This window comes from Coregonus lavaretus, assembly GCF_964263955.1.
Source record: "Coregonus lavaretus genome assembly, contig: HAP1_SCAFFOLD_627, whole genome shotgun sequence".
Lineage (NCBI taxonomy): Eukaryota > Metazoa > Chordata > Actinopteri > Salmoniformes > Salmonidae > Coregonus > Coregonus lavaretus.
The window spans coordinates 7,218-79,306 of record NW_028163644.1 but is presented as its reverse complement, the minus strand read 5'-3'; the positions used below and the strand labels follow the sequence as shown (position 1 = coordinate 79,306).

General features: G+C 44.7%; 2 protein-coding genes across 2 annotated transcripts in view; both read left to right on the top strand.

Annotated features, from left to right (window-relative positions):
• LOC311117929 (tripartite motif-containing protein 16-like) overlaps positions 1–6,181 on the top strand; it is an 18,403-nt gene extending 12,222 nt beyond the window's left edge. The window contains exons 3-6 of the mRNA XM_084192823.1: positions 4,360–4,593; positions 4,839–4,998; positions 5,124–5,183; positions 5,415–6,181. Coding sequence (XP_084048949.1) covers positions 4,360–4,593; positions 4,839–4,998; positions 5,124–5,183; positions 5,415–5,929 — 969 coding nt within the window. The 3' untranslated portion in view covers positions 5,930–6,181. The remainder of the gene's footprint in view (positions 1–4,359; positions 4,594–4,838; positions 4,999–5,123; positions 5,184–5,414) is intronic.
• Positions 6,182–34,783: 28,602 nt separating this feature from the next.
• Positions 34,784–66,233, top strand: LOC311117921 (E3 ubiquitin/ISG15 ligase TRIM25-like). Its single transcript, XM_084192816.1, has 11 exons — positions 34,784–35,444; positions 35,869–35,964; positions 42,641–42,874; positions 42,993–43,152; positions 43,278–43,330; positions 53,541–54,137; positions 54,562–54,657; positions 63,832–63,999; positions 64,373–64,517; positions 64,635–64,694; positions 64,925–66,233. Exons 1-11 carry the CDS (start codon positions 34,851–34,853, stop codon positions 65,437–65,439), a joined length of 2,718 nt encoding a protein of 905 aa, XP_084048942.1. The 5' UTR covers positions 34,784–34,850; the 3' UTR covers positions 65,440–66,233.
• Positions 66,234–72,089: the final 5,856 nt, after the last annotated feature.

Here is a 72,089-nt window from a genome sequence, read left to right as displayed (position 1 = left end):
AGTACCAAAACCATTTTGACTCGATCCTCCGTCGCGTCACGTGACGTGATGTATACGTCAGCACCCCCTCTCTTTCTCTCTCTCTCTCCATCGTTCCTCTCATATGACAAAAGAACAGAGACACAGAAAAAGATTTTAGTAGTTAATGCAATACTGAGTTACTTCAAGCATATTCAATATTCCTTCGTTCACATTCGCTCTAAGACTTAACTCAGGACTAAATAGCTCAATAACCTTTTTATTTATTTTAATCGTCATTTAATTTAATTTATTATAATCCGTCAACATATATTTAATTTATAAATTCACTACATCTCAACAAATAGTTTCCTTTTCAAACAACCGCCGCTTTAACAACTAAAAGATTCGTGTCCAAATCTCTCTTGTCTGTGGCTATTTCTCTGTCTCCCCCTGCAGCACAGCCCAACAGAAATATGACACTTTACCCACAATCCCCTTTGTTGTAGTTTTAGTAACCAACGTGTTGTAGTCTAGTGCCGTAAACCAACGTCTCATAATCTCGTGCCATAAACTCCCCCGTTTTGTAGTGTAGTGTCGTAAAATTAAACGCATGCGCAATACATTAATCGATACGATTCCCAGACAATAGAACGCTAGCATTCCGCTACAGCTTCACTATTTTACCCCTTATAATCAAACAATTACACTTAACAGAGCTCACAATTGCATAGAACTCTGAATTCTACACACACAAACATAATTTAAGAGGCTTATTCCATCGCAATGGCCCCCTAAGGACACCCGTTAGCATGTAGCACGCAACACAATTAGCATTTAGCATTTAGCCTTTATGTACAATATGGCATGAAACACAACCAGCATTTAGCATCAGCATTAGCATTAGCCTTTAGCTAACCTGTGGCTTGCAACACGCACCAGGTACCCTGCATTGTGCCTAAATTATTTTCCCTTTACCACTAACTTTATGCTGCCGTGAGTTCATGGATATCCTATGAGAGGTTACATCAAACAAAATGCTTCGTCAACCACCCGCTGAGCGGTAACATGCAATTGAACATATTCCAAAAACCCGGGTTCCCAGAACACACCTTCAACACCTAATGCGTTAGAGGATTTTATGGCCCATCCTATATGATGGCCCCGTTTCGAGGTCTTATCAGATTCACAATGCCCTAATTGTGTATACGTATTCCTGCCTTTATTCACTACCAATCAATTGTTCTAGACTTCCTATTATTTGCCGTTTACCTATTAAACCAAATTTTAGAATAATTATTACAGACCCCTAGTCGACCGCAATAGCACCACACCAGCACAATCCCAAGTAATTTACATGGTACACCTTCACCAGCGCACATTCACAAGCCAGCCAAACAACTAACGCCCAATAATTTGTGAGGAATCTCACCTTTTAGCCGGCTTGAGCGGTAGTCATCTCGATCCTCATGAATGAAACAAAGGGAAGTTGCAGACCAATCTCAGCGGAGCCTCCATTGTGTCGTGTCACGTCGTGTGCTGGTGCTCATTGCTGTCAAACAAAGGAGTCCGCTCATACTGAACCTTGATCATAAGTTTTATTCATATCACAAGCTTTCAGCATGAGTTACAGACTTGCAGGGTCTGGAGAAACAGCGTCCCAAACATAATCTGTCTGTTTCTAACACCCCCTTCCTCCAGCCTGTACTTATAAACAATGTAAAAATATGGGTTGCTCCCTCTGCTGTCCAATCACCTGTCTCCCCTGGGGCGTCACCCTACAACTGGCTACTTTTAAACTAAGATAAACATCCACTCTTTGTCCCTCTAGAATAGTCATAATCTTCATACACGACACTGGTTGATGAATTTGACAATTAATGTACTAGGAAAATAGGTTTTTGTCGACCAGAGGTGACTGAATTAATGTTCAGGCGTATTGATAATCATTATAGTAATGAAGTATAATTTCAAAACATGACCATAAAAACAGGTAATAATAAACATGACTCATCATTATATTACTTCACAGTAATGTGTTTTCAGTCCTTCCTCTTGCGTTAGCAGTGTGGAAAGGGACAGTAAAAAGCTCAGGCAGGAGTTTTCCTGTGAGGGGGAGTGGTGGTGTATCCAGGGAGAGAACTAAACTAATCTTCTGAAATGTCATTCATGGTCTTATGCTGCCATCTATTGGAATTATTAAGCAACTGCAGTAGTACTGAATAAAGTGTTTTTCCTTACTAATCCTTACTAAAATAGTGATTACTCAGAATTGCAAATAAATGGCAGGGGTACCAGGAGGGAGGAGAATAAATTGTTTACATTTTAGTCATTTAGCAGATGCTCTTATCCAGAGCGAATTACAGTTAGTGAGTGCATACATTTTCATACTGTCCCCCCATGGGAAACGAACCCACAACCCTGGTGTTGCAAGCGCCATGCTCTACCAACTGAGCTACACGGTAGTAGTGCATGGCCAAGTGGTGGTGCGCAGGCCGTGGAGAAAGCGGTGGTGGGGAGGGTTGCAGCTGGGCTACATGAGCTGAGGCAGGTTTCTGTAGTAACAGAGACTCCGGTGGGCGAAGGCTTGGTGGGCTCATCCCAGGAAATATTGCCTGTCATTGGGGAAGAGGCTCTGATCAGGGGGGAAGTGCAAGGGGGCAGAGACTGGGGAGGAGGAGGACGGTACCGTGCCAATGGAGGAGGAGGAAGAGGGGGGAGGTTAGTCTGCGGGAGCGGAGGACAAGGCGTCTCGTTTTCAGACGGGTTTAGTGTCCTCTCACCCAGGAAGCGGTATAGGCTGAGAAAATGGGTCATGGGTTCATAAGGGCATGTCTTCAGAATCTGCTTAAATTTATGTTTTTTTCTGGCATGGGCTTTATGGGCTTCTCTACTGGTTTCTGATTGTGGTGACTTCCCTCCCACCTCTTATGGAGATTTCACGGTTAGACTTCCTTAACATGAACGGCGGCAAAGACTGGGGGAATATGTAAACCAAAAACATTTAAATGCCATGGCAGAAATCTTAGTGCAGGGGTAGCAAAAGAGGTATGTAAGGGTAGGTTGTTAGTGTTTAGAGCCCAAATAATGACCTTGTCTTTGCTTTCATAAATGTGTCTGCACCTGGTCCTCTGTAGCTCAACTGGTAGAGCACAGCGTTTGTAACGCCAGGGTAGTGGGTTCGATCCCCGGGACCACCCATGCAAAAATAATATATATATTATCGACTGTAAGTCGCTTTGGATAAAAGCGTCTGCAAAATGGCACATTATGTTATATTATATTAAAGGGCTCAGTTCTCTGTTTCACCAGAGGGGTTGGAAAAACAGAGTGGGGAAACCAAGAAAATCCCTTGTTTTACGTTTGTCTGATGGGTGGGTAACTTCTGTTGTGGGGAGATGAGGGAGCCTGATGGGTGGGTAACTTCTGTTGTGGGGAGATGATGGAGCCTGATGGGTGGGTAACTTCTGTTGTGGGGAGATGAGGGAGCCTGATGGGTGGGTAACTTCTGTTGTGGGGGAGATGAGGGATCCTGATGGGTGGGCAACTTCTGTTGTGGGGGAGATGAGGGATCCTGATGGGTGGGTAACTTCTGTTGTGGGGAGATGAGGGAGCCTGATGGGTGGGTAACTTCTGTTGTGGGGAGATGAGGGAGGCTGATGGGTGGGTAACTTCTGTTGTGAGGAGATGAGGCTGTGGAGTTGTACTCTGATTTATAGAGGGCAGAACTCTGTAGCTCAGCTGGTAGAGCATGGCGCTGATGACGTCTGTGTTGGTTAGGGATGAGCAGAACCTACAGGCCCTGGAGAATAGTTTGAGGGTGTACGAGGGGGCGTCTTCTGCTTAGGTAAACTGGGGCAAGAGTGAGGCTCTGTTATGTGGGTCATGGAGGGACAGGGCACCTCCGCAGCTTCCAGGGGGGTTGCAGTGGGGCTGTGAGTGGCTCAAGATGCTTGGGGTGTATCTGGGCTCGGAGGGTTGGGATAGGAAGAACTGGGAAGGAGTGTCACAAGCGGTGGTGTTGAGGCTGATGAAGTGGAGGTGGCTAATCTCCCAAGTGTCATACAGAGGGGTGGTGCTGATCATCAACAACTTGGTGGCATCCTCTCTATGGCTTAAATTGGCCATTCTCAATGCCCCCGGTGGTCTGCTTGTGGACCTGCAGCGCAAGTTAGTGATTTTTAAATTAGTGCACGCAAATTAGTGCACCTCCGCAGCTTCCAGGCGTTCTGCTTGTGGACCTGCACGCAATGTGCTTTTAGGGGTGGGGGTGTTAGTGTAATGAGGATGGCTCATTAAAGTAAGACAAGTCAGTCTCTCTCTCTCTCTCTCTCTCTCTCTCTCTCTCTCTCTCTCTCTCTCTCTCTCTCTCTCTCTCTCTCTCTCTCTCTCTCTTAACAGAGCTCTGCACAGGCAGCAGTGGAGGACAGTGATAAGATCTTTACTGAGCTGATCCGCTCCATTGAGAGAAGGCGCTCTGAGGTGAAGGAGCTGATCAGAGCCCAAGAGAAGGCTCAAGTGAGTCAAGCTGAAGGACTCCTGGAGCAACTGGAGCAGGAGATAGCTGAGCTGAGGAAGAGAAGCACTGAGCTGGAGCAGCTCTCACACACAGAGGATCACATCCATTTCCTCCAGGTAACTAAACTGCCTTAATACATGTGATATGAAATTAAAACTCAATGTGAAACTCTCAATCATTTGGTTCTGTCTCTCTCTCTCTCTCTCTCTCTCTCTCTCTCTCTCTCTCTCTCTCTCTCTCTCTCTCTCTCTCTCTCTCTCTCTCTCTCTCTCTCTCTCTCTCTCTCACTCTCTCACCCTCTCTCTCTCTCTCTCTCTCTCTCTCTCTCTCTCTCTCTCACCCTCTCTCTCTCTCTCTCCAGAGCTATCAGTCTCTCTCCGGTACCAGTGTATCTTCAGACTTACCCAGCATCGTTGTCCGTCCTCTTCAGTACTTTGGAGATATGAGTAAGATTGTGTCTGAACTGAGAGAGAAACTAGAAGACGTCCTAAAAGGAGAATGGACCAAGATCTCCACTACAGGTGTGTTGAAAATAATAAGAACATCAACTTTAGACCATTGAAAGTTCCCTACTAGTCATATACATGTGGAATATGGTATGATGATAACATTCCCTCTCTCTGTGAATGTGTTTGTGTGTCTGTAGTGAATATAGTGGATGGTATACTGCCTCCAGAGCCCAAGACCAGAGAACAGTTCTTACAATGTGAGTCTCTTTATTCTGAAGTAACTAACAGTCTCTTTTTACTGACACTCCTAACAATCCCTCTAGAAATATATAGCAATAGTAGATCTAATCAAAGACTGGGTATCTATCTGACTCCTCATATTTCTCTGATTTGATCTCTGCTGTGCTCTAATCAAAGACAGGGTAGATACAGTATCTGACTTAACTTATTGTTCTAACTCCCCTCATTGGTCTCTGCTCTTCTCCCAGATTCCTGTCAGCTCACACTGGACCCAAACACAGCAGGCACACACCTCTCTCTGTCTGAAGGGAACAGAAAGGTGACACGTACAGACCAAGTCCAACCATATCCTGTTCATCCAGACAGATTCACCAAATACAGTATGGTTCTGTGTAGAGAGGGTCTGTCTGGACACTGTTACTGGGAGGTGGAGTGGAGTGGGGGGGGTGTTGATACATCAGTCTCATATAAAGACATCAGCAGAACAGGGACAGATGGTGGATTTGGACACAACAACAAGTCCTGGAGTTTACAGTGTTATAGTGGTAGTTATTGGTTCAGACACAATAATGTTAAGACTAAAGTATCAGGCCTTCGGTCCTCCAGAGTAGGAGTGTACCTGGATCACAAGGCAGGTACTCTGTCCTTCTACAGTGTCTCTGACACAATGACCCTCCTCCACAGAGTCCAGACCACATTCACTCAGCCCCTCTATCCTGGGTTTTGGCTCTATGATAGTACTGCTGAGCTGGTTAAACTGTAGTAGGGTCCACATAGATACTAGTCATGCTGGTGTAGTCTATAGCTGAGCTGGTTAAACTGTAGTAGGGTCCACATAGATACTAGTCATGCTGGTGTAGTCTATAGCTGAGCTGGTTAAACTGTAGTAGGGTCCACATAGATACTAGTCATGCTGGTGTAGTCTATAGCTGAGCTGGTTAAACTGTAGTAGGGTCCACATAGATACTAGTCATGCTGGTGTATATAGCTGAGCTAGTTAAACTGTAGTAGGGTCCACATAGATACTAGTCATGCTGGTGTAGTCTATAGCTGAGCTGGTTAAACTGTAGTAGGGTCCACATAGATACTAGTCATGCTGGTGTAGTCTATAGCTGAGCTGGTTAAACTGTAGTCGGGTCCACATAGATACTAGTCATGCTGATGGTGATGGTCCCCAGATGTGATGATTCATTCTGCTCTGTTTTTATGTACAATGATTTGATTGATTTCATCTTCAGAAGATGTTGTGAATTACAATTCAATGCATTCATATTATTTGTAAGTGCAACGTTTTAATCTTATACATTTACATTAATCATGATGTATGCTGTTAATGTATGTTGGTTGTCATTCAGAACCATTGAAATGTTTTCTCAATTGGTTCTCTGTCTCAATGTCATTTTCCTCAGTATCATGGAACAGGTAGTGTTACTTACTTGCTAATTGAACTATATGGGCCGGTTTCCCGGACACAGATGAAGCCTAGTCCTAGACTAAAAAGCATGTTCAATGGAGATGTCCGGGAAACCGGCCCTAAATTTGGCATCTTTTATTCTCACATCCTGCTCAGTCAAGCAACATTAAACCTGTCCAGCCGGTGGTGCTATTAACCAAACAATAAAAACCCAGCAGATGTCTTGACTTGCCACTCAGTATATCAGTAATGTTCAGAATTGTACTTTAATATCATTGGAGATTGATGGTCTTTTTAATCCACTACCCAGAGTCAGGAACAGATGAAGTTAGGTCTGCTACTGTTCAGTTATTAAATATGATTCATGGTGATGGGAAATAAAAAATCCATCTAGTAGTAGTTTTCCTTTGCTATTTATTCCAAGGTGTGTCTTTAACTTGTAAATGGATTGTGTTGAAGCTGGCATGTGGTGTGGATGATAGAATAGAGTGAATAGAGGAGAGAAGAGAGGAGGAGAGGAGAACATCATATAGAAGACAGATAAGATAGAGAGACAATTCATACCCAGGGGAGTTACTGACTCTGGCCCAAATGACACCCTGTTCCCTACGCAGTGCACTAGGCTACTTCTGACCAGATCTAAAGTAGTGCACTACATAGGGAATAGGGTGGATATTTGCTCACTGTCATTAGAATGAGGATTTCCATCCAGGAGTTACTGTCTCTGTCCCAAATCTCTCCCTGTTCCCTACGTAGTGCACTAGGCTTCTTTTGACCAGATCTAAAGTAGTCTTCTAGATTTTACATGTTTTCTCCCTGTCATTAGAAAATGACAATATGGTAATGACTTTAGTGGTTTCCTCCCCCTTTGTTTTTATTGGTTGTGTGTTATGTGTGTTGTTGTGTTAGGTTTTCCCCTGTGTTCCTAATTGAAAATCCATTAACAATGAATCACAAACAAATTATATTCCAGTTGTGTTTAGACAACTTCATGGCTGACATCCCCCAGAACTTTACCTGATGTTCTCTCTCTCAAACCATACACATTTATGTCATTTAGCAGACGCTCTTATCCAGAGCAACTTACCGTTAGTGCATGTATATATATACATGACTGTATGTCGCTTTGGATAAAAGCGTCCGCTAAATGGCATATTATATTATTATTATATATATTTTTCATACTGGCCCTCATGGGAATCGAAACCACAACCCTGGCATTGCAAACACCATGCTCTACCAACTGAGCTACATCCCTGCCGGCCATTCCCTCCCCTACCCTGGACCAATTGTGCGCCGCCCGGTCGCTGACGGCTACGACAGAGCCTGGATTTGAACCAAGATCTCTAGTGGCACAGCTATCACTGTGATGCAGTGCCTTAGACCACTGCTCCACTCGGGAGACTATAGAAAGCAGACAACCTCAATATGGTTCTATTCCTGGAGTTATCAGGACACATGAGGTGTGGAACTATTATCTCCTTTCTAAGTGGGAACTTGTCCACTTCCCTTCATGGATTTAAAAGGAAATGACTGGTATATGTAAACTCCCTCTACCCCATGCCAACACCAATCCAATGCTGTACAATTAATTCCATAGCTTAACATGGGAAATGCTCACTGCCTCCCATAAGAGTCAATGAAGCGTTGGATGAGATAGGACCCTGCCTTCACCAGGGGATATTTGTTGGACCCGTCACAACAGGTGAGGAGGGCCTCCTCCTCCAGCTGCCCAAAGAAAGCCAGGGACTGCCTTGTGCTCCAGTCTCCAGCAGGGGGCAGCAAAACCCTATAGACCTGAAAGGGAAAGTGAGGAGTAAAAACCGAAGGTGAATTTACATTGATGTTTCCATAGAGACCTGAGTCATATTCACTAGGCACCAAACTGAAGATAATTAGCTGAAAGTCATCATTAACACTATACTGAGTGTAGCCTATGGATATAATATATTATCATATAATATAATACAATGATCTTTGACATCGTTCAGTAATTGAGTCATGTAGGGGATGGATGATCTTGGACATCGTTCAGTAATTGAGTCATGTAGGAGATGGATGATCTTGGACATCGTTCAGTAATTGAGTCATGTAGGGGATGGATGATCTTGGACATCGTTCAGTAATTGAGTCATGTAGGGGATGGATGATCTTGGACATCGTTCAGTTCTTGCTCTGACGGGTCTGAGTTTGTGTGAGGGGCGTGTTTTTCTTTCAGAGGTTGTGATGATTGGTTGTGGTAGGAAGTTCCTGTTGTCAGACTGGAGGAGATGATGGTCAAACTGGAGGCAGACTGTTGGGTTCTTCTCTCAATCAGGGGTCAGAGGTTGAGGGTTCAGTGTGCTGATGCATAGCTGCTGTATCATGTGGGACTTTATACATCTCAATTTGAATTGAAATTCCAGCTTGTAAACTCAGTGTCATTTTCCCCCTTAATGGCCCCATACAGACTCAGGTTGTACCACTGATATACAAAGCATTTGACACAACGGTTGGGTCAATATTTTGCTCCAAACAACTGTTGTGTTAAATGCGTTGTACAACCTGAGAGGGTATGTGGACAATATGTGTTTGTTTTCAGGTTGAAGTTGCCCTCCATCCAGCCCTCCTCAAGAGTAGGAGTGAGGAGAATTCTATCAACTCATGTGTTTACAGACATGTTACTTCAGTATGATCCTATGAACCAATCGGAAGTCAGATGTGTCTTCTACATAAAACATTACATTTCATTGATAGGACCATGGGAAAGGTGTGTCCCCATAAACCATGTTATAAACTGATTGTCCTCATAAACCATATTAACAAGTATCTGTGTGTCTGTGTGTGTGTGTGTGTGTGTGTGTGTGTGTGTGTGTGTGTGTGTGTGTGTGTGTGTGTGTGTGTGTGTGTGTGTGTGTGTGTGTGTGAGAAGAGTTAATGTACTATATGAAAAAGTACCTGATTAAATAAAAACACATTTTATGAAACCCTTGACTAAGACTGTTGAATCCCTCCCTGATAGTCAAAATATCATGAGAGAAACATATTGTTCCTTCATAGATCGACTGCTTTGTGAGGTTCAACCAACCTTTTGTTGGTGTCTTCATATTCTCAGAAAGGGGGACATTGGTGAATCTGAATAGATAAGGCCTAAAAAAATACTAACTCTATATGCTGTGGTCTACATCCTGGGGTTTACCCAGGATATCCTCCAGTATTACTACCATCACCACAGCAGCTAGATAACTGTGGTCTACATCCTGGGGTTTACCCAGGACATCCTCCAGTATTACTGCCATCACCACAGCAGCTAGATAACTGTGGTCTACATCCTGGGGTTTACACAGGACATCCTCCAGTATTACTACCATCACCACAGCAGCTAGATAACTGTGGTCTACATCCTGGGGTTTACCCAGGACATCCTCCAGTATTACTACCATCACCACAGCAGCCAGATAACTGTGGTCTACATCCTGGGGTTTACCCAGGACATCCTCCAGGATTACTACCATCACCACAGCAGCTAGATAACTGTGGTCTACATCCTGGGGTTTACCCAGGACATCCTCCAGTATTACTACCATCACCACAGCAGCTAGATAACTGTGGTCTACATCCTGGGGTTTACCCAGGACATCCTCCAGTATTACTACCATCACCACAGCAGCTAGATAACTGTGGTCTACATCCTGGGGTTTACCCAGGACATCCTCCAGTATTACTACCATCACCACAGCAGCTAGATAACTGTGGTCTACATCCTGGGGTTTACCCAGGACATCATCCAGTATTACTACCATCACCACAGCAGCTAGATAACTGTGGTCTACATCCTGGGGTTTACCCAGGACATCATCCAGTATTACTACCATCACCACAGCAGCTAGATAACTGTGGTCTACATCCTGGGGTTTACCCAGGACATCCTCCAGTATTACTACCATCACCACAGCAGCTAGAAAACTGTGGTCTACATCCTGGGGTTTACCCAGGACATCCTCCAGTATTACTACCATCACCACAGCAGCTAGATAACTGTGGTCTACATCCTGGGGTTTACCCAGGACATCCTCCAGTATTACTACCATCACCACAGCAGCCAGATAACTGTGGTCTACATCCTGGGGTTTACCCAGGACATCCTCCAGTATTACTACCATCAACACAGCAGCTAGATATCTGTGGTCTACATCCTGGGTATCCTGCATATGAAAAGTACTCTGGTCAGATGAGACTAAAATTGAGCTTTTTGTCCATGAAGGAAAACGCAATGTCTGGCGCAAACCCAACATCTCTCATCACCCCGAGAACACCATCCGTTTTTCATCGGCAGGGACTGGGAAACTGGTCAGAATTGAAGTAATGATGGATGGCGCTAAATACAGGGAAATTCTTGAGGGAAATCTGTTTCAGTCTTCCAGAGATTTGAGACTAGGACGGAGGTTCACCTTCCAGCAGGAAAATGACCCTAAGCATACTGCTAAAGCAACACTTGAGTGGTTTAAGGGGAAACATTTAAATGTCTTGGAATGGCCTAGTCAAAGCCCAGACCTCAATCCAATTGAGAATCTGTGGTATGACTTAAAGATTGCTGTACACCAGCAGAACCCATCTAACTTGAAGGAGCTGGAGCAGTTTTGCCTTGAAGAATGGGCAAAAATCCCAATGGCTAGATGTGCCAAACTTATAGAGACATACCCCAAGAGACTTGCAGCTGTAATTGCTGCAAAAGATTGCTCTACAAAGTATTGACTTTGGGGGGGGTGAATAGTTATGCACGCTCAAGTTTTCTGTTTTTTTTGTCTTATTTCTTGTTTGTTTCACACAAAAAAATGATTTTGCATCTTCAAAGTGGTAGGCATGTTGTGTAAATCAAATGATACAAACCCACAAAAAATCAATTTTAATTCCAGGTTGTAAGGCAACAAAATAGGAAAAATGCCAAGGGGGGTGAATACTTTCGCAAGCCACTGTATAGCATGTGTCAAAGAAGTCAAATTGGGAATCACTATGTCAAATTCTGCAAACATCTTTAATCTATCATGTGACACCTGTCCTTGTTCTCATCACATAAAGGGCTGTGAAAAGAATGAACACAATATATTTTGGGATGTAAACCAGAAATATGAATCACTGATGATCCATACTGTTCTGATCTAATGAGATGGATGTAGGGTCTTCTGGGCCTTTCCCAGTCATGGAGGACAGAAACATGCAGCTGTGCACCTCACTGAAGACCACTACTGAATTGGGGGTAGGGAGGATATTGTGTCAGTAAATACATTTATGACAGGTTAGGGTTAGGCATGATATTCCATGTCAGACTCAAACGTTACTAGTTCTAGTGAGGGAGAACTATCATAGTTTTAGTAAGTGAGACAGTTGTTTTGCTATTCCACTACATGTCATCCTGATGGGTGATGCTGGGAGCCATTGACCTGTGTGTTCCTCAGGCAGCAGCAGGTGTCTTCTACAGGGGCTGGGTAGGGTGGTCTGGCTGGGAGCCTCTTCTACAGGGGCTGGGTAGGGTGGTCTGGCTGGGAGCCTCTTCTATAGGGGCTGGGTAGGGTGATCTGGCTGGGAGCCTCTTCTACAGGGGCTGGGTAGGGTGGTCTGGCTGGGAGCCTCTTCTATAGGGGCTGGGTAGGGTGATCTGGCTGGGAGCCTCTTCTACAGGGCTGGGTAGGGTGGTCTGGCTGGGAGCCTCTTCTACAGGGCTGGGTAGGGTGATCTGGCTGGGAGCCTCTTCTACAGGGCTGGGTAGGGCGGTCTGGCTGGGAGCCTCTTCTATAGGGGCTGGGTAGGGCGGTCTGGCTGGGAGCCTCTTCTACAGGGGCTGGGTAGGGTGGTCTGGCTGGGAGCCTCTTCTACAGGGGCTGGGTAGGGTGGTCTGGCTGGGAGCCTCTTCTATAGGGGCTGGGTAGGGTGATCTGGCTGGGAGCCTCTTCTACAGGGGCTGGGTAGGGTGGTCTGGCTGGGAGCCTCTTCTATAGGGGCTGGGTAGGGTGATCTGGCTGGGAGCCTCTTCTACAGGGGCTGGGTAGGTTGGTCTGGCTGGGAGCCTCTTCTACAGGGGCTGGGTAGGGTGGTCTGGCTGGGAGCCTCTTCTATAGGGGCTGGGTAGGGTGATCTGGCTGGGAGCCTCTTCTACAGGGCTGGGTAGGGTGGTCTGGCTGGGAGCCTCTTCTACAGGGGCTGGGTAGGGTGGTCTGGCTGGGAGCCTCCTGACTGGTCCCCAGCTGGAGACGCTTCGTGACGGACCACCACTGTGGCATTAAGCGCTTGCTGCAGGACCAAACACATTTCCATCAGAGACTTACGCATTTATAAATGATTCATTAACCATTAATAAACTAATTATAAACCCTTTATAAACCCTTTATATTGTTGACCAAAGGAGACACACCATTTCACTTCTCTACTCCAGTCAGAGAGAGAGAGACAGAGAGAGAGACAGAGAGAGGGAGAGGGGACTCTCTCCAATCCCACTGACCTCACTGTTGGGTACATGCTGCCTGGACTATTTTCAGAGAATAGACTGCTTAATGTAACCGACGGGATATGAACCAGGTCTACCGCGGGAGAAAGCAACAGCTTGACCGTTACACCAAGAGGACATTCCCTACATTGGAGCTGAATGTCAACATTAAAGATGAAGAAGAGGAGGAGAAGATTGGGGAATCTGTTTCTCATGGTAAGAGCAGGTTCTATCACATTAATCATGATGTATGTTTCTGATGTGTATTGGTTGGCATTCAGAACCATTGATATGTTTTCTCAATTGGTTCTCTGTCTCTATGTAATTTTCCTCAGTATCATTGAACAGCTTGTAGGCTCGACCCAATTGATGTGTTCTCTGTCACCTGGAGCTGCATGGAAAATGGTCCAGGAACAAAAGGACAATTCCCAAGGACTAGTCAGCCCACTACAAGCTGGAATAACTTACTTTCTACTTAAACTATAAGGGCCGGTTTCCCCGACACAGATTAAGCCTAGTCCTAGACTAAAAAGCATGTTCAATGGAGATATCCGGGAAACCGGCCCTACATTTGGCAACTTTTATTCTCCCATACTGCTCAGTCAAGCAACATTAAACCTGTCCAGCAGGTGGTGCTATTAACCAAACAATAAAAACCCAGCACATATCTTGACTTACCACTCAGTATATCAGTAATGTTCAGAATTGTACTTTAATATCATTGGAGATTGATGGTCTTTTTAATCCACTATCCAGAGACAGGAACAGATTAAGTTAGGTCTGCTACTGTTCAGTTATTAAATATGATTCATGGTGATGGGAAATAAAAAATACATCTAGTAGTAGTTTTCCTTTGCTATTTATTCCAAGGTGTGTCTTTAACTTGTAAATGGATTGTGTTGAAGCTGGCATGTGGTGTGGATGATAGAATAGAGTGAATAGAGGAGAGAAGAGAGGAGGAGAGGAGAACATCATATAGAAGACAGATAAGATAGAGAGACAATTCATACCCAGGGGAGTTACTGACTCTGGCCCAAATGACACCCTGTTCCCTACGTAGTGCACTAGGCTACTTCTGATCAGATCTAAAGTAGTGCACTACATAGGGAATAGGGTGGAGATTTGCTCACTGTCATTAGAATGAAGATTTCCATACAGGAGTTACTGTCTCTGTCCCAAATCTCTCCCTGTTCCCTACGTAGTGCACTAGGCTTCTTCTGACCAGATCTAAAGTAGTCTTCTAGATTTTACATGTTTTCTCCCTGTCGTTAGAAAATGACAATATGGTAATGACTTTAGTGGTTTCCTCCCCCTTTGTTTTTATTGGTTGTGTGTTATGTGTGTTGTTGTGTTAGGTTTTCCCCCTGTGTTCCTAATGGAAAGTCCATTAACAATGAATCACAAACAAATTATATTCCAGTTGTGTTTAGACAACTTCATGGCTGACATCCCCCAGTTCTGTTAAGACCCATTGAACTGGGTCACATTCTAAATGGTCACTTGTATTGATAGTCCATACTGGGCCTAACTGGGGTTAACCATACTGGAGGGTTTCTTTCTGCACACATATTCCCTCATCTCCAGAACTTTACCTGATGTCCCGTCTCTCTCTCTCTCTCTCTCTCTCTCTCTCTCTCTCTCTCTCTCTCTCTCTCTCTCTCTCTCTCTCTCTCTCTCTCTCTCTCTCTCTCTCTCTCTCTCTCTCTCTCTCTCTCTCTCTCTCTCTCTCTCTCTCGCCTCTCTCTCTCTCTCTGCCTCTCTCTCTCTCTCTCTCTCTCTCTCTCAAACCGTATAGAAAGCAGACAACCTCAATATGGTTCCATTCCTGTAGTTATCAGGACACATGAGGTGTGGAACTATTATCTCCTTTCTAAGTTTGAACTTGTCCACTTCCCTTCATGGATTTAAAAGGAAATTACTGGTATATGTAAACTCCCTCTACCCCATGCCAACACCAATCCAATGCTTTTACATTTGAGAGGAGTAGTGAAGGAACGATACACTTCAGGAGGAAGGATAGATTATTGGGACACACCCATGGAGTGATGATAGAGGGATGTGAAAGAGGAGAGAGGTAATGGTTGGATTTGACTTATTTATTCTCTCATTAGACTTATTCTGTTTCAATAACATAACTGCATAACACAAAATAAGTACATTTAAGGAAGTATCCATGTATTATAGATTTTATAATCACTTTTGTACTATTTTCACAAGTATGTGGTAAAATCTCACAACTCTTAATACAAAACTCAAAACAGATCATCAAAAAGGCTGTTTTTTCAAAACTTTAAGCACACTTTCATTTGACTAAGTACAACACACAAAGGAAGTATCCTTGTATTATATCTTAATATGTGAAATGCACACTTCCTCCCATAAGTCATTAGTAGTTGATGTAAGGTTTCATCTGTCAAAAGGTAAATCACACCTGGTGACTTATGAGTTATAAATGTTATTACTGTGGAGTCACCATGATCAGATTACTGTGGTGTGTGTGTGTGTGTGTTAGTCTTTGATTAGTTTAGTCATCAAGGCTGAGAGGATGTATCTATTTGAAAGGGTGTCCTGGTCTTTGATCAGACCAAATGGTTGTAAAGTCCTCAAGACAATAGAATGGTTGTCAGGCAGTGGAGTCTGGTGGGAGGAGCTATAGCAGGACAGGCTCATTGTGATGTCTGGAATGGAATAAATGGAACTCAGTCAAACATGTGGTTTCATGTGTTTGTGTTTGATACGTTCCATTGATTCCATTCCAGCCATTACAATGAGCCCGTCCTCCTATAGCTCCTCCCACCAGCCTCCTCTGGTGTCAGACCTGCATGGTGCCTCAGAGTCTGTGTAGGAACTGTGAGGTGGGTGTGTTGGGAACATTATTCCCTATTTTTCATAGTTCCACAATCTATTAATAGCCAGAGATCTGCAAATCATGGTTATTTTATTTATAACCAGAGAATTAGGCTGATTCAAACAAGACCAAACATGCTTATTTTTAAAGTAAGGACATGTCCAAGAAATGTTACTTGTAAAACTAAAATAACCAACACCCTTTCTTGTGATTGTAATATATAAAAATATTATAATATATTTCCATTCACATTGTGTGTGTGTGGTCCAATGTGTGAGGGGCTTGTTGTGATCCTGGGGGTAGTGCATTGGTCTGTACACTGACTGTATGCCTTCTTAATATTGAGTTGCATCGGGTGGGGGGGCTGTTAAAACTGTTTTGAATGGGGTGTGTTTTGGGGTCTGGGGGTGAAATCAAACAGTGTATTCAAACTGGTTAGGGGTAGACTTAGACCCCCCAGAACATTCACACCTGGTCCTTTGTTGCAGGATTTGTTTTAGACATGTTTGTACATTAATTGCTTAAATTTTCATTCCCAGGTTGAATGTCAATAAGAAGTAATATAATTGTGTGTATGACTTTACAATGTCCAGCTACATTATACTCCACATAGCTTTATAGGAAGCAGTTCCTAATCTACTGAAACTTCTACATTATGGGAATAATTTTGACCCACCCTTGGTTTTTTTATTTATTAAACTTTGAATTTGGCTCTATACTCCAGCATTTTAGAATTGATATTAAATGTTTTATATGAGGCGACAGTACAGAATGTCACCTTTTATTTGAGGGTATTTTCATACCTATCTGTTTTACTGTTTAGAAATAAATATACTTTATTTACAGTTGAAGTCGGAAGTCGGAAGTTTACATACACTTAGGAGTCATTAAAACTCGTTTTTCAATCACTCCACAAATTTCTTGTTAACAAACTATAGTTTTGGCAAGTCGCTTAGGACATCTACTTTGTGCATGAGACAAGTAATTTTTCCTACAATTGTTTACAGACAGATTACTACATTTAATCACAATTCCAGTGGGTCAGAAGTTTACATACACTAAGTTGACTGTGCCTTTAAACAGCTTGGAAAATTCCAGAAAATGATGTCATGGCTTTAGAAGCTTCTGATAGGCTAATTGACATCATTTTAGTCAATTGGAGGTGTACCTGTGGATGTATTTCAAGGCCTACCTTCAAACTCAGTGCCTCTTTGCTTGACATCATGGGAAAATCAAAAGAAATCAGCCAAGACCTCAGAAAAACAATTGTAGACCTCCACAAGTCTGGTTCATCCTTGGGAGCAATTTCCAAACGCCTGAATGTACCACGTTCATCTGTACAAATAGTACGCAAGTATAAACACCATGGGACCACGCAGCCGTCATACCGCTCAGGAAGGAGATGAGAGAGAGAGAGATGAACGTACTTTGGTGCGAAAAGTGCAAATCAATCCCAGAACAACAGCAAAGGACCTTGTGAAGATGCTGGAGGAAACAGGTACAAAAGTATCTATATCCACAGTAAAATGAGTCCTATATCGACATAACCTGAAAGGCCGCTCAGCAAGGAAGAAGCCACTGCTCCAAAAAGCCAGACTACGGTTTGCAACTGCACATGGGGATAAAGATCATACATTTTGGAGAAATTTCCTCTGGTCTTTAAATGACCAGTGGGGTCGCTAAATGACTAAAAATAAACTACAGGGGTGCCCAAGGGCGCTGTTACTTTCATTCGAAAAATGTTGCAATGCTGTGTTGATCTGCTGTGGAGGTGTTTTTCCCAGCATTGCAACCTCCCTCCTCCCTGACCCAACAGCATAATGCAAGGAGAATGGCATGTTATATAGAAATATTGATTTGGAGAATGGCGTGTTATATATGAACATTCATTTGGAAGACAATTGCCCACCCAAGGTGTTGTCGCCTAGGCCATTGCTCTGATGTTTGAGGCTCATCTAGCTAAGGGATTTCACATGTCTGTGTGTGGTTTACACAATATGTAAGTTTTATGTCCAGAAGTCTGAAATTAATATATTTCCAGATTATGGTTGGGGGGCATATAAAGAGCAACATATGTGAAGATCAGCAGGCTCTGACGTTTTTTGGGCTAAAATATAGACATCCAGAAAGGTCTCAGGACAAGGCCCAAAATGAAGCCTGGTCTTAAATTTGAGGTGCTTTTGGGTGAGAGCATTAGATCCGGTAAGGATAGAAAAACATTTCAACCACAGGAACGCTCCTAAGGTTCTCCCGATCTGTGCAAGCCTACCCATGACCATGTGGAATTAATCCTTAACAGTGAAAACAGGGTGCATTTATTCAAACAGTTGACCGTGAACTCTTTTCCATAGAAATACATTGCCTGCTGCCCTAACTTCAACTTGATGCCTATGTGGGTTTATATTGCCATATCAAACTGTCTTCTTTGTCAACCCATCAGGCCACTATAAGGATTACCTGTGTTGAGTTTAAGCTTCCTGGAGCAACCGGAAGTGGGAAGATTGACCCTAAACATGGTTTAGATGTATCCACCAGCAGATAGTGAAAACGCTACATTCAACGCTCTGTAAAAAGTTTAGTTTTTCACGGATTGACCTGAAACTCAGGATTCTGTAAGAGCTTGGCCCAATGAGGATATGTGTTTAATAACAGCTTCCTGTGACAACCGGAAGTGCCTTACATTGTGGTCATAGGTGCTGTTTCGAAGGGTTAAAAAGGTCACATCCTTCCAAAATGTCACATGTGTGATTAGGCAACCCTCATGAACCCGTACATATTAGAAAACCAGGTTTTTATCTGCTTGTTTTTTTATAAAGCTAGAAAAAAATATATTTAAAAAAAAATTAAATATGAAGAAAATATGCATCACTAACTGTAAGTCGCACTTAATCACGCAACAAGACAATGACCCTAAACATACTGCTAGAGCAACAAAGGGGGTTTTGATGGCCAAAAAGTGGAAAAACCTTGACTGGCCGAGTCAATCACCAGATCTGAATCCAATTGAACATGCATTTTACATGCTGAAGAGGAGACTTAAGGCAATAAGTCCCCGAAACAAGCAGGAATTGAAGATGGCTGTAGTACAGGCCTGGCAGAGCATCACCAGGGAAGATACCCAGCGTCTGGTGATGGCGATGCATCGCAGACTTCAAGCAGTCATTGCATGCAAAGGATATGAGACCAAATATTAACAATGATTACTTTATTCTACATTATGTTAAACTGTCCAATGATTTTTGATGCCCGAAAATGGGGGGGATCATGTACAAAAGCTTCTATAATTCGTAAACGGTTCATCCGATATGTATGAAAATACCCTCAAATTAAAGCTGACATTCTGCACTTCACCCTCATTGTCATTGTATCCTTTCAATCTCAAAGTGCTAGAGTACAGAACCAAAATAACAAAAGAATGGTCACTGTCCAGTGAATTATGGAGCTCACTGTATATATAAAAATCCAGAAAATCACATTGTATGATTTTTAAGTAATTCATTTGCATAACCCGGATATAACCCGGATTGCCATTCTATTACATTTAATTCATTGACAAGCAATTATTATCCTAGCAAATAATTCCCATGGTCCATCCCATACCACCACCACCACCCCCCCACGCACCCTCCCTCCCAACATCCCCACCCCCCCAGAACAGATGCCAGACAAGCACACACGCACATACTCACATACTCCAACACACTCAACCCCCCTCCTCCACAATCCACCATAAAATCAGATACTCAACGGCTGTTATATCCCAGAGCCCAACTCGAGAAATAACCTGATTTACGAGTGCACATACAGTTAAAGCTGATTGAGAAAGCATGCAAGATTGAGCAGAAATTGATAAGAATGTGAGATTTGATTAATCTACTTAATCTATGTCAAGTCCTAGGTGATGGAGATCAGATCCACCCTCTTCACCTGAGACACAAACACTCTGATCCCCTGTTGTAACCATTTTCCCAAGCATCTCCGTGCGGTCAGACCTTTTATTATTTTGTGCCACCTGGGCCACAATGATAAACCCCCTCTCTGAGTCTGATTCTCTTTCTAGTTCTGAGTTAACAGTTGTTTTGAGCTTGGCACAAATAATGCTTCATTGACAGCATGGCCAATGTTGAATGTTTATCATTTTAAACTAGGAAAAGAGACCCTTAATCTAAGACTTGGGACCAAACAGCCACCACTGAATATCAGGCTAATGATTGATTTGCAATGCTTGCAGTTAGCCACTGATTCCTTCTAAACCACTCATTGTTGAATTTGCGATTTCCAACTTGTTGTGTAATGTTTATGTCCAATGGCCGATGAGCACCGATAGGTTTTATCTATAATTTCTCTTCATTATTTCTCTTCATATGACAAGGATTAAAAAGGATTTGCCAGTAGATTGTCGACTTGATTCATGATGATGACTGCTAGCTAAGATTTTGAAAGTATGATGTTGACATGATCAGTCCAATCAAAGCTACTGTAGATATAACGTGATTTGATGTAGTTTTATCTGTGGCCAATGACCTTGAGCCTTCTTGGATGGGCATTTCTAATGTAACTCTATGGCAGCACCCAAGGGGCTTGAATTTTCTAGTTCTACCCTTAGACTTGGCGGTGACTAGTCTCCCCATGAGTGACAGAACACTGAGCCAATCACGGTGCAACGCTCCGTATTTTCTGCTGGCTTGTCCCACCACCACAGAAAGCACTGAGCTAGGCTGAAACACCTGCATTTTGGAGCTGCCTTACTCAAGAAAACAAAAAAGAGACCATGTTTGTATGCAGCTTTATTAATTCAATGACATATTATTATTATTATTTTTTACATTGTTTGCTAACTGATATGTGACACATATTATTGCCATAATAACATGCAAAACTGGCAAGCCCCCCCAAAAACAAAAAACATGTTTATTTTTTCATTTGCTAAATATGTGGGTCTCAAAACAGAATGACGGGTCGTCACTGGACACCTGTCCTTGTTCTCATCACATAAAGGGCTGTGAAAACAATGAACACAATATATTTTGGGATGTAAACCAGAAATATGAATCACTGATGATCCATACTGTTCTGATCTAATGAGATGGATGTAGGGTCTTCTGGGCCTTTCCCAGTCATGGAGGACAGAAACATGCAGCTGTGCACCTCACTGAAGACCACTACTGAATTGGGGGTAGGGAGGATATTGTGTCAGTAAATACATTTATGACAGGTTAGGGTTAGGCAGGATATTCCATGTCAGACTCTTTAATGCCTCTTTTCTCAACATCATAGACCCCAAAGGATTTTAATTAACCCTTTTTAAGCTCATATGACTTGTAATATTTTGATAGAGGGCTGAAAACCTCAGCCGAATGGGTTACAATTGACAATTTCTCTCTAGATATCCCCTCTTCCACAGATCGCAGGTTAGGGTATATATTCTGTCAGACTTTTCAATACCACTTATCTCAACATATTAACATCCCAAAGGATGCCAGGTCAAGCTGTTTCTCGTAAGAAAAAACCAACATGTACAGAAATACAGTGATGAAAAAAAGCAGAAGTCCATTTTATAAAAAAGCATGAGTAAAAACACTGTCTAAGCTCTGTCCCACTCCCAAAATAATATGACCCAGGAATACACTGGATATGTACCACACCGCTCATTCAGCTCTCCTCTCCTTCTTTCCTCTCCTTCTCCTCTCCTCTCTCAGCTCATCCTCCACTCTCACCCCAATCTAGGTCAAGTGAGGGCCGAAGGAGAGCGTGTTGAGAGACCTGCTGCTGACTGTCAGGCAGTGAGTGATGCGGAGGGCCGAAGGAGAGTGTATTGAGAGAGCACAACAGCTATTGGCTGAGTCACGTGAGCGAGAGGAACGAGAGCATTACGCACGTTGTTAGAACTTTTTACCAGTTGTAGGTAGGATATTTAGATTCTCATTATGGAGACACCTATTTCCAACCCTTTTCCCGTTAAACATATTCATACGCTACAACTGATGCACGTCAAGAAATAATGGAGACAAAGCACTGGAAAACGACTCTGAGGTGGTTTAAACTGCATTCTAATGTTGACTGCTTAAAGAAAACATTATCAAGTGAATCGCTTTATGCATGCTCAGTTCTTGGGTCTCGGGGGCTGCCAGAGTGGAACTTTGAAATGGAAGTTATGGAACTCCCTCGCGTGGTTCTTTTCATGGGGGAAAATCCTCAATGAAACTGACATTAAATGAGGAGAATGATACATTTGCCTCCGTTGGCCATCCAGTAGCCTATTAATGTATATGCCATTATAGGCTACCATTTGATACAATAAATATGTTGAAATGACGATATCACTCAATTAGTGCCACTTGTGTAGCCTACCTGGAGCTGAAAAACCTATTTAATAAGTAGCCTATAACTTCAGTTTGTTGTAGACTTGTGTTATTATGCTATTATTAATGGACATTTTTAGTTAATTACATTTGAAATTATCAAAGCCGATCAGTTGTTAGAACGCAGTAGATTGATGGTAACAGTAGTCAGATTAGGCTATAGGTAAAACAAATTCTAAAAAATAAACACTGGCTGTTGTTGACAAGCATATTTAGTTCATATACATATTATTAATATTTAAATCAGTGATTGGTAACCAGTTTATAATAGTAATAAGGCACCCCGGGGTTTGTGGTATATGGCCATATCCCATACCCCATTGTGCCTTATTGCTTAATCCTAGCAGTTAAACGAGTTAAATCAACATCCATTGATGGAAAATGATAGGGCGAATTATCTTTTCTCTTGCCACATATTCAAATTCCTTTATTATGTTATGTCATAGCTTGCAATAATTATTATTTTGAGCTATGTATAACTCGAATTTTGCTTCTAAAGCCGTTACAAGTTACTATGATATTCCTTCTTAATTGGCTTGATAACATTATGGAAAAAGGGTTTATTGTATAATTATGGCAAGTCCTCTCTTGCTGTGAAAAAAAGAAATGGGGCTAGTTTTCAGGCTTTTGTACGGGTTTTGAGTTGTCATTGGGTTAGAAATGTAGCTTCACCTGGCAACCCTGCCTCTGTGGCATACTGTATTGGACACGAAGCCGGCGCAGAAGAGTGTTATGGGTGGAAGATGGCACAATGATGCCATCTGTTGGTAAATGTTAATTACTGCAACTCCAGTGTTTTACCGGTGTACTTGAGATACCCGGATGTATTGCAATATACTGAACAAGACTGGTTACTCGCATCAATGCCTCTGTCTCGTCATTGAACATTCAAACATGGTGTCAGAAGTGGGATAACTAACCATGCTTTCCGCAAATTAGAGTCACCTGTTCTGGTTTACAAAAAAAAAAAAAAGCTTAGTTGAGTAAATCTTTGCCGGAATTGTCCTTAGCTAGATTGAGTTTGCTAGTTAGCTTCCGTGTTGTTAGCACCGTTTAGACATGGCAGCGAACATTCCCCCTCCCGCCGTTATGAAGCTCAGCGGAGATTGGAGCACAAACTGGGATACGTTTAGAGGTGAATGGGAGGACTATGCACTAGCCACGGGACTTCGGGAAAAGGACGATGAGGTAGTGGCTGCCACTTTGAGGACTATAATGGGAGCTGAATGCCGACACGTATACAAACACAACCTGAACCGAACAGCAGCTCAGCAAGGTAACGCTACAGCTATTCTTGATGCTCTCCAACTTTACTTTAAGCCAGCAAAGAACGTTATCTACGAGGGTTATGTTTCGGTTGTTGCAAACAGGAGGACGGGGAGTCCATTGACAGCTTTGTCACTAGGCTAAGGGAAAAGGCAGCTACATGTGACTATGGTGCTTTAAGAGATGAACTGATCAGAGATAAGATAGTGCTTGGCATAACTGATGAGGTCACCCGCAGACGTTTGCTGAGAGAACGTGACCTGACACTGGTCTTGGCAGTGGAGACATGCCGTGCAGCAGAGCTTACTGATATACGGATACGGTCCATGGAGCTAGAAAGGCAACATATGGACAATGTCAATGGTACATTCAGGCAGCCAGTAAAGAAATTCCCTTTTGCCACAGCTAATGCTAATACTACAGCCAACTCTGCAGTAGACAACCCCAATGCATGCCGATATTGTGGCATTTCTCATGGACGAGGAAAAGAACACTGCCCAGCCTATGGAAAAATATGCAAATCCTGTGGTACAGCTAATCACTTCGCAAGGGCCTGCATGAAAAGCAAGAGAAAGGAGGGTAAAGTGCACTCCATTGAAATAAACACAGATGAAGGGAACAACAGCACAGAGGATGTATATGCTAGCGAGTGCATAGGGGCAGTAAGGGCAAAAGGAACAAAATGGTTTGTCACTCTGCTACTTAATAATAAACCACAGCAATGCCAGCTAGATTCAGGGGACACATGTAACGTTATGAGCCTTAAAGATAAAAGGAGGCTCGCGCCCAGAGACAAACTCACACAGAGTAGCACCAAGCTGAAACTGTATTCAAGCCAGTTCATGACCTCTTTAGGCCCTGTTTGTGACAGAGTGTGTTTTACGTGGCCAGAAACACACTCTTGAGTTTGAAATAGTTGAGGCTAGTCAACAGCTGTCAGGTTCTACATGCGAGTGCCTTGGGCTTATTAACTTCACCATCCCAGCTGATCTTAACATTATAGACAAAGTCCAGGCTGAGCCCCTGAGCAAGGAGACACTCTTAAGCAAGTACCATGATGTCTTCAACGCACCGGTCGAGTCAGTTCCCGGCGAAGTCCACTTTGAGTTGGACGCAGCAATCCAGCCTGTCCAGTGTGCACCCCGCAATGTACCAGTGGCCATGAAAGCAGCTACGAAGGCTCAGCTTGACAAATACGAAGCAGATGGACATTACATTATGCCCACGTTGAAGGATGTTCTTTACAAGCTCCCAAAGGCCAGAGTCTTCACGCTCGTGGACGCCAGAGATGTCTTCCTGCAGTGCAAGCTTGACGAGCCCAGCAGCTACATGACCACCTTTTGGACACAGAGGTGGTTGAAGCTCCCGTTTGGTGTCTCCGTGGCTCCAGAGGTGTATCAGCGGAAACAGCACGAGCTGTTGATGGGACTCAGTGGCGTGGAACCCATAGCAGATGACATCCTCGTAGTGGGCTGTGGGGACAGTGATGAGGAGTGACTCGAGCCAGTATGGAATGGGCTGTTGCCTCATGCAAGAGGGCCAGCCTGTGGCATTCGCCTCTAGGGCACTCACTCCAACAGAGCAGAACTATGCCCAGACAGAGAAGGAGTGCCTCAGCATTGTGTTTGCATGTCAACGCTTCCACCACTACCTGTACGGGCGTGACAATATTACCGCAGAGAAAGATCACAAGCCCCTTATTGCTATATTCAGCAAGCCTCTCCTGAATGCCCCGAAACGACTGCAGAGCATGCTACTGGCCCTACAAAACTACAACCTCAAGGTGGTGTATAAGCCAGGGCCAGAGATGTATGTGAGTGACACGCTCAGCAGGGCTACTGCATCAGGCACTCACACACGCTCCATGCATGAACAACACGCAGTGTGCAGCTTACAAACAGAGCAAGTGGATGTTGAACACATCAACCAGGCTGACTACCTCAATGTTACGGACCAGCGCCTTATACAAATCAGACAGCACACAGACAGGGACGAGCAACTCCAGGCATTGAGGTCTGTTGGGCTGGCCCGACTGCAAGGAAGAAACTGCTTTAGCCACCAGAGAATATTGGCCAGTCAAAGAAGAGCTCAGTGTTCAAAACGGAGTAATATTCAAGGGTCAGAGAGTCGTTATTCCCCGGTCTCTGCGCCCTGAGATGTTGGCGCGCGTGCACTCAAGTCACATTGGAGGTGAGGCCTGTTACAGACAAGCACGTGACACACTGTATTGGCCAGGAATGCAGAGTGAAATCAAAGACTATGTCAGTAAATGCACAATCTGCAATGAATATGCCATTGAGCAACAATGCGCCCCTGGCAGATAGTAAGTCTAGATCTCTTCCAGCACAGTGGCAAAGACTTTCTGCTGGTAGTTGATCATTACTCAGACTTATGGGAGATTGACCTCCTCCCCGACCTCTCAGCAGAGACAATGATCAAACGCTGCAAGGCTCAGTTTGCCCGCTATGGCCAGCCAGATAGGGTAATTTCAGATAATGGACCCCAATTCTCCGGAAGTGAGTTCCGAAAATTGCCTGGAAAGCAATCCTGCAGTGGCGCAATACCCCGACAGAAGGCATGATTAGCAGCCCGGCCCAGCGCCTCATGGCACGGCGTTTAAAAGCAGCTCTGCCAGCAGCAAGCACTCTCCTGGAGCCATGTGTGGTGACAGACGTGCTGGTGAAGCTACGTCACAGAAGACAGGTCTCCAAGTTCATCTATGACAAATCAGCAAAAGACTTACCTGAGCTCAGGGTGGGTGAAACGGTGCAAATTAAGCCACTATCAGGGGACCGGACGGGCCTCTGGAGCCTCGGATCCTGTGTACAGAAAGTGGCACCACGCTCCTACTTGGTCGAAGTGAATGGATCACTGTACCGTCGTAACAGCGTTGACCTTCGGATTGCTGAGCCAGCATCTACTCAGAACTCTGATGGTCATAGGGGATGCATGACAAAAGACGGAACCCCAGCAAGTCACATGGGGCCTGAGGCACTGGGCGAAGTGCCAGGGGATCACAGGTCGGCCACTCCCTCGCCCATCAATACTCCCCTTAGACAGTCAGGTGACACGCCTGTGTGGGAGCCCGCAGTCCACGCAGACAAGTCCCCTGTCTTTTCACGCTGCGGGCGTCTGTCCCAGCAACCAAAAAAACTTAATCTGTAGGTTTCCCATTAGGGATTGTTGACAGACAGAGATAAAAGTGAAGAGAGTATCAAAATGTGTTAAGTGGTTAACTGAAAAAAAAAAAAGTACTAAACTGTTCATGTTAGAACATTTTACATTTACATTTTAGTCATTTAGCAGACGCTCTTATCCAGAGCGACTTACAGGAGCAATTAGGGTTAAGTGCCTTGCTCAAGGGCACATTTACGTCATTTAGCAGACGCTCTTATCCTTGTTCCACCATTGGGGTGCCAGAGCAGCGAACAGTTTTGACTGGGCTGAGCGGGAACTATGCTTCCGCAGAGGAAGGGGAGCCAGCAGGCCAGAGGTGGATGAACGCAATGCCCTCGTTTGGGTGTAGGGACTGATCAGAGCCCGAAGGTACAGAGGTGCCGTTCCCCTCACTGCTCCATAGGCAAGCACCATGGTCTTGTAGCGGATGCGAGCTTCAACTGGAAGCCAGTGGAGTGTGCGGAGGAGGGGGGTGACGTGAGAGAACTTGGGAAGGTTGAACACCAGACGGGCTGCGGCATTCTGGATGAGTTGTAGGGGTTTAATGGCACAGGCAGGGAGGCCAGCCAACAGCGAGTTGCAGTAGTCCAGACGGGAGATGACAAGTGCCTGGATTAGGACCTGTGCCGCTTCCTGTGTAAGGCAGGGTCGTACTCTCCGAATGTTGTAGAGCATGAACCTGCAGGAGCGGGTCACCGCCTTGATGTTGGCGGAGAACGACAGGGTGTTGTCCAGGGTCACGCCTAGGCTCTTCGCACTCTGGGAGGAGGACACAGCGGAGTTGTCAACCGTGATGGCGAGATCATGGAACGGGCAGTCCTTCCCCGGGAGGAAGAGCAGCTCCGTCTTGCCAGGGTTCAGCTTGAGGTGGTGATCCGTCATCCATACTGATATGTCTGCCAGACATGCAGAGATGCGATTCGCCACCTGGTTATCAGAAGGGGGAAAGGAGAAGATTAGTTGTGTATCGTCGGCGTAGCAATGATAGGAGAGGCCATGTGAGGATATGACAGAGCCAAGTGACTTGGTGTATAGGGAGAAAAGGAGAGGGCCTAGAACTGAGCCCTGGGGGACACCAGTGGTGAGAGCACGTGGTGCGGAGACAGATTCTCGCCACGCCACTTGGTAGGAGCGACCGGTCAGGTAGGACGCAATCCAGGAGTGAGCCGCGCCGGAGATGCCCAGCTCGGAGAGGGTGGAGAGGAGGATCTGATGGTTCACAGTATCAAAGGCAGCAGACAGGTCTAGAAGGACAAGAGCAGAGGAGAGAGAGTAACTTTAGCAGTGCGGAGAGCCTCCGTGACACAGAGAAGAGCAGTCTCAGTTGAATGACCAGTCCTGAAACCTGACTGGTTTGGATCAAGAAGGTCATTCTGAGAGAGATAGCAAGAGAGTTGGCTAAAGACGGCACGCTCAATAGTTTTGGAAAGAAAAGAAAGAAGGGATACTGGTCTGTAGTTGTTGACATCAGTGGGATCGAGTGTTGGTTTCTTGAGAAGGGGAGCAACTCTCGCTCTCTTGAAGACGGAAGGGACATGGCCAGCGGTCAAGGATGAGTTGATCAGCGAGGTGAGGTAGGGGAGAAGGTCACCGGAGATGGTCTGGAGAAGAGAGGAGGGGATGGGGTCAAGCGGGCAGGTTGTTGGGCGGCCTGCAGTCACAAGTCGCAGGATTTTATCTGGAGAGAGAGGGGAGAAAGAAGTCAAAGCATAGGGTAGGGCAGTGTGAGTAGGACCAGCAGTGTCATTAGACTTAACAAACGAGGATCGAATGTCGTCAACCTTCTTTTCAAAGTGGTTGACGAAGTCATCCACAGAGAGAGAGGAGGGGGGGGGGGGGGGGGATTCAGGAGGGAGGAAAATGTGGCAAAGAGCTTCCTAGGGTTAGAGGCAGATGCTTGGAATTTAGAGTGGTTGAAAGTGGCCTTAGCAGCAGAAACAGATGAAGAAAATGTAGAGAGGAGGGAGTGAAAAGATGCCAGGTCGGCAGGGAGTTTAGTTTTCTTCCATTTCCGCTCCGCTGCCCGGAGCTCTGTTCTGTGAGCTCGCAATGAGTCGTCAAGCCACGGAGCTGGAGGGGAGGACCGAGCCGGCCGGGAGGATAGGGGACACAGAGAGTCAAAGGATGCAGAAAGGGAGGAGAGGAGGGTTGAGGAGGCAGAATCAGGAGATTGGAGGGAGAAGGATTGAGCAGAGGGAAGAGATGATAGGATGGAAGAGGAGAGAGTAGTGGGAGAGAGAGAGCGAAGGTTAGAAATTACTACTAGGTTTGTTTTGTTAGTGAATTGACAGTTCCTGTCCTATTTTATAAAAGGGAAGATGTTATGGGTGGAAGATGGCACAATGATGCCATCTGTTGGTAAATGTTAATTACTGTAACTCCAGTGTTTTACCGGTGTACTTGAGATACCCGGATGTATTGCAATATACTGAACAAGACTGGTTACTCGCATCAATGCCTCTGTCTCGTCATTTAACATTCAAACAAAGAGTGGGAGATCTCAGCTTAATGCACGATTATTGTACGGCTCCGGTTAACTTGAATAAAGAAGTACTTATGTTTTAAAGAACAGTTGTTTTCTTTATTATTTCTTAGACAAGAAGATACAACATGGTACCAGGAGTGAAATAACTCGATTTGACTCATCCATCCAGTGCTAGCTGGCTAACGACATGGAGCAGCTAAAGCCTCCAACAGAACTGAAACTGAACGGCAACGTTGAAGAGCAATGGAAGCGGTTCAAGCAGCGTTTCACCCTCTATCTGACGGCGATAGGAGCGGCTGGAAAAGACGACGCACAGAAGGTCGCACTGTTTCTCACAGTCTAGGACACCATTGATGTCTACAACAGCTTTCAGCTAATGGATGAAGAGCAAGCAGATTATGAACTGGTATAAGTCAAATTTCTGTCTTTTTGAACTCCCAGAATAAATTATTATGGACTTGAATCTGAAATGTCAGTGGTGTAACTTCAGTCAAATTGCAGACTTTCTGATATGAGAGAATTGTCATGGGGGTGAGAGACAAGGGGCTGAGAGAAGTTATTTGGTGAGAATGAATTGACACTAGAAAGAGCGATACAAATGTGTCAAGCTAGAGAGGTGACTCAGAGTCGCATACGGCCAATGGACAGCGGTGTTCTTAGTGACACCGTATGCAAAGTGGAGTACGTTAGCGAAGGAAGAGCTACAGCTAAACGGCTAACTTCAAAGGACAGCAGCCCACTTCAGGGAACCAGCGCTCCTGCAGCAGCTGTGGAGGAGAGCACAGACCTTGCCAGTGCCCAGCATATAGAAAAGAGTGTTACAACTGTGGCATGAAGAACCCCTTCTCACTCAAATGCAGGCAGCGGAGACAACAAAATACAGTACACTGTGTCAACGATGACCAGGACAACAGTGGTGACAACGAGTACAGTGAGGGGTCTTTTGGTGACCTCTTTGTGGGAACAGTCGCACTTGCAGGACTAGACGAGGACTGCTACCTACAAGACTAATGGAACTGATATTGTGTTCAAACTTGACACTGGAGCACAGGTCAACATCATTCCAGAGACTGAATTGTTACGGTTACAGGTAAAACCAGTGGTCTTCAGGGACATGCAGGTTGGTGCTGGAGGTAGATGATGAATCTCACAAGGTTCCGTTTGTCATAGTAAAGGGAGAAACAACACCCATCATTGGGTTAAAGTCATGTAACTTACTGGGTCTAGTGAAATGGGTTCATATGGTGAAATGACTAATGTTGAGGATGCATATGCTGATGTTTTTCAGGGAATAGGAAAACTCAAGGTGCAGTACAAAATGGAGTTAGATCAGCCAAATAGACCAGTGATCCATGCACCTATAAAGGTACCATTATCACCAAGAGACTAGCTAAAAGCAGAGCTGCTGAGGCTAGAGTCCTTAGATATCCTAGACAAAGTAGAAGAGCCTACTGAATGGGTCCACTCACTAGTAATAGTTGAGAAGGAAGACGGCTCGCTCAGACTGTGTATGGATCCAAAAGAGCTAAACAAGCATGTAAAAAGGGAACACTTTCAGCTGCCTACCAGAGGGGAGATATTCAGGGACATAGCAGGGGCTAAATACTTCTCAAAGCTAGACGCCTCTTCAGGGTTTTGGCAGATCAGTCTAGACAAGGAGAGTACAAGGCTTTGTACTTTCAATACTCCTTTTGGTAGCTAGTCATTTAAAAGGCTCCCATTTGGTCTCACTTCAGCACCAGAAGTCTTTCACAGGACAGTCCAACAGATATCTGAGAGTGTGTCAGGCACCACAGTGTCCATTGATGATGTTCTAATATGGGCTCAGACTCTTGAAGAGCACAACACCAGGTTGAAAGCAGCACTTGATCTAGTCAGAGTGGCGCAGTGGTCTAAGGCACTGCATTGTGCTAGCTGTGCCACTAGAGATCCTGGTTCGAATCAAGGTTCTGTCGTAGCCGGCCGTGATCGGGAGACCCATGGGGCGGCACACAATTGGCCCAGGGTAGGGGAGGGAATGGCCGGCAGGGATGTAGCTCAATTGGTAGAGCATGGCCTTTGCAACGCCAGGGTTGTGGGTTCGATTCCCACAGGGGGACAGTATAAAAAAATTATAATAATGTATGCACTCACTAACTGTAAGTCGCTCTGGATAAGGGTGTCTGCTAAATGACTAAAATGTAAAATAATGGGCTAAAGCTAAATGCAGACAAATGGGAATTCAGAAATAACCTTCTTTGGTGAAAAACTAACATGTGAAGGTGTTCAGATAGACCAGAGCAAAGTGACCGCCATCAAGAACATGCCACTGGCTACCGATCAAGAGGACGTACAAAGGTTCTTAGGGATGGTTAACTATATGGGCTAATGTGTACCTAATCTGGCAACTCACACTAGTCAGATGAGAAGTCTACTGTGTAAAACTACAGATTGGTGTTGGAACAGTAATCATCAGAAAGAGTTTTGAGGAGCTCAAGGCATTGATCATGCATGTTCCAGTACTTTGGTTCTATGATAAAAAGCTCAAAACCTCAATCTCAGCAGATGCCTCTAAAGCAGGTTAAGGTGCAGTGTTGTTACAGCAGTATGGCACTAGATGGCGCCCTGTTGCATATGCCTCCAGGGCTCTGGCAACTTCTGAGTGGAACTATGCTCAGATTGAGAAAGACGCATTGGCACTGTCATGTGCATGTGAGAAATTCAGTGTGTTTATCTGTGGTAAAACAGTGTGGGATGAAACAGATCATCAACCTTAAGTTACTATTGCAAGGAAGGGTCTAACACACACACCACCAAGAGAACAGGGACTGTTTCTAAAACTTCAGAAATATGACTTGCAACTCGAGTACAGGCCAGGGAAAGAATTGGTAGTGGCAGACACATTGTCCAGAGCTTTGGACAGCTCAGAACCAAACCAGATATATATGAGCAGGATGAGACCATACATGTAAACCTTATCAGAGAGAGTTGCCCAGTCTCAGATGAAATGTGGACAGTTATTTCACGTGCTGCTGCAGAAGATGAGTGTTTGCAAAAGGTGATTCAAGCCATAACATGCAGGTAGTCTGTACAAGCTATACCATACCCTTATGGTCAATACAGGGATGAGCTATCTGGACTTGATGGAATTCTGTTTAAGGGTTCAATAATTGTGATACCAAGTGTGTTACAGAAAAACATTCTGATCAAAATACACAAGGACCATCTAGGGATGGAAAAGTCCAAACGAGGTGCTAAAGCAGTGTTATTCTGGCCCAAGATGAATGCTGATATAGAGCAGACAGTCAGAGCCTGTATACAGTACCAGTCAAAAGTTTGGATACCTTCACTACTGGACAAAAGTTTTAGAACACCTACTCATTCAAGGGTTTTCCTTTATTTGACTATTTTCTACATTGTAGAATAATAGTGAAGACGTCTAAACTATGAAATAACACATGGAATCATGTAGTAAAAGTGTTCAATCAAATCAAAATATATTTTAGATTTTAGATTCTTCAAAGTAGCCACCCTTTGCCTTGACAGCTTAGCACACTCTTGGCATTCTCTCAAACCGCTTCATGAGGAATGTTTTTCCAACAGTCTTGAAGGAGTACCCACATATGCTGAGCACTTGTTGGCTGCTTTTCCTTCACTCTGCGGTCCAACTCATCACAAACCATCTCAATTGGGTTGAGGTCGGGTGATTGTGGAGGCCAGGTCATCTGATGCAGCACTCAATCACTCTCCTTCTTGGTCAAATAGCCCTTACACAGCCTGGAGGTGTGTTGGGTCATTGTCCTGTTGAAAAACAAATGATAGTCCTACTAAGCCCAAACCTGATGGGATGGCGTATCGCTGCAGAATACTGTGGTAGCCATGTTGGTTAAGTGTGCCTTGAATTCTAAAGAAATCACAGACAGTGTCATAAGTAAAGTACCCCCACACCATCACACCATCTACTCCATGCTTCACGGTGGGAACCACACATGTGGATATCATCCGTTCACCTACTCTGTGTCTCACAAAGACACTGCGGTTGGAACCCAAAATATCAAATTTGGACTCATCAGACCAAAGGACAGATTTCCACCGGTCTAATGTCCATTGCTTGTGTTTCTTGGCCCAAGCAAGTCTCTTCTTCTTATTGGTGTCCTTTAGTAGTGGTTTCTTTGCAGCAATTTGACCACGAAGGCCTGATTCTCCTCTGAACAGTTGATGTTGGAATGTGTCTGTTACTTGAACTCTGTAAAGCATTTATTTGGGCTGCAATCTGAGGTGCAGTTAACTCTAATGAACTTATCCTCTGCAACAGAGGTAACTCTGGGTCTTCCTTTCCTATGGCGGTCCTCATGAGAGCCAGTTTCATCATAGCGCTTGATGGTTTTTGCGACTGCACTTGAAGAAACTTTCAAGGTTCTTGAAATGTTCCGTATTGACTGACCATGTCTTAAAGTAATGATGGACTGTCGTTGCTCTTTGCTTATTTGAGCTCTTCTTGCCATAATATGGACTTGGTCTTTTACCAAATAGGGCTATCTTCTGTATACCACCCCTCCCTTGTCACAACACAACTGATTGGCTCAAACGCATTAAGAAGGAAAGAAATTCCACAAATTAACTTTTAAGAAGGAACACCTGTTATTTGAAATGCATTCTAGGTGACTACCTCATTAAGCTGGTTGAGAGAATGCCAAGAGTGTGCAAATCTATCATCAAGGCAAAGGGTGGCTATTTGAAGAATCTCAAATATAAAATATATTTTGATTTTGTTTAACACTTATTTGGTTACTACATGATTCCATATGTGTTATTTCATAGTTTTGATGTCTTCACTGTTATTCTAAAATGTAGAAAATAGTACAAATAAAGAAAAACCCTTGAATGAGTAGGTGTTCTAAAACTGCCTTATTGCTATTAACGTACCAACGTAATTAGAGCAGTAAAATAAATGTTTTGTATACGGTCTGATATACCACGGCTGTCGGCCAATCAGCATTCAGGGCTTGAACTACCCAGTTTATAAATATATTTACACTCCAGACTCCTACATTGCTCGTCCTAATATTTATATATTTCTTAATTCCATTCCTTTACTTTTTAGATGTGTGTATTGTTAGTTATTACTGCACTGTTGGAGCCAGGAACACAAGCATTTCGCTACACCCGCAATAACATCTGCTAAATATGTGTATGCGACCAATAATTTGATTTGATTTTTGAAAGTGTTACATCATTCTCAATCCGCGTTGCGTTGTGCCTAAGAACAGCCCTTAGCTGTGGTATTGTATATTGGCCATACACCACACCTCCTCAGGCCTTATTGCTTAAGTAGAACACATAAGTGTATTATAAGGCATTATAAAGGTCATTAAAATAATTATACATATGTTCTTCATAGAAACTGTTATCCTTTATATATTCTAACAACTCACATTTTAAGATTCATTATTTAATTTGTTCCATGTTAAGTGCTCTAATCTAGGAACAAAACTATTTGTCTCCCTCTTCCTGTTGCATGCAGTTCCTCTCTCTCTTCCTCCATTCCTCTAACCCCTCCCTCCCTCATTTTAACCCCACCCCTCTGGCAGAACCAGGAAGTCCCTCCCCCTCCCACAAACTCTCTTCTGAGGAAACTAAACTGATCTGAGTCTCTGTGTCGTCTGTCTGTGTGAGAGTGAACAACCGTCCAAATGGCTCAGCAGGGAGTACTGCTGGACCAGGACCAGTTCTGTTGTTCTGTTTGTCTGGATCTACTGAAGGAGCCGGTCACTACTGCCTGTGGACACAGTTACTGTAGGCGCTGTATTGAGGACTGCTGGGATCAGGATGTTCTGAAAGGGGTCTATAGCTGTCCTCAGTGCAGACAGACCTTCACTCCAAGGCCTAATCTGAGGAAAAATAACATGTTGGCTGAAGTGGTGGAGAAACTGAAGAAGACAGGACTCCAGGCTGCTCCCCCTCCTGCTCTGTGCTATGCTGGACCTGGAGATGTGGCGTGTGATGTCTGCACTGGGACCAGAAAGCAGAAAGCCCTGTCCTGTCTGGCGTGTCTGGCCTCTTACTGTGAGACTCACCTCCAACCTCACTATGAATCTCCTGCTTTCAAGAAGCACAAGCTGGTCAAAGCCACCGCACAACTACAGGAGAAGATCTGCTCTCATCATGACAAACTGCTGGAGGTTTACTGTCGTACCGATCAGCAGTGTATCTGTATGCTGTGTACAATGGATGAACATAAAGGCCATGATACAGTGTCAGCTGCAGCAGAGAGGACTGAGAAACAGGTAAGACCAGAACTACTTGTTGGTTACTATCTGATAAACAAAGAATTAAAGATACAGTAGGAACTAAGTCTGTTTGAATATGAGAGAAATCAAATGAAATTGATCCTCAGCAGAACAAATATGAACACAAACCTTGAGTATATTGAGTTTGATCCAAATGTATCACCATTTTCTGAAGTCAAACACTATTATCATTCCGAATGCCCTTTTAAGAGTTCAAAGTTCAGTCTCAACCCCTTGATACATGCACACCTACCATAAACACTAGAATCATTAACATAGCAACATAGAAAATGTCATATGGTAAAGGAACTTCCTCAAGATTTTAGACCTTCCTCTCTATGGGCCCTATGTCCCATTACTATACTATTGATCTACTGGACAAATAAAGCTTGATAGCTAATTGAAGAGTGATTCTCCACAGAGGCAGCTGGGGATGAGTCAGCAGAAAGTCCAGCAGAGATTCCAGGAGAGAGAGAAGAAGCTGAAGGAGCTCCAACAGGCTGTGGAGTCTCTCAAGGTGAGTATTGTTGACCAGAGGAGACACACCATTTCACTTCTCTCCTCCAGTCAGAGAGAGGGAGAGAGGTAGAGGGGCCCCTATCCAATTCCACTGTTGGGAACAGGCTGTCTGGACCCCTGTCAGAGAATAGACTGCTTAATGTAACTGACGGGTAATGAACCCGGGTCTACTCTGGGAGAAACCATCATCTTGACCAAAAGGACATTCCCTATTGTTCTGACTGATTTAAAGTCGCAAGCGGCTCTACCTCTTCACATAACCATGAGTAACCATGAGCGACTCATGTCTGCTATACATTAACAGGGAGCTCTCTCTCTCGATTCAATTAAATGGGCTTTATTGGCATTGGAAACATATGTTACATTACCAAAGCAAGTTAAATAAATAATAAACAAATCAGAAATTAACAGTAAACGTTACACTCACAAAAGTTTCAAAGGAATAGAGACATAAAAATAAATCAAAATCAAAATCAAATGTTATAACTCAAGTGCAAACAGAGTGAGCCATTCGCCAGACTGAGTTCTGGAGGTGAAATGGAAATGAATGAGGGAGAGTTAAGTGAGGTAGAAGGTGTGGTGAAGAGCTCAGAACCAGAGCCTGGCATCAATGGACATGATAAAGAAGAATCTGGTGCAGTAGGAGATACATTGTAGGAGAACGTGTATCCATACCTTTTGGCAGATTCATTTGTGGTTTCAGGGTGGGTGGGAAAGGAGTTGAGTGCAGTTGAATCAGTGAAGGTAACCTGTAGTGGACTTGTGATATTTGTTTGTGTTTCTTCTAACCAGAGGGAGTGGGCGCTCCGTGTAACGCAACTTGGGTCAAGATCTGTTTCTTGCTTTGCTCTTAGGAACAGGGCACCATTGAAAGGAGTGATTTCTGGGGTAGCGTTAAGTGTGGAGGTGGAGCAATTGAAGTTGAAGATTCCTGGTGTTTGTGATACCCACCGTTTGGTGCAACACAGACCCGGTGGTGAGCGTGGTGAAACAGAGGAGTCACTGTCAGTCCTTTTGAGTTTTGAGTCTTTACCCAACAAAGTCATGGTAGGATATATCAGTTATCCTGTTAGAACTTTGTGGCGAATCCACTGTGCTGTTTCAGGTGCAACGTTTATGGTCATGTTGCAGCAGTTTGTAGGAGGGAGATTCCAAGATGTGGGAAGTGTGCAGGAGGGCATGGGATAGAGGTTTGTGTAGTTTCGGTGGATAAAGTTGTGTGTGTCAACTGTTGGGATGCCCATGTTGCTCGGGATCTGAAGTGTCCGGTGCGAGAGAGGCAGGTTGAGGTGGCTAGAGTCAGAGTAGTGCAGAAGGTGTCGTATGCTGAGGCAGTGAAGAAAGTAGAGGAGGATGGGTCAAGGGTGAGAGATTCTGAGAGGATCCCTGTGAGTAGTAGATCTGTGCCAGCACAGAGGGATAGGCCAACGAGTGATATATGCTTTAGTAAAGTTAGCTTCTTAGCATTCCTAGCAATGGTTATCAACTGTACTGCAGAAATGGAATGTAAATCCCAGAAAATAGATGTTGTGGTGGCAGCTGCAGAGAAGTATTTGTGAATATGAGATTTGACTTCAGAAGAGTTACAGGGTGGGTTGAGTGGTGGTGTCCCGTCCTCCCAGGCCGTTGGCATGGTGCAGGAGCAGATAGGGTCAAAGTAGTGGAATGGGGTAGTGGGTATTTAATGAGTGTAGGGTTAGTTGGAAGGGTGTTTTTTCTGTATCATTATCATTTCCCCTTTTCCCATTTTGTATCACGAAGTATAATGGATTGATATTATAGTCCAGTTGGAGATGGTAATGCAACATATTGGATGCCAACCGCTGTTAAACTCCAAAGAAGAAGAACCGTTATATTATGGCTATGTACAGTGTTGTAACGATGTCTCTCTCTCTCATTCCATCACTTTCACGGTAGTTGGTTGTGTGGGTCTCTGGTTATGAATGGGGTGCTGACAGACAATCGTTGATGGATATTTATAGAGCTCTGATCAGGACGACAATTGAATACGGGTGTACAGTTTATGGAACAAAGGCAAAAACAGAATCCAGTATATAGCTTTAAGGATATGTATTGGTGCATTTAAATCAACATCTGTATGTGCCTTACTGGTGGAGGCAGGAGAGATGCCTTTGGATATACAGCGTAAAAAATGGTCATTATCTTATTGGGTTGAAAGGCTGTGAGGTTGAGCATCCCACTGCTACTGTTCTAGATGACTGTTGGGAATATACTAGTAGACAAGGCAGTGGTTTTGGTTGGACAGTTGGAAAGCTTGCTGATGAGAGTGGTTTGAGGGAGTTGGAGGTTGGCCCTTCTGTGGTGATAGGGGATGTTCCTCCATGGTTACTCCCAGACCCTGTTGTTGATCTAACCTTGGTAGAGAAAAGGAAAGATTGGTCAGAAGTCAGTGATATCGTGAAACTGGTTGACAATTACATTGGTATAAGTTTTTATGCTTTTTTACCGCTTTTCACAGATGGATCCAAGGACCCAGACAGTGGGCTCACAGGAGCAGGCGTTTACGTTCCTGAATTTGATGTGCAGATATGTAGAAGACTAACAGATGAACTGTCAGTATACTCAGTTGAACTGTTGGTGATAATAGTTGCCCTCCAGTGGGTGGAGGACGTACAACCTGTTAGAATTATAGTATGGTCAGATTCTCTGTCTGTATTGAATAGTTTATCATCTGTTAAATCTAATAGGAGTGACCTGCTATTGGAGGTATTAATGTTATTATGGAGAATTGAGAGAATGGGTTTAGTAGTGAGATTCTGCTGGGTCCCAGCACATTCGGGTGTGGAAGGGAATGAAATTGTAGACCAGTTAGCTAAAAGAGCTTTGAAACTAGATATAATTTATATTAATGTTCCACTGGGTAGAGGTGAGGCCAAATGTAAGATCAGAGCCATTTTGATAGATGTGTGGCAGAAGAGATGGTACTCTGAGCACAAGGGCCGGCATTTATATGAATAGTTTACAGTTTTACAGAAAGGTTGATGGACCAAGATTCAAAGGTCAGATTAGGAAGGAAGAGGTGGTGTTTACTAGATTGCGCTTAGGACATTGTACATTGAACTCGTCATTACATCTGGTTGGCAAGCATGGGAATGGTTTGTGTCTGGAAGGTACGGTCGATGAAACGGTGGAGCATGTGTTGTTATATTGTTGTAAGTATGTTGAAGAGAGGGAAAGATTGAAGTGTAGGGTCATTGAGGTTGGACGGGGGTTTGGAAGGGATTTTGGGGATGGGGGAGGGTCTATTAGAAGTTAGTAGGGCTCTTCTTTATTTTCTCAGAAGTACTGAGTTAGGTAGGAGGATTTAGAAATGTTGGAAACCGTGATTGACCACACACTCCAGCACAGTAGGTGGCGGCATGCACCTTTAACGTTGGTTTGTGGACCGCCATTATATCATAGAAGAAGAAGTTGGTTGTGTGAGAGTTTTGTGGTTCGTGAGGAGGGCTACTATTCTTTTTTCTTTTGGTTCTTGCGTATTTTCTGAATTTATTTTCTGATGGTGGAGGGTTTGTTTATTGGTTTCCACTGTTTATCGTTTAGAGTTGAGGGGGGAGTAGGGGTAGTTTGTTAGGGCGGCGTGATGGCCTCAACCGAGTGGAGAAGAAACGTTGTCGCTTCGGGTGCATTCTGGAGAAAGGTGTGGAGGAAGTTTTGCTCATGGTCGGCGAACAGGTTGGATCAGAACATCTGCACTCTGCATCCAGAATGAACAAGGCGGTGGTTGTGTTAATGAAAAAGGCTTGTCTTGTTGTGAGTGGGATTTTTGTGAGGGGTGTGTTGGTGCAGATTTCGCCTCTTTCGATAAGAGTTGTGGTGGCTAACCTGCCTCCGTTTATTACTTACGAACAGACCGCAAGTAGTTGGTTAGTTTTGGTAAATTTGCAAGTGGTTTTCGTGTGCTCTCGGCTGGGTGCCAAGCAGAATCCGTTAAACATGTCTCTTTTCGTAGACAAGTGTTTGTTTCTTAACAATCTTCAAGGTTACACAGGGGAGGGGTGGAACACAGGGTTTGCTAGCACAGATAGTTTTGGGTGTTTCTAGTGTGGGGATGTAGGACATAATGCTAGTGCAGACAAGCGCGACCAGCCGGCAGCGGGGGCTAGGACTAGGCTGGACACAATACATTTTGAACACCTTTTTCTGTTAAAACTACTTAATTACATCCGCCATGGAGCCCAGTTTCATAATATTACCATATGTCCCAGATGCTTGCCGTAGTTTAGAAATAATAGGGCATGTTTCATCCTGCCAGCTCCTATTAGTTGTATTGAGCTCTGTGGCACCAACTCGCCTAATGAAAGTTCTATTCCCAGCCCATTGTTCTGCGTCACAATGCCAGCTTCACTATTGTTGGTAATGAGACCAGCCCGTATTAACATTGTAGCTTTACCTCAGGTAACTTATTATTAACAAGGTTATGACTACTAGGTGAGCAAACTCACTGTTCACCTGGGTACACGTTGTGGTGACCCACAGTGCTACGTATGGTTGGCGCATAGCAATCAAACATGAAACATTTTCTGGTCACAGTTAATCATATTTTCTTTCAGAAAAAGTTGTATAACCTAAACAAAACGCATATCCGTCCTCTTTTTCAAGATGTGGCCGATTTAAACAGCCAGAATAAAATGTTTCATTTAAGAAATAACTTTTTAAATTTTTTTAAATTTATTGTTTCTATATTACTGCTGGGTAATTTGATATGCGTCGAAATCTGTAATTTGGTAGGCATTGAATTGAGCGAATGCTGCGCAGGTTCACTGAGTTGTAAACTAAATGGATAGGTGTAGCTCATTGATTTATAGATCTGACACAGTTGCTACCTCAGATAATGAGCCTAGCAAGTGTCGTGAATGAGGTATGTAGTACCCACAGAAGGCCACAGGGAGGAGCAAGAGAGCTATAAACCTATTCATTTTTTTTGCTTTAAATACCCTAAACCTAACAATCAATCAATCAAATGTGTTTATAAAGTCCTTTTTACATCAGCATATGTCACAAAGTGCTATACAGAAACTCTAACCCTACTTATAACCTATTTTAGCCTTAACTCTAACCCCTAACCCTAATTCTAGGGTAGGGTAGCCTAGAACACGTTTTAGAAACTATTTTAGCAATAATTTTATGTTAGTAAATACCATTATAGTACTAAAAAGCATTTATTGTTATTTTTTAAATAAAACCTATGTAACCTTTATTAGTCATTTTATTATATGTATTATTGCAAGGCAGAACACTTGATAAACAACACATTTGTTATATTTATTTTTAATGTGGTTTGAACTGGGTGTGACCTAGTAACCTCTATGTGAAAGTCCAGCAATTGGCATGTCATAGGTGGGGCAGGTTCGAGACTGATCTCCAGAATTAATAAGAAAAATACACTTTATTTCTCAGCTGCCTCACCAATGTCTTTACGTGAATTAATAACTGTTAATTGCTAAATGTTTCCAATAGATGGCTGCATAAGACCACAAAGCATCAGTAATAGGCTACAAACATAAAATAGCATGCAACCAAAGACTATGTCCTATGATTTTCTAAAAAGGCCACTCATTACTTTACAGTTAGCTATATATATCGTATTAGGCCCGTGTTGTTTTTGGGAGAGCAACAAAATATTAACTCTAGCAGGTATTGAACACCGGCCAAATAATCACTAGTCAGATGTGCTAACCTCAACCCTAGTAAACATGCGTTATGACATCATCTTAATATCTCATATATTCCAGCCCACCAATAAATCATGCAACCATCGTGGTTAGAAAATCTACCTCAACATGCCCCTCGCTTGGGCTAGAAGGCAGAGTGCCCACTGCCGCTGACGGCACAAGATTTTTGCGGGGCTTGTTGAGTTGGCTACTTGTTCGAGAAGGCAGAGTGGCTCTGTGCTGGTTGATGAATTTGACCATTATTTCACTAGAAAAATAAATTTTTCTCGACCAGAGGTGACTGAATTGCTGCTGGAGAGAGTCATGGGGGAGGTCCAGGAGGCTCTGCCTGACCCAGTGAGTAGGGGGCTGGAGTAGCCTGAGGAGGGGCCACCACCGTATCCACCACTGCAAGTGACAGCAGAGACTGGGGACTGGCAGGAGAGTCCGGAGGACTTACTGACTTTTAACACTCTGAGCCTGGGGGAGTTTGAGGAGGTGGGGGGTAAGGTGCTGTACACCCTCAGTGTCAAGGTTAGACACATCAGGAGCTTAGCGGGAGTGAAGGGGCATCAGTGGCAGGGGGTTGTGGGGGCTGAGAGCATGGCAGGGTATAGGTGGAGGGTGCTCTATAAGCTCCCAGTGCTGGAAAGGTCAGGGGTCCTCCAGTGGAGGGTATTACATGGAGCTCTGGACACCAATAGCTGGTTGACGCCTTAGGCTTGAGTTTGAGTTGTACAAAATGATCAACAGTGTGGAGATGTTTCAGGAGGTATGGGGGCTCAGGGGGGCTGTCTGTACGGCTGGAGAGGAGGGGTTAGATGGACGGTTGGAATGTGGTGCTGGATGGTGTATTGTACTGTGGTGTTGGGTACTGGATAATGTGATTGTGTGGAGGTTGTGGTGGCACGCAATGTGTTTTTAGGAGGGGGGTGTTAGTGTAATGAGGATGGCTCATTAAAGTTAGACAAGTCTCTCTCTCTCTCTCTCTCTTAACAGCGCTCTGCACAGGCAGCAGTGGTGGACAGTGATAAGATCTTTACCGAGCTGATCTGCTCCATTGAGAGAAAGCGCTCTGAGGTGAAGGAGCTGATCAGAGCCCAGGAGAAGGCTCAAGTGAGTCAAGCTGAAGGACTCCTGGAGCAACTGGAGCAGGAGATAGCTGAGCTGAGGAAGAGAAGCACTGAGCTGGAGCAGCTCTCACACACAGAGGATCACATCCATTTCCTCCAGGTAACTCAACTGCCTTGATACATGTGATATGAAATTAAAACTCTCAATCATTTGGTTCTGCTCTGTCTCTGTCTCTCTCTCTCGTTATCAGTCTCTCTCTCTCTCTCTCTGTCTCCAGAGTTATGAGTCTCTCTCCGGTACCAGTGTATCTTCAGACTTACCCAGCATCGTTGTCCGTCCTCTTCAGTACTTTGGAGATGTGAGTAAGACTGTGTCGGAACTGAGAGAGACACTAGAAGACGTCCTTAAAGGAGAATGGACCAAGATCTCCACTACAGGTGTGTTGAAAATAATAAGAACATCAACTTTAGACCATTGAAAGTTCCCTACTAGTCATATACATGTGGAATATGGTGTGATGATAACATTCCCTCTCTCTGTGAATGTGTTTGTGTGTCTGTAGTGAATATAGTGGAGGTTGTACTGCCTCCAGAGCCCAAGACCAGAGAACAGTTCTTACAATGTGAGTCTCTTTATTCTGAAGTAACTAACAGTCTCTTTTTACTGACACTCCTAACAATCCCTCTAGAAATATATAGCAATAGTAGATCTAATCAAAGACTGGGTATCTATCTGACTCCTCATATTTCTCTGAATTGATCTCTGCTGTGCTCTAATCAAAGACAGGGTAGATACAGTATCTGACTTCACTTATTGTTCTAACTCCCCTCATTGGTCTCTGCTCTGCTCTTCTCCCGGATTCCTGTCAGCTCACACTGGACCCAAACACAGCACACAAACGCCTCTCTCTGTCTGAAGGAAACAGAAAGGTGACCTATACAGGCCAAGTCCAACCATATCCTGTTCATCCAGACAGATTCACCAACGACTACCAGGTTCTGTGTAGAGAGGGTCTGTCTGGACACTGTTACTGGGAGGTGGAGTGGAGTGGGTGGTGTGTTACAGCAGTCTCATATAAAGACATCAGCAGAACAGGGACAGATGGTGCATTTGGATACAATGACAAGTCCTGGTGTTTAGAGTGTTATAGAGGTGGTTATTGTTTCAGACGCAATAATGTTGGGACTAAAGTATCAGGCCCTCAGTCCTCCAGAGTAGGAGTGTACCTGTATCACAAGGCAGGTACTCTGTCCTTCTACAGTGTCTCTGATACAATGACCCTCCTCCACAGAGTCCAGACCACATTCACTCAGCCCCTCTATCCTGGGTTTTATCTCTCTGGGTCTGCTGAGCTGGTTAAACTGTAGTAGGGTCCACATAGATACTAGTCATGCTGGTGTAGTCTATAGCTGAGCTGGTTAAACTGTAGTAGGGTCCACATATATACTAGTCATGCTGGTGTAGTCTATAGCTGAGCTGGTTAAACTGTAGTAGGGTCCACATAGATACTAGTCATGCTGGTGTAGTCTATAGCTGAGCTGGTTAAACTGTAGTAGGGTCCACATAGATACTAGTCATGCTGGTGTAGTCTATAGCTGAGCTGGTTAAACTGTAGTAGGGTCCACATAGATACTAGTCATGCTGGTGTAGTCTATAGCTGAGCTGGTTAAACTGTAGTAGGGTCCACATAGATACTAGTCATGCTGGTGTAGTCTATAGCTGAGCTGGTTAAACTGTAGTAGGGTCCACATAGATACTAGTCATGCTGGTGGTGATGGTCCCCAGATGTGATGATTCTTTCTGCTCTGTTTTATGTACAATTATTTGACTGATTTGATCTTCAGAAGATGTTATGAATTACAATTCAATGCATTCATATTTGTGCAATGTTTTAATCTTGTACATTCACTTTAATCATGTTGATGTGTTCTCTGTCACCTGGAGCTGCATGGAAAATGGTCCAGGAACAAACTGACAATTCCCAAGGACTAGTCAGCCCACTACAAGCTGGAATAACTTACTTTCTACTTAAACTATATGGGCAGGTTTCCCGGACACAGATGAAGCCTAGTCCTAGACTAAAAAGCATGTTCAATGGAGATGTCCGGGAAACCGGCCCTAAGTTTGGCATCTTTTATTCTCCCGTACTGCTCAGTCAAGCAACATTAAACCTGTCCAGCAGGTGGTGCTATTAACCAAACAATAAAAACATCAGATATCTTGACTTGCCACTCAGTATATCAGTAATTTTCAGAATTGTACTTTAATATCATTGGAGATTGATGGTCTTTTTAATCCACTATCTAGAGTCAGGAACAGATGAAGTTAGGTCTGCTACTGTTCAGTTATTAAATATGATTCATGGTGATGGGAAATAAAAAATCCATCTAGTAGTAGTTTTCCTTTGCTATTTATTCCAAGGTGTGTCTTTAACTTGTAAATGGATTGTGTTGAAGCTGGCATGTGGTGTGGATGATAGAATAGAGTGAATAGAGGAGAGAAGAGAGGAGGAGAGGAGAACATCATATAGAAGAAAGATAAGATAGAGAGACAATTCATACCCAGGGGAGTTACTGACTCTGGCCCAAATGACACCCTGTTCCCTACGTAGTGCACTAGGCTACTTCTGACCAGATCAAAAGTAGTGCACTACATAGGGAATAGGGTGGAGATTGGAGATTGGAGATTTGCTCACTGTCATTAGAATGAAGATTTCCATACAGGAGTTACTGTCTCTGTCCCAAATCTCTCCCTGTTCCCTACGTAGTGCACTAGGCTTCTTCTGACCAGATCTAAAGTAGTCTTCTAGATTTTACATTTTTTCTCCCTGTCGTTAGAAAATGACAATATGGTAATGACTTTAGTGGTTTCCTCCCCCTTTGTTTTTATTGGTTGTGTGTTATGTGTGTTGTTGTGTTAGGTTTTCCCCCTGTGTTCCTAATGGAAAATCCATTAACAATGAATCAGAAACAAATTATATTCCAGTTGTGTTTGGACATTTTCACATAGGGGTGTACTCACTTTTGTTGCCAGCGGTTTAGACATTAATGGCTGTGTGTTGTGTTATTTTGAGGGGACAGCAAATGTACATTGTTATACAAGCTGTACACTCACTACTTTACATTGTAGCAAAGTGTCGTTTCTTCAGTGTTGTCACATGAAAAGATATACTCAAATATTTACAAAAATGTGATGGGTGGACTCACTTTTGTGAGATACTGTAACAGCATTTGTTGTTAGTTTTTCTTCCTCTCCCCCAGTCCACTTTAACTTTTCTTCTTTATTCCCCGTGGGCTGCTACCTAGTGTCTGGAATACAACTGTATTAAGCCCCTTACAGATGCGCTCATAAATGTACTGCTATTCACAACATGTTTCAGAGATATCAAGATATTATAATGCTCACATTTCAAACAACCAATAATACTGTATGCTTGGATCTTTTCCTGTGTTTGGTCTGGACTGCGTTGACACCTGCAGCAAATCACACCACGGTACTACAGCACCGAGGGGTATGAATGGAAACGGAACGAGACCACTCCTTTTGAGCCAACCTAGGTGCATTGTTTGGTGTGCTCCCGAGTGCGTATAGTGTTCACACCAGTCCAAACAAGTTCAAAAAACCCCCCCAGCTCCAAACCAATTTAGTGTGAAAGCCCCCTTAGTGAGTCATTATTTAAGATGCAAGGGGATTTGTAGATTAGTGAGTCTGTGCAGTTCACCGCAATAGATTTGATCTAAAACATGCACAATGTCATGAAGACCACTGCTACTCCATAGAATGAAACCATCCCCTATGAGGACTAATGACCAACTCTGAAACTCACCACACTATGCTGTACTGACAGCATCATCATCACACTAGCATTCATGTTCACACTCTGGGGATCATTTGTCCACATTTAAACTGGTCTAGGTCTCCTTACAGGTGAGACACATTTAAACTGGTCTAGGTCTCCTTACAGGTGAGACACATTTAAACTGGTCTAGGTCTCCTTACAGGTGAGACACATTTAAACTGGTCTTGGTCTCCTTACAGGTTAAGACACATTTCAACTGGTCTAGGTCTCCTTACAGGTGAGACACATTTAAACTGGTCTAGGTCTCCTTACAGGTTGGACACATGGGTCTAGAGGTCTCTAGTGGTTGAGTCTTGGTCTGGGTCTCACTGGTTCTGTTCCAATCAGTCTTGTCTCCATTTCTGGTATATTCAGTACCAATACACCAACGTCATACACTCCAGACCTGGGTTCCAGTGCTTAATTTGAGCCGGATCTGGCACCTCTCAGATTTGACCTCATTTGTTCCAGCACCTATTTGCCCGGCTCCGGTACCTCACGCATTATTTATACAATTTGTTTACTGTTTGCACTGTAAACATTTAAAAAAGCGATCAGAGTTAAATCAAGTTGCCTCCTGGTTATTTCTCCAGCCTCCCAGAAAAACCATCATGTAAAAGTGCGGAGATCCTTCTGTGGAGTCATCCTAATCCTTCCCCACTGATTACAGACCTGCTCTCTCATTTCTACATATGTCCATCCACCGACGAAGTGCACGGGGGGGGGGGGGGGGGGGGGCAGTGCCCGGAGCAGGTGCAATTTGGACGGAGGCTCAGTTCAAGACCAAGCAAACTTATGACCCCTGGCTTGTCAAGCAAAATTCAAAGCTGGCCTGTACAACATGCAAAAAGGTAGGGAGCTTGGGCCCGGAAAAGACTGGAGGGTTGAAACTAGCAAAGGAGTGGGTGGAATGTACAGTAACATGTTCTGCCTCAGAGGTAAAAAAGCAACAAAGAGCCCTCAGAATAAAGGGTTTTGAACATGCCCAAACAATGGCCCAAAAAATGAGAAATTACCCGGCTCTTCACAAGCACTTTGTAGTGTATGATGAATTATGCCTTTGCTAATGTTTTCAAGTGGAACCTGAGAGGATGTTTATTCAGTTTCAGAGGGAGCCGTTTTAGAGGGACACCCCATAGAACAGAGGGAGTCTGTGTGTTGTAGACAGGGGATTGGTCAGTATGGGGAACCCCCCATATTTTGGGAAAGATTATAAGTACTGGGTTTGAACAAAGAAGATCAGAACAGACTTATTCTTTTGGGACTCTGTTCTCCGGATGCTATATACATCTGTAAACTTATGCTGAAATCTTGTGATATAAATAAAACTTATGATCAAAGCTCAGTATAAGCGGACTCCTTTGTTTCAGAGCAATAATTAGCAACATTGACTCGACACTACAACTTCACCACAGCAGCTGAGGATGCCTCCCGCGACGGCGTGACCATCACAGCTATAGTGGCCTTGCCATGGGGATATCCTCGCATGCGTTTGTTAACAATCTAGGTCTTATGTGTCATGCACTTCAACAACTATCTGAATTGTCACTCGAGCTCCAAAAGAGAGACACACAGGGCAGTCACCAGGGAAGTGAGGGTGTTATTACTGCACACAGGGCAGTCACCAGGGAAGTGATGGTGTTATTACTGCACACAGGGCAGTCACCAGGGAAGTGAGGGTGTTATTACTGCACACAGGGCAGTCACCAGGGAAGTGATGGTGTTATTACTGCACACAGGGCAGTCACCAGGGAAGTGAGGGTGTTATTACTGCACACAGGGCAGTCACCAGGGAAGTGATGGTGTAATTACTGCACACAGGGCAGTCACCAGGGAAGTGAGGGTGTTATTACTGTACACAGGGCAGTCACCAGGGAAGTGATGGTGTTATTACTGCACACAGGGCAGTCACCAGGGAAGTGATGGTGTTATTACTGCACACAGGGCAGTCACCAGGGAAGTGAGGGTGTTATTACTGCACACAGGGCAGTCACCAGGGAAGTGAGGGTGTTATTACTGCACACAGGGCAGTCACAAGGGAAGTGATGGTGTTATTACTGCACACAGGGCAGTCACCAGGGAAGTGATGGTGTTATTACTGCACACAGGGCAGTCAACAGGGAAGTGATGGTGTTATTACTGCACACAGGGCAGTCACCAGGGAAGTGATGGTGTTATTACTCCACACAGGGCAGTCACCAGTGGACAATACAGGATACAGCCAGTTCATAGAGGAGCTGAAGGTGCTTTATGCTCAATACTGGCCAGAGGATGCAGGAGCACTGTATGGAGAAACAGTGATAGAATCTCTCTGCCAGAGGTTTGGCATTGGCAGTCCACGTACGGTCATACGGGCCTACAGGCAGTACAGGTACACTGATGGTAATAATAAAGGAGACTTTCCAGATGGACTTAAAGAGATGTTGATGGAGGTCAGCACCATCCCCATCTCCAGATGGACTTAAAGAGATGTTGATGGAGGTCAGCACCATCCCCATCTCCAGATGGACTTAAAGAGATGTTGATGGTGGTCAGCACCATCCCCATCTCCAGATGTACTTAAAGAGATGTTGATGGAGGTCAGCACCATCCCCATCTCCAGATGGACTTAAAGAGATGTTGATGGACTTAAAGATGGACTTAAAGAGATGTTGATGGAGGTCAGCACCATCCCCATCTCCAGATGGACTTAAAGAGATGTTGATGGAGGTCAGCACCATCCCCATCTGCAGATGGACTTAAAGAGATGTTGATGGAGGTCAGCACCATCCCCATCTCCAGATGGACTTAAAGAGATGTTGATGGTGGTCAGCACCATCCCCATCTCCAGATGGACTTAAAGAGATGTTGATGGTGGTCAGCACCATCCCCATCTCCAGTGCAGAAGGCCAGCAGGGATTTTCTCAAATGAATCTGATTTGCACCTCAACCCGCGCCTCTCTGCATACCTCCACCATATCAGGGCTACTCTTTCTGAACCTTGTTGGCCCACCCCTGAGCAAATTCAACCCAGTCCCCTATGTGAGGTCATGGATTGCTAAAGGACCCAGATGTGTCACAGACACCAGGAGCAAAACAAGAGATAGGGAAGAGAAGACGCACCAGGAAATGGCCGTGTTGTGGAAGGTTCTGGAAAACTTTACAAACTTGTTCTGTCCTGTGAAGTTAATCTGAATATGCGCTTCATATTATCAGATAGGCAGGAGGCCTATATTCTATAATATGTGTTCTGCTGTAGCATACATTGATTTATTTTATTTGAAGTATATTCTGATATCAAATCAAATGTTTGTCCTACAAGTGATGTCTTGAAAAGTATATGAAATGTGAGTCTTGTAAGCCCCACCTCTGAGTATATGAAATGTGAGTATTGTAAGCCCCACCTCTGAGTATATGAAATGTGAGTATTGTAAGCCCCACCTCTGAGTATATGAAATGTGAGTCTTGTAAGCCCCACCTCTGAGTATATGAAATGTGAGTCTTGTAAGCCCCACCTCTGAGTATATGAAATGTAAGTCTTGTAAGCCCCACCTCTGAGTATGTGTTCATATGCATATGGAGGGTGTTCTGCAGTGACACCTAAAAATGTTGCTGTACATTGATGTCTTGAAAATTAGGCTGTAAGAAATTCAGACTTGTAAGCCCCACAGCTACACTTGAGTATGTGGGCATAGTATATGTTGGAGACAAACGCGTGGCCGACGCGTGACGGTGGCTGTGTGAGAAGCACGCCTGTATCTCTCACATAACTAGAATGACTGTGATGAGTGTGGTGGAAGGAGGCAGGCGCAGGAGGGTAATCACCGAATACAGAGTTTATTCCTACGTTGACACACAAATGCGCTCCAATAGCGATCAACGAAACAGGCACAGGGCAAACTAACATCCCTGGCAAATACACTGTAACGGAATCCAATAATACATAGGCACAGGAGGGAAATCTACCCTGGCAACACAATGTTATGAGTAGCTCCACCGAGCTACACTACTCTCACCATTAACAATCCCCCACAAGGACAAGGGGGTAGAGGGAACACTTATACACTGACTAATTAGGGGATAGGAACCAAGTGTGTGTGATTGACAAGACAAGACAATTGTGATGATGATTGGGGCAGCAGTGGTTAGTAAGCCGGTGACGACGAACGCCGAAGCCTGCCCGAACAAGGAGGAGAGGCAGCATCGGCCGAAGTCGTGACAATGACATTCACTTTCTACGATCTCTCTCCCTCTCTGCTCTGATAAACTGAGTTTAAATGTATTTGGCTAAGGTGTATGTAAACTTCCGACTTCAAATGTAACTAGAATGAGATTCACTTTCTATGATCTCTCTCCCTCTCTGCTCTGATAGACAGGAGCCTGAACTCTCATCTCTCCAGCGTTGCACTTCATCATTTATTTAGACTCTATGCTGTAGGCCACCAAAATATTTGATCAACTTCCAAATATTGTTTTACAAAATAGAGAGAGAGAGAGATAGGCTTTTGGCACGAGTGCATCGGCCATCACCAGTGAGGGAGCTGTGCATCATTGGGTGAGTCAGTGAAACTGGAAAGCATTTTTAGGACTATAATTTCCTCCTCATATTGTAGCCTACAATATGTGTCTCCACACACCTAGGCCTCGGCTATTGATGGATTCAAGACAAGGTCGTTTTTATTGATCTCTGATTCTCAGTTTGTCAGTGTAGCCTGCCATTTCCATCTTTTGTGTGGTATTAACAAATACTCTACCAAAGTCTCGTCATGTAAAATGACATAGAATTGCATGAAATGCGGTTGTAAAAGGCCAACATTTTCTCGGCCATTATGCTACTAAAAATGTCCCCCATGTGTCCAACTTCTGGAAGTGCCTCTACTCTACTGCTCTATGCCACTACCCAAATGTGATGATATGAATGCAATGCTTTATTATAAAGGATATATATATTTTTTAATGCATTCCAGTACCTCAGATCCCCCAGGTCACCACCCTCTCCTGCTCACTGTTTGTAAAATAAGGTGCAGGACGGCAGATTAATTCCCTTCAGTGATATTACTTGCTGACACGTTTTGGAGAAAGCTTCTTCGTCAAAGCACTATTGTAAACAGGGTTAGAATGTTACAAATACACATTGACATTGAAAGGGAAGCATGATTATAGATTCATATTTTAAATCCTCAGAATTCATACAGTATAGAACACCATCTAGAAGACATAGACATATCATTACATAGAGTATAGAACAGCATATAGAAGACATAGACATATCATTACATACAGTATAGAACACCATATAGAATACATAGACATATCATTACATACAGTATAGAACACCATATAGAAGACATAGACATATCATTACATACAGTATAGAACACCATCTAGAAGACATAGACATATCATTACATACAGTATAGAACACCATCTAGAAGACATAGACATATCATTACATACAGTATAGAACACCCTCTAGAAGACATGGACATATCATTACATACAGTATAGAACACCATCTAGAAGACATAGACATATCATTACATACAGTATAGAACACCCTCTAGAAGACATGGACATATCATTACATACAGTATAGAACACCATATAGAAGACATAGACATATCATTACATACAGTATAGAATACCATATAGAAGACATAGACATATCATTACATACAGTATAGAACACCATATAGAAGACATAGACATATCATTACATACAGTATAGAACACCCTCTAGAAGACATGGACATATCATTACATACAGTATAGAACACCATCTAGAAGACATAGACATATCATTACATACAGTATAGAACACCCTCTAGAAGACATGGACATATCATTACATACAGTATAGAACACCATATAGAAGACATAGACATATCATTACATACAGTATAGAACACCATATAGAAGACATAGACATATCATTACATACAGTATAGAACACCACATAGAAGACATAGACATATCATTACATACAGTATAGAACACCATATAGAAGACATAGACATATCATTACATACAGTATAGAACACCATATAGAAGACATAGACATATCATTACATACAGTATAGAACACCATCTAGAAGACATAGACATATCATTACATACAGTATAGAACACCATATAGAAGACATAGACATATCATTACATAGAGTATAGAACACCATATAGAAGACATAGACATATCATTACATACAGTATAGAACACCATCTAGAAGACATAGACATATCATTACATACAGTATAGAACACCATCTAGAAGACATAGACATATCATTACATACAGTATAGAACACCATCTAGAAGACATAGACATATCATTACATACAGTATAGAACACCATTTAGAAGACATAGACATATCATTACATACAGTATAGAACACCATCTAGAAGACATAGACATATCATTACATAGAGTATATCATAGATGACATGTATAAATCCTTCCTTTATATTTCCTGTAACACTTTCCATTCCAGTAGCCTTATTACTGGCTAGGGTTACTGCTGCTAGTACAGTGGAAGAATGAGGCATCACAGTACTTTTACACCACTGGACTAACAGGAATAATTACACACCAATAAACACACTGTAATGTAAAGTGTTACATCATTCTCAATGATCAGTCAATACATACGGTATTCATTTCTTATAGTTAGTGTCATAGCTCTCTCTCTCTCTCTCTCGCTCTCTCTCTCTCTCTCTGCCTCTCTCTCTCTCTCTCTCTCTCTCTCTCTCTCTCTCTCTCTCTCTCTCTCTCTCTCTCTCTCTCTCTCTCTCTCTCTCTCTCTCTCTCTCTCTCTCTCTCTCTCTCTCTCTCTCTCTCTCTCTCTCTCTCTCTCTCTCTCTCTCTCTCTCTCTCTCTCTCTCTCTCCCTCTAACCCCACCCTTCTGGTAGAACCAGGAAGTCCCTCCCCTCCACAAACTCTCTTCTGAGGAAACGAAACTGATCTGAGTCTCTGTGTCGTCTGTCTGTGTGAGAGTGAACAACCGTCCAAATGGCTCAGCAGGGAGTTCTGCTGGACCAGGACCAGTTCTGTTGTTCTGTCTGTCTGGATCTACTGAAGAAGCCAGTGGCTATTCCCTGTGGACACAGTTACTGTAGAAGCTGTATTGAGGGCTGCTGGGATCAGGATGTTCTGAAAGGGGTCTATAGCTGTCCTCAGTGCAGAGAGACTTTTACCCCAAGGCCTGTTCTGAAGAGAAACATCGTGCTGGCTGAAGTGGTGGAGAAACTGAAGAAGACAGGACTCCAGGCTGCTCCCCCTCCTGCTCTGTGCTATGCTGGACCTGGAGATGTGGCGTGTGATGTCTGCACTGGGACCAGAAAGCAGAAAGCCCTCATGTCCTGTCTGGCGTGTCTGGCCTCTTACTGTGAGATTCACCTCCAACCTCACTATGAATCTCCTGCTTTCAAGAAGCACAAGCTGGTCAAAGCCACCGCACAACTACAGGAGAAGATCTGCTCTCATCATGACAAACTGCTGGAGGTTTACTGTCGTACCGATCAGCAGTGTATCTGTTATCAGTGTACAATGGATGAACATAAAGGCCATTATACAGTGTCAGCTGCAGCAGAGAGGTCTGAGAAACAGGTAAGACCAGAACTACTTGTTGGTGACTGTCTGATAAACAAAGAATTAAAGATACATTAGGAACTAAGGCTGTTTGAATATGAGAGATATCAAATGAAATCGATCCTCAACAGAACAAATATGAACACAGACCTTGAGTATATTGAGTTTGCTCCAAATGTATCACCATTTTCTGATGTCAAACACTATTATCATTCTGAATGCCCTTTTAAGAGTTCAAAGTTCAGTCTCAACCCCTTGATACATGTACGCCTACCATAAAAACTATAATCATTAACATAGCAACATAGAAAATGTCATATGGTAAAGGGACTTCCTCAAGATTTTAGACCTTCCTCTCTATGTGCCCTATGTCACATTACTATACTATTGATCTACTGGACAAATAAAGCTTGATAGCTCATTGAAGAGTGATTCTCCACAGATGCAGCTGGGGATGAGTCAGCAGAAGGTCCAGCAGAGATTCCAGGAGAGAGTGAAGAAGCTGAAGGAGCTCCAACAGGCTGTGGAGTCTCTCAAGGTGAGTATTGTTGACCAGAGGAGACACACCATTTCACTTCTCTCTTCCAGTCAGAGAGAGAGAGAGAGAGAGAGAGAGAGAGAGAGAGAGAGAGAGAGAGAGAGAGAGAGACGGGGAACATGCTGTCTGGTGTAATGAATACTCGGACAGAGTGGTAAGATCCAATCGCAGAATAGCGATGCTTTATTAGAGTACAGACAAGGGAAAGGCTCAATCGTGGTCGGGCGGGCTGTGGTCAAAACCGGGCCAGGCATAGACAGGCAGAGGTACCAAAGGAGCGGGCTTAGTCGTAGTCGAGGGCACAGGCACAGGATCCGAGAACGGTAATCACTGGGGTAGACAAGTAGAGGATTAAGCAATACGGGGAGTCAAATAACAAGGCACTGGTCGGATACACGGGTAATCAAAACAACAAACTCTCTCTCTCGGAACAAAACGCTTATCACAATGGAACAATACCTCACGCCGACTGAGCTTCTGAGCACACCTTACAGGTGTGCTCAGAACTCAGGTGAAGCAGATCGAGTCTGATGAAATAAACCACCAGAAATGAACAGTAAACATTACACTAACAAAAGCTTCAAAGGAATAAAAACTTTCAAATGTTATAACTCAAGTGCAAACAGAGTGAGCCATTCGCCAGACTGAGTTCTGGAGGTGAAATGGAAATGAATGAGGGAGAGTTAAGTGAGGTAGAAGGTGTGGTGATGAGCTCAGAACCAGAGCCTGGCATCAATGGACATGATAAAGAAGAATCTGGTGCAGTAGGAGTTACATTGTAGGACAAAGTGGATCCATACCTTTTGGCAGATCCATTTGTAGTTTCAGGGTGGGTGGGAAAGGAGTTGGGTGCAGTTGAATCAGTGAAGGTAACCTGTAGTGGACTTGTGATATTTGTTTGTGTTTCTTCTGACCAGAGGGAGTGGGCGCTCCGAATCACGCAACTTGGGTCAAGATCTGTTTCTTGCTTTTCTCTTAGGAACAGGGCACCATTGAAAGGAGTGATTTCTGGGGTAGCGTTAAGTGTAGAAGTGGAGCAATTAAGGTTGAAGACTGCTGGTGTTTGTGATTCCCGCCGTTTGGTGCAACACAGACCCGGTGGTGAGCGTGGTGAAACAGAGGAGTCACTGTCAGTCCTTTTGAGTTTTGAGTCTTTACCCGACAAAGTCATGGTAGGATATATCAGTTATCCTGTTAGAGCTTTTGTGGCGAATCCACTGCACTGATTCAGGTGCAACGTTTATGGTCATGTTGCAGCAGTTTGTAGGAGGGAGATTCCAAGATGTGGGAATTGTGCAGGAGGGCATGGGATAGAGGATTGTGTAGTTTCGGTGGATAAAGTTGTGTGTGTCAACTGTAGGGATGCCCATGTTGTTGGGGATCTGAAGTGTCCGGTGCGAGAGAGGCAGGTTGAGGTGGCTAGAGTCAGAGTAGTGCAGAAGGTGTCGTATGCTGAGGCAGTGAAGGAAGTAGAGGAGGATGGGTCAAGGGTGAGAGATCCTGAGAGGATCCCTGTGAGTAGTAGATCTGTGCCAGCACAGAGGGATAGGCCAACGAGTGATATATGCTTTAGTAAAGTTAGCTTCTTGGAGTTCATAGCAATGGTTATCAACTATACCGCAGAAATGGATTGTCAATCACAGAAAATTGATATTGTGATGGCAGCTGCAGAGAAGTATTTGGGCATACAAGATTAGACTTCAGAAGAGTTACAGGGTGTGTTGAGTGGTGGTGTCCCGTCCTCCCAGGCCGTTGGCATGGTGCAGGAGCAGATAGGGTCAAAGTAGTGGAATGGGGTAGTGGGTATTTAATGAGTGTAGGGTTAGTTGGAAGGGTGTTTTTTTATTATTATTATAATTTCCCCTTTTCCCATTTTGTATCACAAAGTATAATGGATTTATATTATAGTCCAGTTGGGGGCGGTAATACAACATATTGGATGCCAACCGCTGTTAAACACCAAAGAAGAAGAACCGTTACATTATGTCTATGTACAGTATTGTAACGATGTTCATATCTCTCTCATTCATTAACTTTCATGGTAGTTGGATGTGTGGGTCTCTGGTTATGAATAGGGTGCTGACAGACAATTGTTGATGGATATTTATAGAGCTCTGATCAGGACGACAATAGGAGAACTTGCACAATCGGATTCTCTGTCTGTATTGAATAGTTTATCATCTGGTAAATCTAATAGGAGTGACCTGCTATTGGAGGTATTAATGTTATTATGGAGAATTGAGAGAATGGGTGTAATAGTGAGATTCTGCTGGGTCCCAGCACATTCGGGTGTGGAAGGGAATGAAATTGCAGACCAGTTAGCTAAAAGAGCTTTGAAACTAGATATAATTGATATTAATGTTCCACTGGGTAGAGGTGAGGCCAAATGTAAGATCAGAGCCATGTTGATAGATGTGTGGCAGAAGAGATGGTACTCTGAGCACAAGGGCCGGCATTTATATGAATAGTTGACAGTTTTACAGAAAGGTCGATGGACCAAGATTCAAAAGTCAGATTAGGAAGGAAGAGGTGGTGTTTACTTGATTGCGCTTAGGACATTGTACATTGAACTCGTCATTACATCTGGTTGGCAAGCATGGGAATGGTTTGTGTCTGGAAGGTACGGTCGATGAAACGGTGGAGCATGTGTTGTTATATTGTTGTAAGTATGTTGAAGAGAGGGAAAGATTGAAGTGTAGGGTCATTGAGGTTGGACGGGGTTGGGGGGGTTGGAAGGGATTTTGGGGATGGGGGAGGGTCTATTAGAAGTTAGTAGGGCTCTTCTTTATTTTCTCAGAAGTACTGAGTTAGGTAGGAGGATTTAGAAATGTTGGAAACCGTGATTGACCACACACTCCAGCACAGTAGGTGGCGGCATGCACCTTTAACGTTGGTTTGTGGACCGCCATTATATCATAGAAGAAGAAGTTGTTTGTGTGAGAGATTTGTGGTTCGTGAGGAGGGCTACTATTCTTTTTTCTTTTGGTTCTTGCGTATTTTCTGAATGTATTTTCTCATGGTGGAGGGTTTGTTTATTGGTTTCCACTGTTTATCGTTTAGAGTTGAGGGGGGAGTAGGGGTAGTTTGTTAGGGCGGCGTGATGGCCTCAACCGAGTGGAGAAGAAACGCTGTCGCTTCGGGTGCGTTCCGGAGAAAGGTGTGGAGGAAGTTTTGCTCATGGTCGGCGAACAGGTTGGAGCGGAACATCTGGACTCTGCATCCAGAATGAACAAGGCGGTGGTTGTGTTAATGAAAAAGGTTTGTCTTGTTGTGAGGGGTGTGTTGGTGCAGATGTCGCCTCTTTCGATAAGAGTTGTGGTGGCTAATCTGCCTCCGTTTATTGCTTCCGAACAGACCCCAAGTAGTTGGTTAGTTTTGGTAAATTTGCAAGTGGTTTCCGTGTGCTCTCGGCTGGGTGCCAAGCGGAATCCGTTAAACATGTCTCTTTTCGTAGACAAGTGTTTGTTTCTTAACAAACCTCAAGGTTACACAGGGGAGGGGTGGAACACAGGGTTTGCTAGCACAGATAGTTTTGGGTGTTTCTAGTGTGGGGATCATCAGTTATAGGCTACAAGCAGCAATATGATTGATAGGTAGGACAGGTATTGAACCCAAATAATCCCTACTCAGATGCGCTAACCTCAACCCTAGTAAACATGCATTATAAAAACCTTCTATAGAAAATGATCTCATATTGGGAGTAAATAGCCTCTGAATAGAAAAGAAAAAACACTGCATCTTCCAGCCCACCAATAAATGACATAATGCAACCTTGGCGGTTAGCATATTTACCTCAACATGCCCCTCGCTTGCCTGAGAAGGCAGAGTGCTCGATGCTGGTTGATGAATTTGACAATTAATGTACTAGGAAAATAGGTTTTTGTCAACCAGAGGTGACTGAATTAATGTTTAGGCTTATTGATAATCATTATAGTAATGAAGTATAATTTCAAAACATGAAAGTTGTCAAGTGGTGGTGGTACCAGGAGGGAGGAGAGTAGAGCAGGGTCAAGTGGTGGTGGTACCAGGAGGGAGGAGAGTAGAGCAGGGCCAAGTGGTGGTGGTACCAGGAGGGAGGAGAGTAGAGCAGGGTCAAGTGGTGGTGGTACCAGGAGGGAGGAGAGCAGAGCAGGGTCAAGTGGTGGTGGTACCAGGAGGGAGGAGAGTAGAGCAGGGCCAAGTGGTGGTGGTACCAGGAGGGAGGAGAGTAGAGCAGGGTCAAGTGGTGGTGGTACCAGGAAGGAGGAGAGTAGAGCAGGGTCAAGTGGTGGTGGTACCAGGAGGGAGGAGAGTAGAGCAGGGTCAAGTGGTGGTGGTACCAGGAGGGAGGAGAGTAGAGCAGGGTCAAGTGGTGGTGGTACCAGGAGGGAGGAGAGTAGAGCAGGGTCAAGTGGTGGTGGTACCAGGAGGGAGGAGAGTAGAGCAGGGTCAAGTGGTGGTGGTACCAGGAGGGAGGAGAGTAGAGCAGGGTCAAGTGGTGGTGGTACCAGGAGGGAGGAGTGTAGAGCAGGGTCAAGTGGTGGTGGTACCAGGAGGGAGGAGAGTAGTGCAGGGTCAAGTGGTGGTGGTACCAGGAGGGAGGAGAGTAGAGCAGGGTCAAGTGGTGGTGGTACCAGGAGGGAGGAGAGTAGAGCAGGGTCAAGTGGTGGTGGTACCAGGAGGGAGGAGAGTAGAGCAGGGTCAAGTGGTGGTGGTACCAGGAGGGAGGAGAGTAGAGCAGGGCCAAGTGGTGGTGGTACCAGGAGGGAGGAGAGTAGAGCAGGGTCAAGTGGTGGTGGTACCAGGAGGGAGGAGAGTAGAGCAGGGTCAAGTGGTGGTGGTACCAGGAGGGAGGAGAGTAGAGCAGGGTCAAGTGGTGGTGGTACCAGGAGGGAGGAGAGTAGAGCAGGGCCAAGTGGTGGTGGTACCAGGAGGGAGGAGAGTAGAGCAGGGTCAAGTGGTGGTGGTACCAGGAAGGAGGAGAGTAGAGCAGGGTCAAGTGGTGGTGGTACCAGGAGGGAGGAGAGTAGAGCAGGGTCAAGTGGTGGTGGTACCAGGAGGGAGGAGAGTAGAGCAGGGTCAAGTGGTGGTGGTACCAGGAGGGAGGAGAGTAGAGCAGGGTCAAGTGGTGGTGGTACCAGGAGGGAGGAGAGTAGAGCAGGGTCAAGTGGTGGTGGTACCAGGAGGGAGGAGAGTAGAGCAGGGTCAAGTGGTGGTGGTACCAGGAGGGAGGAGTGTAGAGCAGGGTCAAGTGGTGGTGGTACCAGGAGGGAGGAGAGTAGTGCAGGGTCAAGTGGTGGTGGTACCAGGAGGGAGGAGAGTAGAGCAGGGTCAAGTGGTGGTGGTACCAGGAAGGAGGAGAGTAGTGCATGGCCAAGTGGTGGTGGTACCAGGAAGGAGGAGAGTAGAGCAGTGTCAAGTGGTGGTGGTACCAGGAGGGAGGAGAGTAGAGCAGGGTCAAGTGGTGGTGGTACCAGGAAGGAGGAGAGTAGAGCAGGGTCAAGTGGTGGTGGTACCAGGAAGGAGGAGAGTAGAGCAGGGTCAAGTGGTGGTGGTACCAGGAAGGAGGAGAGTAGAGCAGGGTCAAGTGGTGGTGGTACCAGGAAGGAGGAGAGTAGAGCAGGGCCAAGTGGTGGTGCGCAGGCCGTGGAGAAAGCGGTGGTGGGGAGGTTTGCAGCTGGGCTACATGAGCTGAGGCAGGTTTCTGTAGTAACAGAGACTCCGGTGGGCGAAGGCTTGGTGGGCCCATCCCAGGAAATATTGCCTGTCATTGGGGAAGAGGCTCTGATCAGGGGGGAAGTGCAGGGGGGCAGAGACTGGGGAGGAGGAGGACGGTACCTTGCCAATGGAGGAGGAGGAAGAGGGGGGAGGTGAGTCTGCGGGAGCGGAGGACAAGGCGGTCTCGTTTTCAGACGGCTCATTGGATACAGAGCTCACAGACAGTCAGGCTGAGGGCCCAGTATATACCGTGAGAGAACTTTCTAGGTTCCTGATGGAGACTAAAGGGGAAAAAGAAGGTTCTGCTGGAGTCTTATTTTATTGATCCTGGAAGGTTTGTAAGGTCAGTACAACACGTGATGAAGAATGAGGGGTTTAGTGTCCTCTCACCCAGGAAGCGGTATAGGCTGAGAAAATGGGTCATGGGTTCTTAAGGGCATGTCTTCAGAATCTGCTTAAATTGATGTTTTTTTCTGCCATGGCGGCTTTATGGGCTTCTCTACTGGTTTCTGATTGTGGTGATTTCCCTCCCACCTCTTATGGAGATTTCACGGTTAGACTTCCTTAACATGAACGGCGGCAAAGACTGGGGGAATATGTCAAACAAAAACATTTAAATGCCATGGCAGAAATCTTAGTGCAGGGGTAGCAAAAGAGGTGTGTAAGGGTAGGTTGTTAGTGTTTAGAGCCCAAATAATGACCTTGTCTTTGCTTTCATAAATGTGTCTGCACCTGGTCCTCTGTAGCTCAGCTGGTAGAGCACGGAGCTTGTAACGCCAGGGTAGTGGGTTCGATCCCCGGGACCACCCATACACAAAAAAAAAAATAATATATATATATATATATATATATATATATATGCACGCATGACTGTAAGTCGCTTTGGATAAAAGCGTCTGCAAAATGGCACATTATATTATATTATAGTACAGGGCTCAGTTCTCTGTTTCACCAGAGGGGTTGGAAAAACAGAGTGGGGAAACCAAGAAAATCCCTTGTTTTACGTTTGTCTGATGGGCGGGTAACTTCTGTTGTGGGGGAGATGAGGGAGCCTGATGGGTGGGTAACTTCTGTTGTGGGGGAGAGGAGGGAGCCTGATGGGTGGGTAACTTCTGTTGTGGGGAGATGAGGGAGCCTGATGGGTGGGTAACTTCTGTTGTGGGGAGATGAGGGAGCCTGATGGGTGGGTAACTTCTGTTGTGGGGGAGATGAGGGATCCTGATGGGTGGGTAACTTCTGTTGTGGGGAGATGAGGGAGCCTGATGGGTGGGTAACTTCTGTTGTGGGGAGATGAGGGAGCCTGATGGGTGGGTAACTTCTGTTGTGGGGAGATGAGGGAGCCTGATGGGTGGGTAACTTCTGTTGTGGGGAGATGAGGGAGCCTGATGGGTGGGTAACTTCTGTTGTGGGGGAGATGAGGGAGCCTGATGGGTGGGTAACTTCTGTTGTGGGGAGATGAGGGAGCCTGATGGGTGGGTAACTTCTGTTGTGGGGAGATGAGGGAGCCTGATGGGTGGGTAACTTCTGTTGTGGGGAGATGAGGGAGCCTGATGGGTGGGTAACTTCTGTTGTGGGGAGATGAGGGAGCCTGATGGGTGGGTAACTTCTGTTGTGGGGAGATGAGGCTGCGGCTGTGGAGTTGTACTCTGATTTATAGAGGGCAGAACTCTGTTATCCTGGGTTTTCTCAGGTTCTGCTCACAGACCTTTCCAAACTCTCTCTGTCACAGAGAAATCAAATAGACATTTCCCTGGCCTTTCACAAACTCTCAGCTGCCGTCTCTCAGACGGTCTGCCTCTGATTTTTTTTTTAAAGGTCTGGGAAATTATTGGATAGGACGTGTGTTGCTACTGTACCCTACGGAGGTGGGCTGGAGGGAACCAGCATGTGCTCTGTTGAGGAGGGCTGGTGGTTTGGGTCTGGATCAGCAGCTCTTCATGAACATTTAACATTTAAGTCATTTAGCAGACGCTCTTATCCAGAGCGACTTACAAATTGGTGCATTCAACTTAGGAGAGCCAGTGGGACAACTACATCTCGATCACAATAAGTACATTACTTTAAACAAGTCAGTGCTAGCAGGTGAAATATGTCAGGTGTTAGTTTAGACAAAAGACAGTGTTAGTAAAGGGGGGGTAGAAGGATAACTATTATACTATTGCAGGTATTCCTTAAAGAGGTGGGGTTTCAAGTGTCTCCGGAAGGTGGTCAGTGACTCCGCTGTCCTGGCTTCGTGGGGGAGCTTGTTCCACCATTGGGGTGCCAGAGCAGCGAATAGCTGTGACTGGGCTGAGCGGGAACTGTGCTTCCGTAGAGGTAGGGGGGCTAGCAGGCCAGAGGTGGATGAACGTAGTGCCCTCGTTTGGGTGTAGGGTCTGATCAGAGCCTGAAGGTAAGGAGGTGCCGTTCCCCTCACAGCTCCGTAGGTAAGCACCATGGTTTTGTAGTAGATGCGAGCTTCAACTGGAAGCCTGTGGAGTGTGCGGATTAGCGGGGTGACATGAGAGAACTTGGGAAGGTTGAACACCAGACGGGCTGCAGCGTTCTGGATAAATTGTAGGGGTTCAATGGCACAGGCAGGGAGCCCAGCCAACAGCGAGTTGCAGTAATCCAGACGGGAGATGACAAGTGCCTGGATTAGGACCTGTGCCGCTTTCTGTGTAAGGTAGGGTCGTACTCTGACTAGCAGACCTGCGGCTGCCGGGGGGTGGAAAACCCCCCAAGAGTCGGCACAGCAGGCGGGACAAACGTCTCTTAGGCTGCTGGAGAGAGTCATGGGGGAGGTCCAGGAGGCGCTGCCTGACCCAGTGAGGAGGGGGCTGGAGCAGCCTGAGGAGGGGCCACCACCGTTTCCACCACTGCAAGTGACAGCAGAGACTGGGGACTGGCAGGAGAGTCCAGAGGACTTACTGACTTTTAACACTCTGAGCTTAGTGGGAGTGAAGGGGCATCAGTGGCAGGGGGTTGTGGGGGCTGAGAGCATGGCAGGGTATAGGTGGAGGGGCTCTATAAGCTCCCAGTGCTGGAAAGGTCAGGGGTCGTCCAGTGGAGGGTATTACATGGAGCCCTGGACACCAATAGCTGGTTGGCTCGGGTTGACCTGGGAGTTGGGGAGGGGTGTCCGTTTTCTGCAATGACAGACTGTTCATCATGTTTTTTCTGTGTTGCCAGGGTAATGCCATTACTGTTGACGCCTTAGGGTTGAGTTTGAGTTGTACAAAATGATCAACAGTGTGGAGATGTTTCAGGAAGTATGGGGGCTCAGGGGGGCTGTCTGTACGGCTGGAGAGGAGGGGTTGGATGGACGGTTGGAATGTGGTGCTGGTTGGTGTATTGTACTGTGGTGTTGGGTACTGGATAATGTGATTGTGTGGAGGTTGTGGTGGCACGCAATGTGCTTTTAGGAGTGGGGGTGTTAGTGTAATGAGGATGGCTCATTAAAGTAAGACAAGTCAGTCTCTCTCTCTCTCTTAACAGCGCTCTGCACAGGCAGCAGTGGAGGACAGTGATAAGATCTTTACTGAGCTGATCCGCTCCATTGAGAGAAGGCGCTCTGAGGTGAAGGAGCTGATCAGAGCCCAAGAGAAGGCTCAAGTGAGTCAAGCTGAAGGACTCCTGGAGCAACTGGAGCAGGAGATAGCTGAGCTGAGGAAGAGAAGCACTGACTTGGAGCAGCTCTCACACACAGAGGATCCCATCCATTTCATCCAGGTAACTCAACTGCCTTGATACATGTGTTATGAAATTAACTTAATGTGAAACTCTCAACCATTTGGTTCTTCTCTCTCTCTCTCTCTCTCTCTCTCTCTCTCTCTCTCTCTCTCTCTCTCTCTCTCTCTCTCTCTCTCTCTCTCTCTCTCTCTCTCTCTCTCTCGGGTTATCAGTCTCTCTCTCTCTCTCTCTCTCTCTCTCTCTCTCTCTCTCTCTCTCTCTCTCTCTCTCTCTCTCTCTCTCGGGTTATCAGTCTCTCTCTCTCTCGGGTTATCAGTCTCTCTCTCTCTCGGGTTATCAGTCTCTCTCCAGTACCAGTGTATCTTCAGACTTACCCAGCATCGTTGTCCGTCCTCTTCAGTACTTTGGAGATGTGAGTAAGACTGTGTCTGAACTGAGAGAGAAACTAGAAGACGTCCTTAAAGGAGAATGTACCAAAATCTCCACTACAGGTGTGTTGAAAATAATAAGAACATCAACTTTAGACCATTGAAAGTTCCCTACTAGTCATATACATGTGGAATATGGTATGATGATAACATTCCCTCTCTCTGTGAATGTGTCTGTAGTGAATATAGTGGATGTTGTACTGCCTCCAGAGCCCAAGACCAGAGAACAGTTCTTACAATGTGAGTCTCTTTATTCTGAAGTAACTAACAGTCTCTTTTTACAGACACTCCTAACAATCCCTCTAGAAATATATAGCAATAGTAGATCTAATCAAAGACTGGGTATCTATCTGACTCCTCATATTTCTCGATCTCTGCTGTGCTCTAATCAAAGACAGGGTAGATACAGTATCTGACTTCACTTATTGTTCTAACTCCTCTCATTGGTCTCTGCTCTGCTCTTCTCCCAGATTCCTGTCAGCTCACACTGGACCCAAACACAGCACACACAGACCTCTCTCTGTCTGAAGGGAACAGAAAGGTGACCTATACAGACCAAGAACAACCATATCCTGTTCATCCAGACAGATTCACCAACAACAGTATGGTTCTGTGTAGAGAGGGTCTGTCTGGACGCTGTTACTGGGAGGTGGAGTGGAGTGGGGAGGATGTTGATACAGCAGTCTCATATAAAGACATCAGCAGAACAGAGACAGGTGGTGGATTTGGATTCAATGACAAGTCCTGGAGTTTACAGTGCTATAGTGGTGGTTATTTGTTCAGACACAATAATGTTGAGACTGAAGTATCAGGCCCTCAGTCCTCCAGAGTAGGAGTGTACCTGGATCACAAGGCAGGAACTCTGTCCTTCTACAGTGTCTCTGACACAATGACCCTCCTCCACAGAGTCCAGACCACATTCACTCAGCCCCTCTATCCTGGGTTGTATCTCTATGATAGTACTGCTGAGCTGGTTAAACTGTAGTAGGGTCCACATAGATACTAGTCATGCTGGTGTAGTCTATAGCTGAGCTGGTTAAACTGTAGTAGGGTCCACATAGATACTAGTCATGCTGGTGTAGTCTATAGCTGAGCTGGTTAAACTGTAGTAGGGTCCACATAGATACTAGTCATGCTGGTGGTGATGGTCCCCAGATGTGATGATTCATTCTGCTCTGTTTTTATGTACAATGATTTGATTGATTTGATCTTCAGAAGATGTTATGAATTACAATTCAATGCATTCATATTATTTTAAGTGCAATGTTTTAATCTTATATATTCACATTAATCACGATGTATGCTGTTAATGTATGTTGGTTGTCATTCAGAACCATTGAAATGTTTTCTCAATTGGTTCTCTGTCTCAATGTCATTTTCCTCAGTATCATGGAACAGGTAGTGTTACTTACTTGCTAATTGAACTATATGGGCCGGTTTCCCGGACACAGATGAAGCCTAGTCCTAGACTAAAAAGCATGTTCAATGGAGATGTCCGGGAAACCGACCCTAAGTTTGGCATCTTTTATTCTCCTGTACTGCTCAGTCAAGCAACATTAAAGCTGTCCAACAGGTGGTGCTGTTAACCCAACAATAAAAACCCAGCAGATATCTTGACTTGTCACTCAGTATATCAGTAATGTTCAGAATTGTACTTTAATATCATTGGAGATTGATGGTCTTTTTAATCCACTACCCAGAGTCAGGAACAGATGAAGTTATATCTGCTCCTGTTCAGTTATTAAATATGATTCATGGTGATGGGAAATAAAAAATCCATCTAGTAGTAGTTTTCCTTTGCTATTTATTCCAAGGTGTGTCTTTAACTTGTAAATGGATTGTGTTGAAGCTGGCATGTGGTGTGGATGATAGAATAGAGTGAATAGAGGAGAGAAGAGAGGAGGAGAGGAGAACATCATATAGAAGACAGATAAGATAGAGAGACAATTCATACCCAGGGGAGTTACTGACTCTGGCCCAAATGACACCCTGTTCCCTACGTAGTGCACTAGGCTACTTCTGACCAGATCAAAAGTAGTGCACTACATAGGGAATAGGGTGGATATTGGAGATTTGCTCACTGTCATTAGAATGAAGATTTCCATACAGGAGTTACTGTCTCTGTCCCAAATCTCTCCCTGTTCCCTACGTAGTGCACTTTGCTTCTTTTGACCAGATCTAAAGTAGTCTTCTAGATTTTACATGTTTTCTCCCTGTCGTTAGAAAATGACAATATGGTAATGACTTTAGTGGTTTCCTCCCCCTTTGTTTTTATTGGTTGTGTGTTATGTGTGTTGTTGTGTTAGGTTTTCCCCCTGTGTTAATAATGGAAAATCCATTAACAATGAATCAGAAATATATTATATTCCAGTTGTGTTTAGACAACTTCATAGCTGACATCCCCCAGAACTTTACCTGATGTTCTCTCTCTCTCTCAAACCATACACATTTATGTCATTTAGCAGACGCTCTTATCCAGAGCAACTTACCGTTAGTGAATATATATATATATATATACATGACTGTATGTCGCTTTGGATAAAAGCGTCCGCTAAATTATATTATTATTATATATATTTTTCATACTGGCCCTCATGGGAATCGAAACCACAACATACATTACATTACATTTTACATTTTAGTCATTTAGCAGACGCTCTTATCCAGAGCGACTTACAGGAGCAATTAGGGTTAAGTGCCTTGCTCAAGGGCACATTAACGTCATTTAGCAGACGCTCTTAGCCAGAGCGACTCACAAATTGGTGCGTTCACCCTATAGCCAGTGGGATAACCACTTTACAATTGGGGGGGGGGGGGGGGGGGGTTAGAAGGATTACTTTATCCTATCCCAGGTATTCCTTAAAGAGGTGGGGTTTCAAATGTCTCCGGAAGGTGGTGAGTGACTCCGCTGTCCTGGCGTCGTGAGGGAGCTTGTTCCACCATTGGGGTGCCAGAGCAGCGAACAGTTTTGACTGGGCTGAGCGGGAGCTATGCTTCCGCAGAGGAAGGGGAGCCAGCAGGCCAGAGGTGGATGAACGCAATGCCCTCGTTTGGGTGTAGGGACTGATCAGAGCCTGAAGGTACAGAGGTGCCGTTCCCCTCACTGCTCCATAGGCAAGCACCATGGTCTTGTAGCGGATGCGAGCTTCAACTGGAAGCCAGTGGAGTGTGCGGAGGAGGGGGGTGACGTGAGAGAACTTGGGAAGGTTGAACACCAGACGGGCTGCGGCATTCTGGATGAGTTGTAGGGGTTTAATGGCACAGGCAGGGAGGCCAGCCAACAGCGAGTTGCAGTAGTCCAGACAGGAGATGACAAGTGCCTGGATTAGGACCTGTGCCGCTTCCTGTGTAAGGCAGGGTCGTACTCTCCGAATGTTGTAGAGCATGAACCTGCAGGAGCGGGTCACCGCCTTGATGTTGGCGGAGAACGACAGGGTGTTGTCCAGGGTCACGCCTAGGCTCTTCGCACTCTGGGAGGAGGACACAGCGGAGTTGTCAACCGTGATGGCGAGATCATGGAACGGGCAGTCCTTCCCCGGGAGGAAGAGCAGCTCCGTCTTGCCAGGGTTCAGCTTGAGGTGGTGATCCGTCATCCATACTGATATGTCTGCCAGACATGCAGAGATGCGATTCGCCACCTGGTTGTCAGAAGGGGGAAAGGAGAAGATTAGTTGTGTATCGTCAGCGTAGCAATGATAGGAAAGGCCATGTGAGGATATGACAGAGCCAAGTGACTTGGTGTATAGGGAGAAAAGGAGAGGGCCTAGAACTGAGCCCTGGGGGACACCAGTGGTGAGAGCACGTGGTGCGGAGACAGCTTCTCGCCACGCCACTTGGTAGGAGCGACCGGTCAGGTAGGACGCAATCCAGGAGTGAGCCGCGCCGGAGATGCCCAGCTCGGAGAGGGTGGAGAGGAGGATCTGATGGTTCACAGTATCAAAGGCAGCAGACAGGTCTAGAAGGACAAGAGCAGAGGAGAGAGAGTTAGCTTTAGCAGTGCGGAGAGTCTCCGTGACACAGAGAAGAACAGTCTCAGTTGAATGACTAGGTACTTTATTTTCCTTTTTTCCATCGCAACTTTTTTCCCTCATTCAACTTTTTCACTCCGGACGCTTTATCTGGACATGGTTCGTCAACATCTTCAACAGCCGAAGCTAAGTAGTAACATTAACATGATGTCTTCTAATTGCAGTCGCTGTACTCATAATATACAGGAGAACGATCGCCTTACGGCGAGAATAGCTGTGCTACAAGCCCAGCTTTAGACGCAATCGTTAGGCAAGGGTAATTTCAGTGTAGGAAAGGAAGAAACAGCGTCTGTGCCACCAGTAAGTACAGATAGTAACGTTAGTATAAATCCCCCCGCACAGTCCCCGCAGCCGGACAACTTTCTCATGGCTTCTGGAGGGAAATACTGTTGGAATGCTCAACCGGTGTCGCTCATTCAGCCGACAGAAACTTTCAACCGGTTTTCCCCATTATGTAGCGAGTCGGAGTCTGAGTCTGAGTCTTCTCTTGTCTCTACTCCTCCCGTTACGGGGTCTGAGACGCCGAAGGCTCCCACCATTAGCTCTGACAAATTGAAAACCCTAGTCATTGGCGACTCCATTACCCGCAGTATTAGACTTAAAACGAATCACCCAGCGATCATACACTGTTTACCAGGGGGCAGGGCTACCGACGTTAAGGCTAATCTAAAGATGGTGCTGGCTAAAGCTAAAACTGGCGAGTGTAGAGAGTATAGAGATATTGTTATCCACGTCGGCACCAACGATGTTAGGATGAAACAGTCAGAGGTCACCAAGTGCAACATAGCTTCAGCGTGTAAATCAGCTAGAAAGATGTGTCGGCATCGAGTAATTGTCTCTGGCCCCCTCCCAGTTAGGGGGAGTGACGAGCTCTACAGCAGAGTCTCAGCACTCAATCGCTGGTTGAAATCTGTTTTCTGCCCCTCCCAAAAGATAGAATTTGTAGATAATTGGCCCTCTTTCTGGGACTCACCCACAAACAGGACCAAGCCTGACCTGCTGAGGAGTGACGGACTCCATCCTAGCTGGAGGGGTGCTCTCATCTTATCTACCAACATAGATAGGGCTCTAACTCCTCTAGCCCCACAGTGAAATAGGGTGCAGGCCAGGCAGCAGGCTGTTAGCCAACCTGCCAGCTTAGTGGAGTCTGCCAATAGCACAGTCAGTGTAGTCAGCTCAGCCATACCCATTGAGACTGTGTCTGTGCCTCGACCTAGGTTGGGCAAAACTAAACATGGCGGTGTTCGCCTTAGCAATCTTATTAGGATAAAGACCTCCTCCATTCCTGCCATTATTGAAAGAGATCGTGATACCTCACATCTCAAAATAGGGTTACTTAATGTTAGATCCCTCACTTCAAAGGCAGTCATAGTCAATGAACTAATCACTGATCATAATCTTGATGTGATTGGCCTGACTGAAACATGGCTTAAGCCTGATGAATTTGCTGTGTTAAATGAGGCCTCACCTCCTGGTTACACTAGTGACCATATTCCCCGTGCATCCTGCAAAGGCGGAGGTGTTGCTAACATTTACGATAGCAAATTTCAATTTACAAAAAAAAAAATGGCGTTTTCGTCTTTTGAGCTTCTAGTCATGAAATCTATGCAGCCTACTCAATCACTTTTTATAGCTACTGTTTACAGGCCTCCTGGGCCATATACAGCGTTCCTCTCTGAGTTTCCTGAATTCCTATCAGACCTTGTAGTCATAGCAGATCATATTCTAATTTTTGGTGATTTTAATATTCACATGGAGAAGTCCACAGACCCACTCCAAAAGTATTTCGGAGCCATCATCGACTCAGTGGGTTTTGTCCAACATGTCTCTGGACCTACTCACTGCCACAGTCATACTCTGGACCTAGTTTTGTCCCATGGAATAAATGTTGTAGATCTTAATGTTTTTCCACAAAATCCTGGACTATCGGACCACCATTTTATTACGTTTGCAATCGCAACAAATAATCTGCTCAGACCCCAACCAAGGAGCATCAAAAGTCGTGCTATAAATTCTCAGACAACACAAAAATTCCTTGATGCCCTTCCAGACTCCTTCTGCCTACCCAAGGACGTCAGAGGACAAAAATCAGTTAACCACTTAACTGAGGAACTCAATTTAACCTTGCGCAATACCCTAGATGCAGTTGCACCCCTAAAAACGAAAAACATTTGTCATAAGAAACTAGCTCCCTGGTATACAGAAAATACCAGAGCTTTGAAGCAAGCTTCCAGGAAATTGGAACGGAAATGGCGCCACACCAAACTGGAAGTCTTCCGACTAGCTTGGAAAGACAGTACCGTGCAGTACCGAAGAGCCCTCACTGCTGCTCGATCATCCTACTTTTCCAACTTAATCGAGGAAAATAAGAACAATCCAAAATTTCTTTTTGATACTGTTGCAAAGCTAACTAAAAAGCAGCATTCCCCAAGAGAGGATGGCTTTCACTTCAGCAGTAATAAATTCATGAACTTCTTTGAGGAAAAGATCATGACCATTAGAAAGCAAATTACGGACTCCTCTTTGAATCTGCGTATTCCTCCAGGGCTTAGCTGTCCTGGATCTGCACAGCTCTGCGAGGGCCTGGGATCGGGAGAGACACTTAAGTGTTTTAGTACTATATCTCTTGACACAATGATGAAAATAATTATGGCCTCTAAACCTTCAAGCTGCATACTGGATCCTATTCCTACTAAACTGCTGAAGGAGCTGCTTCCTGTGCTTGGCCCTCCTATGTTGAACATAATAAACAGCTCTCTATCCACCGGATGTGTACCAAACTCACTAAAAGTGGCAGTGATAAAGCCTCTCTTGAAAAAGCCAAACCTTGACCCGGAAAATATAAAAAACTATCGGCCTATATCGAATCTTCCATTCCTCTCAAAAATTTTAGAAAAAGCTGTTGCGCAGCAACTCACTGCCTTTCTGAAGACAAACAATGTATACGAAATGCTTCAGTCTGGTTTTAGACCCCATCATAGCACTGAGACTGCACTTGTGAAGGTGGTAAATTACCTTTTAATGGCGTCAGACCGAGGCTCTGCATCTGTCCTCGTGCTACTAGACCTTAGTGCTGCCTTTGACACCATCGATCACCACATTCTTTTGGAGAGACTGGAAACCCAAATTGGTCTACACGGACAAGTTCTGGCCTGGTTTAGATCTTACCTGTCGGAAAGATATCAGTTTGTCTCTGTGAATGGTCTGTCCTCCGACAAATCAACTGTACATTTCGGTGTTCCTCAAGGTTCCGTTTTAGGACCACTATTGTTTTCACTATATATTTTACCTCTTGGGGATGTTATTCGAAAACATAATGTTAACATTCACTGCTATGCGGATGACACACAGCTGTACATTTCAATGAAACATGGTGAAGCCCCAAAATTGCCCTCGCTAGAAGCCTGTGTTTCAGACATAAGGAAGTGGATGGCTGAAAACGTTCTACTTTTAAACTCGGACAAAACAGAGATGCTTGTTCTAGGTCCCAAGAAACAAAGAGATATTCTGTTAAATCTGACAATTCATCTTGATGGTTGTAAAGTCGTCTCAAATAAAACTGTGAAGGACCTCGGCGTAACTCTTGACCCTGATCTCTCTTTTGACG

Coding starts and splice junctions, on each gene's coding strand:
- LOC311117921 (XM_084192816.1), top strand. CDS start 34,851: ATGGCTCAGCAGGGAGTACTGCTGGACCAGGACCAGTTCTGTTGTTCT. Junction 43,153..43,277: donor GACCAAGATCTCCACTACAG/GTGTGTTGAAAA, acceptor GTGTGTCTGTAG/TGAATATAGTGGAGGTTGTA. Junction 54,138..54,561: donor CAGAGAGGTCTGAGAAACAG/GTAAGACCAGAA, acceptor GATTCTCCACAG/ATGCAGCTGGGGATGAGTCA.